This window comes from Hordeum vulgare, chromosome 5H, assembly GCF_904849725.1.
Source record: "Hordeum vulgare subsp. vulgare chromosome 5H, MorexV3_pseudomolecules_assembly, whole genome shotgun sequence".
Classification (NCBI taxonomy): Eukaryota; Viridiplantae; Streptophyta; class Magnoliopsida; order Poales; family Poaceae; genus Hordeum; species Hordeum vulgare.
The window spans coordinates 587441143-587512459 of NC_058522.1; the positions used below are offsets into that span (position 1 = coordinate 587441143).

The window sequence follows — 71317 nt, forward strand, 5'->3', positions numbered from 1 at the left end:
CTCACGGTCGAAGGAAAAGATACTTGACATTAGAAAAGCTTTAGCATACGAACAACACGATCTAGTGCTATGCTTAGGATTGGGTCTTGTCCATCACATCATTCTCCTAATGATGTGATCCTGTTATCAATGACATCCAATGTCCATGATCAGGGAACCATGATCATCTATTGATCAACGAGCTAGCCATCTAGAGGCTTGCTATGGACACATTGTGATCTATTTATCCACACATGTATTACTGTTTCCTGTTAATACAATTATAGCATGAACAATAGACGATTATCATGAACAAGGAAATATGATAATAACCATTTTATTATTGCCTCTAGGGCATATTTCCATTAGTCTCCCACTTGCACTAGAGTCAATAATCTAGTTCACATTACTATGTGATTGCAATGAATTCAACACCCATACAGTTCTGGGGTTCGATCATGTCTTGCTTGTGAGAGAGGTTTATAGTCAACGGGTCTGAACCTTTCAGATTCGTGTGTGCTTTACAAATCTCTACGTCATCCTATAGATGCTAATACGCCCCATCTAGAACCATTCCAAATGATTGCTTCACTATACGAATCCGGTTTACTATTCATAGTCCTCCGGATTAGTGACAAAGCTTGCATCGACGTAACTCCTTTACGACGAACTCTTTAATCACCTCCATAATTGAGAAAAAAAATTGTAGTCCATTATTTACTAAGGATAACTTCGACCGTTGTCCAGTGATCCATTCCTGGATCACTCTTGTACCCCATGACTGACTCATGGCAAGGCACGCTTTAGGTGCGGTACACATCATAACATACTTGTAGAGCCTACAGCTGATGCATAGGGGACGACATTCGTCCTTTCTCTTTCTTCTGCCGTGGTCGAGCTTTGAGTCTACCTTTGGGATGTATGACGTTGCTGGCCTCCGGGAGCCATGGCGGTCATGGACCATAGGGGAAACTCTCCTCCTATCTATGGAGAGGCCAAGGAAGAAGAAGAATGAGGATGGGGCTCTCTCCCTCTCTCTCCCGGTGGCGCCGGAGTGCCGGAGGAGCAACCATCGTGACGGCGATCTACAGCAATAACTTCGCCACTGTCACCAGCAACTCTCTCCCCCTCTATGCAGTGGTGTAAACCCTCTTTTAACATATGTAATATCTAATTAAACATGGTGCTCATCGTTATATATTATTATCCAATGATGTGTGGCTATCCTATGATGTTTGAGTAGATTTATTTTGTCCTACAGGTTAACTATGGTGTGGTGTGATTGATATGAGTTGTATGTTAATATCGTGTTGTCCTAAGGTGCCTTTCATGCCACACGCATGTGAGGGATTCCCGCTGGAGGGTGTTGCAATATGTCCATGATTCGCTTATAGTGGCTGGCTAGAGTGACAGAAGCTTACACCCGAGTAAGGGGTTGTTCCGTATGGGAGTAAAGAGGACTTGTTGCTTAATGCTATGGTTGGGTTTTACCTTAATGATCTTTAGTGGTTGGAGATGCTTGCTAGAGTTCCAATCATAAGTGCATATGATCCAAATACGAAAAGTATGTTAGCATATGCCTCTCCCTCATTGCATACAATAAGTATCTATCGTGTTATATTCAATTACCTAAGGACAATCTTTATCTTGTGTTACGAAAAGCTTTCTACTAAACAACTAGATTTTATTATCTTGCAAAGTATCTATAGTTTTATTCTCGTAAAGTACTTCTAGTTTTATTCCCTCAAAAAAGTTACATACTTGTTCTAGGTAATGTAAGCATTAGCGTGTGTAGAGTTGTATCGATGGTCGATAGAACTTGAGAGAATATTAATTCTACCTTTAGCTCCTCGTTGGGTTCGACACGCTTACTTATCAAAAAAGGCTACAAACGATCCCTACACTTATGGGTTATCACCTCTCCAATGACGTGTGAGTAGTTTGATACGTCTCAAACGTATCTATAATTTTTGATGGTTTCACGCTGTTATCTTGTCAACTTTGGATGTTTTATATACCTTTTATATCTTTTTTTGGGACTAACTTATTAATTCAGTGCCAAGTGCCAGTTCCTGTTTTTTCTGTATTTTTTACTCTTTTCAGATCTGATTTTGGAACGGAGTCCAAACGGAATAAAATCCCCGAAATAAAAAATTTCAGAACAGAAGAAGATTGGGAGGCTTGAGGGCCAAGGCAGGGGGCCCACAGGGAGCCCACAAGGAGCCCACAAGCCCTGTTGCCGCGGCTAGGGGGGCCCGCGGCAACCAGGCTTGTGGCCTCCCTCGCCCTCCCCTCCCCTAGCTCTTTGGCCTATAAATTCCCTAAAATCGCAGAAAAAATCACGACATCCACGAAAACACTTTTCCGCCGCCGCAAGCTTCCATTTCTGCGAGATCTCACCTGGAGAGCCTTCCCGATGCCCTGTCGGAGGGGACTTTGGAGTTGGAGGGCTTCTACATCAACATCATCGCCTCTCCAATGACTCGTGAGTAGTCCACTTCAGACCTACGGGTCCGTAGTTAGTAGCTAGATGGCTTCTTCTCTCTCTTGGATCTTCAATACAAAGTTCTCCATGATCTTCATGGAGATCTATCTGATGTAATCCTCTTTGGCGGTGTGTTTGTCGAGATCCGATGAATTGTGGATTTGTGATCAGATTATCTATGCATTATATTTGAGTCTATGCTGATTTCTTATATGCATGATTTGATATCCTTGTAAGTTTCTCTGAGTCTTGGGTTTTGTTTGGCCAACTAGATCTATGATTCTTGCAATGGGAGAAGTGCTTGGTTTTGGGTTCATACCGTGCGGTGACCTTTCCTAGTGACAGAAGGGGCAGCAAGGCACGCATCGTGTTGTTGCCATCAAGGGTAACAAGATGGGCTTTCATCATAGATTTGAGATTGCCCCTCTACATGATGTCATCTTGCTTAAGGCGTTACTCTGTTCTTTTGGACTTAATACACTAGATGCATGTTGGATAGCGGTCGACGTGTGGAGTAATAGTAGTAGATGCAGAAAGTATCGGTCTACTTGTTTTGGACGTGATGCCTATAGATATAATCATTGCCTTAGATAACGTCACGACTTTGCGCGGTTCTATCAATTGCTCGACAGTAGTTCGTTCACCCACCATCTACTTGCTTTCATGAGAGAAGCCACTAGTGAACACTACGGTCCACCGGGTCTATTCACAACTATCGTCTTCACTTTCACTTGTACTTTGCTTTGTTTACTTTTTGCTTTCAGTTCTCACTTTGCAAACAATCTATAAGGGATTGACAACCCCTTCATAGCGTTGGGTGCAAGGTCTTTGTGTTTGTGCAGGTACTTATGACTTGAACGCTCCTCCTACTAGATTGATACCTTGGTTCTCAAACTGAGGGAAATACTTATCGCCGCTGTGCTACATCACCCTTTCCTCTTCAAGGGAACACCAACGCAAGGCTCCAAGGCCGTGGGGAAATCCTTTGCATATTTGCCAAGGAAGTCCCTATAGGAGTAGCCGTAGCAGCAGGATTCCTGGCGCCGTTGCTAGGGAAGGTCTGTTTTCGCAGTAGCGGATGGATTTTTTGCGCCATTGCCGGGGAGGAGAGATCAAGTCAAGATCTATCCAAGTAGGTGTCACAAACTCATCTCTTGCATTTACCTTTTTTGCCAGTTGCCTCTCGTTTTCCTCTCCCCCACTTCACCAATTTGCCTTTTTCGTTTGCCTTTTTTCGTTTGCCTTTTTCGTTCGCCCTTTTCTCTCGCTTGCTTTCTGTTCGCTTGTGTGCCATGTGCCTTCAATATGCTTGCATCTTCGCTTGCTTAAAATCTAGTGATATGGATCCTCATCCACTTGCTAATCTCTTTAAGAGATCCAATTATGTTGATCCAATTGCTAGTGAGTTGAGTGCACTTGACTATCTTTATGGAGTTTTGCTTGAGATGCATGAATCTGAAAATTGTGAGGAAGAAATTCATGAAGTGATTCACGAGGGCTCCTTGGATGAAAAGCAAGATTGCAATGGTTTCACTATAAATTCTATTAGTGACAATCATGCTAAAAATAGGCAAAACCCTAAGCTTGGGGATGCTAGTTTTGCTATGTCCACTACTTGTTGCAATGATCATGAGTGGGGCGATGATTTTCCTTATGATCTTGAAAATTTGTTTCAACCTCATGATGAATATGATATTTGCAATATTATTGAAGTGAGTTTGGAGAAGTCATGACTTTAGTTGATGATAATCCCACTATTTTTGAAGAGCGTCAACTTTGCATGCATGTGGATCATGAAAAGAATATCCTATGTGATAGTTACATTGTTGAATTCGAATATGATCCCACATGTAATTATTATGAGAGAGGATAATATGGTGGTAGAAACTTTCATATCACTAAATCACCTCTCGTTATGTTGAGATTGCTATTGTCTCTTTCTTCTTCCTTGCATATGGTAACTATTGGTTGTCTTGACAATCTGTTTTCCTATAAAATGCCTATGCATAGGAAGTATGTTAGACTTGGATGTGATTTTCACATACTTTATGATGCTCTCGTTGTGCTTCAATTCTTATCTTTTGTGTGAGCATCATTGAATTATCAATGCCTAGCTAAGGGCGTTAAACAATATAGCTTGTTGGGAGGCAACCCAATGAATTTATCTTTTTCTTTCTGTTTTGTGTTTTCCACACTTTCATAATTTTGCTATGATTGTGTTTTTTGTGTTTCTTTTGCGTTTGTGCCAAGTGAAACCGTTATGATTAGCCTTGGGGATGATCTTTTGATCATGCTGGAAAAGACAGAAACTTTCTGCTCACGAAAAGAATTTTCATTTTTTTTCCTGTGAGAGCTTTTGAGTTGATTCTTTCTGCGGATGATTGCTACGCAAATTCTTCAGACTGTCGTAATTTTTCAGAATTTTTGAAGTACCAGAAGTATACGAAGTATACATATTGCTACAGACTGGTCTACTGTTAACAGATTCTGTTTTTGTTGAGTTGGTTGCTTATTTTGATGAAACTATGGATAGTATCGGGGGTTATTAGCCATGGAAGATTGAAAATACAGTAACCCAACATAAACATAAGTAGAATTTAAGTTTGCTACAGTACCTAAGGAAGTGGTGATTTGCTTTCTTATACTAATGATATCACGAGTTTCTGTTTAAGTTTCGTGTTGTGAAGTTTTCAAGTTTTGGGTGAAGTTCTTATGGACAAAGAGATAAAGAGTGGCATGAGCTCAAGCTTGGGGATGCCCAAGGCACCCCAAGTTGATTCAAGGATGCCGAAAAATCCTAAGCTTGGGGATGCCCCGGGAAGGCATCCCCTCTTTCGTCTCCAATCCATCGGTAACGTTACTTGGGGCTATACTTTTATTCACCACATGTTATGTGTTTTGCTTGGAGCATCTTCTATCGTAGGAGTCTTTTATTTTTTTTGTCACAATCATCCTTGCTGCACACCTAGAGAGAGAGACATGCACTCACCGTGATTTTGTCGAGCTTCACTTATATCCTTTGGTTAGACAATTCAGCTCACATGTGTTTCACTTATATCTTTTGAGCTAGTTGATTTCGCTCTATGTGCTTCACTTATATCTTTTAGAACACGGAAGCGCGTGGCTTAGTAGTTGATCTATGCTATGATAGTAGTCTCAAAAGGGGTAGTTATCCAAGGGGATATGAAAACTTCCACCTTCATGTGCATTGAGTAGTTGGAGAAGTTTGATTCATCTCAATTAGTTTTGAGTTCTGGTTGTGGTAATATTGAAGTTATATTAGTAAGATGTTGTGGATCTAGAAATACTTGTGTTTAAGTTAGTGATTCTCGTAGCATGCACGTATGGTGAACCGCTATGTGATGAAGTTTGAGCATGATTAGTATATTGATTGTCATCCTTTGTGTGGCGGTCGGGATCGCGCGATGGTTTATACCTACCAACCCTTCCCCTAGGAGTATGCGTTGAATGCTTTGTTTCGATTACTACTAAAACTTTTGCAACAAGTATATGAGTTCTTCATGACTAATGTTGAGTCCATGGTTTAGATGCACTTTCACCTTCCACCATCACTATCTTCTTTAGTGTCGTGCAACTTTCGCCGGTGCACAAAACCACCCATATAGCCTCCCTCAAAACAGCCACCATACCTACCTACTATGGCTTTTTCAAAGCTATTCCGAGATATATTGCCATGCAACTACCACCATGACATGTGCCACCACTTCTACATTGCCATTGCATGATCGTAAGATAGCTAGCATGATGTTTCCATTGATGTCTATGCCCTGCTAGATCATTGTCACGTTACACTACCGAAGGCATTCCATATAGAGTCATCATTGCCCTAAGTTTTGGGTTGTAAGTGTGATGATCATCATTGATGGAGCATTGTCCCATGTGAGGAAATAAAAGAGGCCAAAGATGCCCACCAAAAAAAATAAGCCAAAGAGCCCACAACAACAAAAAATGAGAGAAAAAGAGAGAAGGGGCAATGCTACTACCTTTCCACACTTGTGCATATTAAGCACCATGATCTTCATGATTGAGAGTCTCTCGTTTTGTCACCACCATATAGGTAGTGGGAAATTTTCATTATATAACTTGGCTTGTATATTCCAATGATAGGCTTCCTCAAAATTGCCATAGGTCTTCGTGAGCAAGCAAGTTGGATGCACACCCACTAGTTTTCTTTAAGAGCTTTCACATACTCTTAGCTCTAGTGCATCAATTGTATGGCAATCCCTACTCATTCACGTTAATATCTATTGATGAGCATCTCCATAGCTCATTGATATGCCTAGTCAATGTGACCATTTTCTGCTTGTTTGCCTTGCAACCTCCACCACACTCCACACCACTTTTAGTGCTAAAACCATGGCTCACGCTCATGTATTGCGTGAGAGTTGAAAAGGTTTGAGAAAGTAAAGGTGTGAAAACAATTACTTGGCGAATATCGGGGTTGTGCATGATTTAAATTCGTTGTGCAAGGATGTTAGAGCATAGCCAGACTATATGATTTTGTAGGGATAACTTTCTTTTGGCCTTGTTATTTTGAAAGTTCATGATTACCTTGCTAGTTTGCTTGAATTATTATTGTCTCCACGTCAATAGAAAACTATTGTTTTGAATCTAATGGATCTGAACATTCACGTCACATAAGAGGAGTTACAAAGGACATCTATGCTAGGTAGCATGAAAGCATCAAAAATTCATTCTTTATCACTTCCCTACTCGAGGACGAGCAGGAGTTAAGCTTGGGGATACTTGATACGTCTCAAACGTATCTATAATTTTTTATAGTTTCACGTTGTTATCTTCTCAACTTTGGATGTTTTATATACCTTTTATATCTTTTTTTGGGACTAACTTATTAATTCAGTGCCAAGTGTGAGTTCGTGTTTTTTCTAGGTTTTTGACTCTTTTCAGATCTGATTTTGGAACGGAGTCCAAACGGAATAAAATCCCCGAAATATTTTTTTCCAGAACAGAAGAAGATTGGGAGGCTTGAGGGCCAAGGCAGGGGGCCCACAGGGAGCCCACAAGCCCTGTTGCCGCGGCCGGGGGGGCCGCGGCAACCAGGCTTGTGGCCTCCCTGGCGCTCCCTTGCCCTAGCTCTTTGGCCTATAAATTCCCTAAAATCGCAGAAAAAACAGGGCATCCACGAAAACACTTTTCCACCGCCGCAAACTTCCATTTCCGCGAGATCTCATCTGGAGACCCTTCCCGGTGCCCTACCGGAGGGGACTTCGGAGTTGGAGGGCTTCTACATCAACATCATCGCCTCTCCAATGACTCGTGAGTAGTCCACTTCAGACCTACGGGTCCGTAGTTAGTAGCTAGATGGCTTCTTCTCTCTCTTGGATCTTCAATACAAAGTTCTCCATGATCTTCATGGAGATCTATCCGATGTAATCCTCTTTGGCGGTGTGTTTGTCGAGATCCGTTGAATTGTGGATTTGTGATCAGATTATCTATGATATATATTTGAGTCTTTGCTGATTTCTCATATGCATGATTTGATATCTTTGTAAATCTCTCCGAGTCTTGGGTTTTGTTTGGCCAACTAGATCTATGATTCTTGCAATGGGAGAAGTGCTTGGTTTTGGGTTCATACCGTGTGGTGACCTTTTCCAGTGACAGAAGGGGCAGCAAGGCACGCATCGTGTTGTTGCCATCAAGGGTAACAAGATGGGCTTTCATCATAGATTTGAGATTGTCCCTCTACATCATGTCATCTTGCTTAAGGTGTTACTCTGTTCTTTTGGACTTAATACACTAGATGCATGCTGGATAGCGGTCGACGTGTGGAATAATAGTAGTAGATGCAGAAAGTATCGGTCTACTTGTTTTGGACGTGATGCCTATAGATATAATCATTGCCTTAGATAACGTCATGACTTTGTGCGGTTCTATCAATTGCTCGACAGTAATTCGTTCACCCACCGTCTACTTGCTTTCATGAGAGAAGCCACTAGTGAACACTACGGCCCCCGGGTCTATTCACAACTATGGTCTTCACTTTCACTTTTACTTTGCTTTGTTTACTTTTTGCTTTCAGTTCTCACTTTGCAAACAATCTATAAGGGATTGACAACCCCTTCATAGTGTTGGGTGCAAGCTCTTTGTGTTTGTGCAGGTACTTGTGACTTGAACGCCTCCTCCTACTGGATTGATACCTTGGTTCTCAAACTGAGGGAAATACTTACCGCCGCTGTGCTACATCACCCTTTCCTCTTCAAGGGAACACCAACGCAAGGATCCAAGGCCGCGGGGAAATCCTTTGCATATTTGCCAAGGAAGTCCCTATAGGCATAGCCGTAGCAGCAGGATTCCTGGCGCCGTTGCGAGGGAAGGTCTGTTGTCGCAGTAGCATAGTTCCACCAGGACCTACAAGTCCATAGCATGTAGCTAGATGGCTCTCTCTCTCTCTATTTATTTATCTATCTTTATATCTATCTATATCTCCCTCCCCCTCCCTCCCTCCCTCCCTCTCTCCCTCTCTCTCTCCCTCCTTCCCTCTCTCTCTCTCCCTCTCCCTCCCTCCCTCACTACCGGAATCAGGAAGTTTGTCATCAGGCGCTAACAGATGGCAAAAGTTTTGTTGTCAGCCAGCAGACGACAAAGTTTGACGGCATACTATGAATGGGCTAAGAATACTTTGTCTCCAACTTTTTTTAGGCAGATGGCAAAGATTTTGTCGTCAGCCAATAGACGGGGCGTGGATCTGTGGAGGAGATCGTGCCAATTCATCAATCCAGGAGGTTGATCCGCGAGGTGTGTTTTTTCTTTGTCGTCTTTGTTTTTTATTACAGACGACAAAGAGCACACTTTGTCGTGTGTAATAAAAAGGCGGATGGCAAAGAATTTTCCTTTCTTTCTCGTTTGCCTATTTTATTACACACGGCAAAGTATGCTCTTTGTCGTCTGTAATTAAAAAGAAGAGGGTAAAGGCATACTTTGTCGTGTGTAATAAAAAAATAGACGACAAAGTATTTTTTTCCATCAGGCATTCTTTGTCATCAGCAGCTGATGGTAAAAGTGCTCTTTGTCGTCTGCCTCGACGAAATTATGACGGTAAAGATGTCCATTGACGACAAATTAGTTGTTTCCTCTAATGCCTCCCTCCCTCTCCCTATCCCTCTTCATCCCTCGCTATCTATCTATCTATCTATATATCCATCCATCTATCTTGATCTCTCTTTATCTTGATCTTGATTTCTCTTGATCTTCATCTTCATCTTCAATACAATGATATCTTCAGAGACCTTTTCGATGTAATCGTTGTGGTGTGCTTGTTGGGACCCGATGAATTGTGAGTTTATGTTCAGATTATTCACTGAAAGTAGTTGATCCAATCTAAGATTTACTATGTGTGATTTCATATAGTTGTGTATGCTTTCCAATCTATAAGTTTGCTTTGTCCAAGTAGATGACTAGATCTTCGGAGGGAGTGGTGCATAGTAGTAGGTTCAATCTTGCGGTGTCCTCACTCCATAATAGAAGAAGTAGCGAGACACGTATTTTTATTGTTGCTACTAAGAATAGAACGACAAAGTCTGAACATTTTATTTGGTCTTACTTTTTCTACATGTCATCTTGCTTAAAGCATTATTCTTTTTGTTATGAACTTAATACCATAGATGCATTATGGATGACGGTCGATTGATGGAATAATAGTAGTAGGCGTCAGTAAGTTTAACAGTCTACTTATCACGGACGTAATGACTACATATTGATCATGCCATGAATAACGACATAATTATTTATTTTCTATCAATTTTCCAACATAATTTGTGCACCCACCGTTACCATGCTCATGAGAGAGATGCCTTTAGAACAACTCTTCATGGTCTCCCTTCCCTTAGCCTCCTCGTAACTCGCTCTCCATGATCCTGGGTACCTGCACGGATGAAGAACGTGAAACACACAAGAGACATATATGGAACAATTTTATGTCACACATACGAGATGTTAATTCAAATCCCTTCCGTTGATTCCTACAGCAAATACATCAGGTTGCAAGGCTCTTGCCTCAACCCATACCTTACTGAACTACTCACAGATGGAGATCAGATCACACGAAGAACACATCATGAAGATATATTTTCTGGTAATATGTCTTATAATGGATGTCGTGTGTGATACACGACTACAAGTATTACTAGAGAAGGAAGAACTATGGTGGAGATGGAGTGTTGGGGAACGTCGCATGGGAAACAAAAAAATTCCTACGCGCACGAAGACCTATCATGGTGATGTCCATCTACGAGAGGGGATGAGTGATCTGCGTACCCTTGTAGATCGTACAGCAGAAGCGTTAGTGAACGCGGTTGATGTAGTGGAACGTCCTCACGTCCCTCGATCCGCCCCGCGAACAATCCCGCGATCAGTCCCATGATCTAGTACCGAACGGACGGCACCTCCGCGTTCAGCACACGTACAGCTCGACAATGATCTCGGCCTTCTTGATCCAGCAAGAGAGACGAAGAGGTAGAAGAGTTCTCCGGCAGCGTGACGGCGCTCCGGAGGTTGGTGATGATCTTGTCTCGGCAGGGCTCCGCCCGAGCTCCGCAGAAACGCGATCTAGAGGAAAAACCGTGGAGGTATGTGGTCGGGCTGCCGTGGAAAAGTCGTCTCAAATCAGCCCCAATACCTCCGTATATATAGGTGGGAGGGAGGGGACCTTGCCTTGGGGCTCAAGGAGCCCCAAGGGGGTCGGCCGAGTCCAAGGGGGGAAGGCTCCCCCCCCCCCAAACCGAGTTGGATTTGGTTTGGTGGGTGGGAGTCCTTCCCTTCCTTCCCACCTCCCCTTTTTTTTCTTTCTCTTTGATTTTTCTTTGTATGGCGCATAGGGCCCTTTTGGGCTGTCCCACCAGCCCACTAAGGGCTGGTGCACCACCCTTATGGCCTATGGGCTTCCCCGGGGTGGGTTGCCCCCCCCCCCCCCCCGATGAACTCCCGGAACCCATTCGTCATTCCCGGTACATTCCCGGTAACTCCGAAAACCTTCCGGTAATCAAATGACGTCATCCTATATATCAATCTTCGTTTCCGGACTATTCCGGAAACCCTCGTGACGTCCGTGATCTCATCCGGGACTCCGAACAACATTCGGTAACCAACCATATAACTCAAATACGCATAAAACAACGTCGAACCTTAAGTGTGCAGACCCTGCGGGTTCGAGAATTATGTAGACATGACCCGAGAGACTCCTCGGTCAATATCCAATAGCGGGACCTGGATGCCCATATTGGATCCTACATATTCTACGAAGATCTTATCGTTTGAACCTCAGTGCCAAGGATTCATATAATCCCGTATGTCATTCCCTTTGTCCTTCGGTATGTTACTTGCCCGAGATTCGATCGTCGGTATCCGTATACCTATTTCAATCTCGTTTACCGGCAAGTCTCTTTACTCGTTCCGTAATACAAGATCCCGCAACTTACACTAAGTTACATTGCTTGCAAGGCTTGTGTGTGATGTTGTATTACCGAGTGGGCCCCGAGATACCTCTCCGTCACACGGAGTGAAAAATCCCAGTCTTGATCCATACTAACTCAACTAACACCTTCGGAGATACCTGTAGAGCGTCTTTATAGTCACCGAGTTACGTTGCGACGTTTGATACACACAAAGCATTTCTCCAGTGTCAGTGAGTTATATGATCTCATGGTCATAGGAATAAATACTTGACACGCAGAAAACAGTAGCAACAAAATGACACGATCAACATGCTACGTCTATTAGTTTGGGTCTAGTCCATCACGTGATTCTCCTAATGACGTGATCCAGTTATCAAGCAACAACACCTTGTTCATAATCAGAAGACACTGACTATCTTTGATCAACTGGCTAGCCAACTAGAGGCTTGCTAGGGACAGTGTTTTGTCTATGTATCCACACATGTAAATGAGTCTTCATTCAATACAATTATAGCATGGATAATAAACGATTATCTTGATACAGGAATTATAATAATAACTATATTTATTATTGCCTCTAGGGCATAATTCCAACAGTCTCCCACTTGCACTAGAGTCAATAATCTAGCCCTCACATCATCATGTGAATTACATTGTAATAAATCTAACACCCATACAGTTCTGGTGTTGATCATCCTTTGGTCGTGGAAGAGGTTTAGTCAGCGGGTCTGCTACATTCATATCCGTGTGCACTTTGCATATATTTACGTCCTCTCCCTCGACGTAGTCGCGGATGAGGTTGAAGCGTCGTTTGATGTGTCTGGTCTTCTTGTGAAACTGTGGTTCCTTTGCCAAGGCAATGGCACCCGTGTTATCACAGAACAAGGTTATTGGATTCAGTGCGCTTGGCACCACTCCAAGATCCGTCATGAACTGCTTCATCCAGACACCCTCCTTAGCCGCATCCGAGGCAGCCATGTACTCCGCTTCACATGTAGAATCTGCTACGACGCTTTGCTTGGAACTGCACCAGCTTAAGAATAAATACGTATCCGGTTTGCGACTTAGAGTCGTCCGGATCTGTGTCAAAGCTTGCATCGACGTAACCTTTTACGGCGAGCTCTTCGTCACCTCCATACACGAGAAACATCTCCTTAGTCCTTTTCAGGTACTTCAGGATATTCTTGACCGCTGTCCAGTGATCCACTCCTGGATTACTCTGGAACCTACCTGCCATACTTATGGCCAGGCTAACATTCGGTCTAGTGCACAGCATCGCATACATGATAGAACCTATGGCTGAAGCATAGGGGACGGAGCGCATATGCTCTCTATCTTCATCAGTTGTTGGGCACTGAGTCTTACTCAATCTCGTACCTTGTAGAACTGGCAAGAACCCTTTCTTGGACTGTTCCATTTTGAACCTCTTCAAAACTTTATCAAGGTATGTGCTTTGTGAAAGTCCTATCAGGCGTATTGATCTATCCCTATAGATCTTAATGCCTAGAATGTAAGCAGCTTCTCCTAGGTCCTTCATAGAGAAACTTTTATTCAAGTAACCTTTTATGCTCTCCAAAAACTCTACGTTGTTTCCAATCAGTAATATGTCATCCACATATAATATTAGAAACGCCACAGAGCTCCCACTCACTTTCTTGTAAATACAAGATTCTCCAACCACTTGTATAAACCCAAATGCTTTGATCACCTCATCAAAGCGTTTGTTCCAACTCCGAGATGCTTGCACCAGTCCATAAATGGATCGCTGGAGCTTGCACACCTTGTTAGCATTCTTAGGATCGACAAAACCTTCAGGTTGTATCATATACAACTCTTCCTTAAGGAAACCGTTAAGGAACGCCGTTTTGACATCCATTTGCCAGATTTCATAATCGAAAAATGCAGCTATTGCTAACATGATTCTAACAGACTTAAGCATTGCTACGGGTGAGAAAGTCTCATCATAGTCAACTCCTTGAACTTGTGAAAAACCCTTTGCCACAAGTCGAGCTTTATAAACGGTCACATTGCCGTCAGCGTCCGTCTTCCTCTTAAAGATCCATTTGTTCTGAATGGCCTTGCGGCCCTCAGGTAGTACCTCCAAAGTCCACACTTTGTTCTCATACATGGATCCTATCTCGGATTTCATGGCCTCTAGCCATTTATTGGAATCTGGGCCCACCATTGCTTCTTCATAATTTGCAGGTTCATTGTTGTCTAACAACATGATTGATAAGACGGGATTACCGTACCACTCTGGAGCAGCACATGGTCTCGTCGACCTGCGTGGTTCGACAGAAACTTGAACTGGAGTTTCATGATCATCATCATTAACTTCCTCCTCAACCAGCGTCGCAATGACAGAGGTTTCCCCTTGCCCTGCGCCACCATCCAGAGGGATGAGAGGTTCGACAACCTCGTCAAGTTCTATCTTCCTCCCACTCAATTCTCTCGAGAGAAACTCCTTCTCGAGAAAAGCTCCGTTTTTAGCAACAAACACTTTGCCCTCGGATTTGAGATAGAAGGTGTACCCAACTGTCTCTTTTGGGTAACCTATGAAGACGCACTTTTCCGCTTTGGGTTCCAGCTTTTCAGGCTGAAGCTTTTTGACATAAGCATCACATCCCCAAACTTTAAGAAACGACAACTTCGGCCTTTTGCCATACCACAGTTCGTATGGTGTCGTCTCAACGGATTTTGATGGTGCCCTATTTAAAGTGAATGCAGTTGTTTCTAATGCATAACCCAAAATGATAACGGCAAATAAGTAAGAGACATCATAGATCGCACCATCTCTAATAGAGTACGATTACGACGTTCGGACACACCATTACGCTGTGGTGTTCCAGGCGGTGTTAACTGTGAAACAATTCCACATTGTCTTAAGTGAGTACCAAACTCGAAACTCAGATATTCACCCCCACGATCAGACCGTAGGAACTTGATCTTCTTGTTACGATGATTTTCCACTTCACTCTGAAATTGCTTGAACTTTTCAAATGTTTCAGACTTGTGCTTCATCAAGTAGACATAACCATATCTACTTAAATCGTCAGTGAAGGTGAGAAAGTAACGATATCCGCCGCGTGCCTCCACGCTCATCGGACCACACACATCGGTATGTATGATTTCCAACAAGTCACTTGCACGCTCCATTGTTCCTGAGAACGGAGTCTTAGTCATCTTGCCCATGAGGCATGGTTCGCACGTGTCAAGTGAATCAAAGTCAAGTGACTCCAAAAGTCCATCAGCATGGAGTTTCTTCATGCGCTTTACACCAATATGACCTAAGCGGCAGTGCCACAAAAATATGGCGCTATCATTGTTAACTCTAACTCTTTTGGTCTCAGTGTTATGTATATGCGTATCGCTATCAAGATTCAATATGAACAATCCTCTCACATTCGGTGCATGACCATAAAAGATGTTACTCATAGAAATAGAACAACCATTATTCTCTGACTTAAAAGAGTAGCCTTCTCGCAATAAACAAGATCCAGATATAATGTTCATGCTCAACGCAGGCACTAAATAACAATGATTTAAGTTCATCACTAATCCTGACGGTAACTGAAGTGACACTGTGCCGACGGAGATTGCATCAACCTTGGAACCATTTCCTACGCGCATCGTCACTTCATCTTTCGCCAGCCTTTGTCTATTCCGCAGTTCCTGTTTCGAGTTGCAAATATGAGCAACAAAACCGGTATCGAATACCCAGGCACTACTACGAGAGCCGGTTAAGTACACATCAATAACATGTATATCAAATATACCTGATTTTTCTTGGGCCGCCTTCTTATCTGCCAGATACTTGGGGCAATTGCGCTTCCAGTGACCCATACCCTTGCAATAGTAACACTCCGTTTCAGGATTAGGTCCAGCTTTGGGTTTCTTCGTCGGATTGGCAACAGGCTTGCCGCTCTTCTTCGAATTGCCCTTCTTGCCTTTTCCGTTTCTCTTGAAAGTAGTGGTCTTATTCACCATCAACACTTGATGCTCTTTACGGAGTTCAGACTCTGCGACTTTCAGCATCGCAAACAACTCGCCGGGAGACTTGTTCATCCCTTGCATGTTGTAGTTCAACACAAAGCCTTTATAGCTTGGCGACAGTGATTGAAGGATTCTGTCAGTGATAGCTTCTTGCGGGAGTTCAATCCCCATCTCAGCTAGACGGTTTGAGTACCCAGAGATTTTGAGCACATGTTCACTGACAGATGAGTTTTCCTCCATCTTGCAAGCATAGAATTTATCGGAGGTCTCATACCTCTCGATCCGGGCGTTCTTCTGAAAGATAAACTTCAACTCCTGGAACATCTCAAATGCTCCATGACGCTCAAAGCGACGTTGAAGTCCCGGTTCTAAGCCATACAAGACTGCACATTGAACTATTGAGTAGTCCTCCTTACGTGCTAACCAAGCGTTCTTAACATCCTGATCAGCCGTAGCGGGTGGTTCATCTCCTAACGCAGCATTAAGGACATAATCCTTCTTCCCGGCTTGTAAGATTAGCTTAAGATTACGAGCCCAGTCTACAAAGTTGCTTCCATCATCTTTCAACTTAGCTTTCTCTAGGAACGTATTAAAATTCAGGATGACTGTCGCGTGAGCCATGATCTACAACACAAATATATTCAAAGTGGACTTAGACTATATTCAAGATAATTAGAGTTTAACTTAATCAAATTGTTCGCTAAACTCCCACTCAAAAAGTACATGTCTCTAGTCATTTGAGTGGTTCATGATCCACTTACACTAGCTCAAGTCCGATCATCACGTGAGTTGAGTATAGTTTCAGTGGTAAGCATCCCTATGCTAATCATATCATCTATATGATTCATGATCGACCTTTCGGTCTCATGTGTTCCGAGGCCATGTCTGCACATGCTAGGCTCGTCAAGCTTAACCAAAGTGTTCCGCGTGCGCAACTGTTTTGCACCCGTTGTATGTGAACGTTGAGTCTATCACACCCGATCATCACGTGGTGTCTCGAAACGACGAACTGTAGCAACGGTGCACAGTCGGGGAGAACACAATTTCGTCTTGATATTTTAGTGAGAGATCACCTCATAATGCTACCGTCGTTCTAAGCAAAATAAGGTGCATAAAAGGATTAACATCACATGCAATTCATAAGTGACATGATATGGCCATCATCACGTGCTTCTTGATCTCCATCGCCAAAGCACCGGCACGATCTTCTTGTCACCGGCGCCACACCATGATCTCCATCAACGTGTTGCCATCGGGGTTATCGTGCTACTCATCCTATTACTACTAAAGCTACATCCTAGCAAAATAGTAAACGCATCTGCAAGCACACACGTTAGTATAAAGACAACCCTATGGCTCCTGCCGGTTGCCGTACCATCGACGTGCAAGTCGATATTTCTATTACAACATGATCATCTCATACATCCAATATATCACATCACATCATTGGCCATATCACATCACAAGCATACCCTGCAAAAACAAGTTAGACGTCCTCTAATTTTGTTGTTGCATGTTTTACGTGGTGACCATGGGTATCTAGTAGGATCGCATCTTACTTACGCAAACACCACAACGGAGATATATGAGTTGCTATTTAACCTCATCCAAGGACCTCCTCGGTCAAATCCGATTCAACTAAAGTTGGAGAAACCGACACTTGCCAGTCATCTTTGAGCAACGGGGTTACTCGTAACGATGAAACCAGTCTCTCGTAAGCGTACGAGTAATGTCGGTCCAAGCCGCTTCAATCCAACAATACCGCGGAATCAAGAAAAGACTAAGGAGGGCAGCAAAACGCACATCACCGCCCACAAAAACTTTTGTGTTCTACTCGAGAAGATATCTATGCATGAACCTAGCTCATGATGCCACTGTTGGGGAACGTCGCATGGGAAACAAAAAAATTCCTACGCGCACGAAGACCTATCATGGTGATGTCCATCTACGAGAGGGGATGAGTGATCTACGTACCCTTGTAGATCGTACAGCAGAAGCGTTAGTGAACGCGGTTGATGTAGTGGAACGTCCTCACGTCCCTCCCTCCGCCCCGCGAACAATCCCGCGATCAGTCCCACGATCTAGTACCAAACGGACGGCACCTCCGCGTTCAGCACACGTACAGCTCGATGATGATCTCGGCCTTCTTGATCCAGCAAGAGAGATGGAGAGGTAGAAGAGTTCTCCGGCAGCGTGACGGCGCTCCGGAGGTTGGTGATGACCTTGTCTCAGCAGGGCTCCGCCCGAGCTCCGCAGAAACGCGATCTAGAGGAAAAACCGTGGAGGTATGTGGTCGGGCTGCCGTGGAAAAGTCGTCTCAAATCAGCCCCAATACCTTCGTATATATAGGTGGGAGGGAGGGGACCTTGCCTTGGGGCTCAAGGAGCCCCAAGGGGGTCGGCCGAGTCCAAGGGGGGAAGGCTGCCCCCCCCCCCCAAACCGAGTTGGACTTGGTTTGGTGGGTGGGAGTCCTTCCCTTCCTTCCCACCTCCCCTTTTTTTTCTTTCTCTTTGATTTTTCTTTGTATGGCGCATAGGGCCCTTTTGGGCTGTCCCACCAGCCCACTAAGGGCTGGTGCGCCACCCTTCTGGCCTATGGGCTTCCCCGGGGTGGGTTGCCCCCCCCCTCCCCCGGTGAACTCCCGGAACCCATTCGTCATTCCCGGTGCATTCCCGGTAACTCCGAAAACCTTCCGGTAATCAAATGAGGTCATCCTATATATCAATCTTCGTTTCCGGACTATTCCAGAAACCCTCGTGACGTCCGTGATCTCATCCGGGACTCCGAACAACATTCGGTAACCAACCATATAACTCAAATACGCATAAAACAACGTTGAACCTTAAGTGTGCAGACCCTGTAGGTTCGAGAACTATGTAGACATGACCCGAGAGACTCCTCGGTCAATATCCAATAGCGGGACCTGGATGCCCATATTGGATCCTACATATTCTACGAAGATCTTATCGTTTGAACCTCAGTGCCAAGGATTCATATAATCCCGTATGTCATTCCCTTTGTCCTTCGGTATGTTACTTGCCCGAGATTCGATCGTCAGTATCCGTATACCTATTTCAATCTCGTTTACCGGCAAGTCTCTTTACTCGTTCCGTAATACAAGATCCCGCAACTTACACTAAGTTACATTGCTTGCAAGGCTTGTGTGTGATGTTGTATTACCGAGTGGGCCCCGAGATACCTCTCCGTCACACGGAGTGACAAATCCCAGTCTTGATCCATACTAACTCAACTAACACCTTCGGAGATACCTGTAGAGCATCTTTATAGTCACCCAGTTACGTTGCGACGTTTGATACACACAAAGCATTTCTCCGGTGTCAGTGAGTTATATGATCTCATGGTCATAGGAATAAATACTTGACACGCAGAAAACAATAGCAACAAAATGACACGATCAACATGCTACGTCTATTAGTTTGGGTCTAGTCCATCACGTGATTCTCCTAATGACGTGATCCAGTTATCAAGCAACAACACCTTGTTCATAATCAGAAGACACTGACTATCTTTGATCAACTGGCTAGCCAACTAGAGGCTTGCTAGGGACAGTGTTTTGTCTATGTATCCACACATGTAAATGAGACTTCATTCAATACAATTATAGCATGGATAATAAACGATTATCTTGATACAGGAATTATAATAATAACTATATTTATTATTGCCTCTAGGGCATAATTCCAACATGGAGATGGTGGCTATGGAGATGACGTCGGCTAGGGTTGAAGATGTGATGAAGATGATTTTGTCTTGTGGCTCCTCTCGCGGCTCTCATGTTAACCCTTCGTCCTCGAGTGCCTTATAAAGTATGTTTAGGTTGACGAGACGCCTTGGAATGCATGCCATACGACCGCTCGTATTGTATGATGCATCGTATTTCATGTTGTTTCTTCTTGTGGCGCCTCCACTTGATTTCTTCTATCTCCTCCTTTACTCCATTTCATGGTATGACTTGATTTCATCCATATTTAGCTCATTTCCCACAGAAACAAAATAAAGAAAGAATTTTGTAAATTCAGTAATCATTACTGGCAATATTGAAGCAAATATCTCGATTTTATTGAAATGTATCGGTTTAAACTCAAGTTACAGGAGTGTAAAAATATCCCTCATCACAACCCATAGACTTCTAGAAGGTAAGAGCATCTCGAGCCATTCGGCACCCCCAGGGGATAAAAGAGCGTTGCCTGGGGGCGCCCCAGCGAAAAAATCGGCGTGAGGTGGCTCGGGTTCTGAGCCGACCCCCCAAGGTCGCCCAGACGTCGTTTTTTTAAACCAAACTCGGCCAAAATTCGACAAACACGACACAAATTTGGAGGAAATTCGGGCATTTTCATTGATATTTGTACAAACTTAACTAAAAACATAATTTAAAATGAAAATAAAACAAAACTACTACTACTACGCTGCCTTGAACCTTCTACATGCCGAGAAGCCTGTAGAAGTTGGTGTAGTCGCCACCGTCGTCGTCGTTGCCGTCATCGTCCTGCACTCCCCTGTCGTCCTTGCCACACCCGTGCCCTGAGTCACTATGGCAGACGGGGTTGGACGGCCCGGGCGCCTCCTCGTCGTTGTCGTCAAGGATGACGATGCCGCCCTCCTCGTGGTTGCGGCGTCGAGCGGCGATCTCCTCGAGGGCGAGGCATTGGTGCTCCATCTCCTCCCGGACATAGTCGTCCTGCGCCCATTTGAGCGTGATCTCCTCGGCAGCCATGGGCTCATGCTCCTTCTACACGGGAAGGAATGACGGCTCTGTCTTCGGCTTGACGAGGCGGGAGGAGGAAGCCTCGTTGATGACGAGGGCGTCGCTGCACGTGCGCCGCCCGAGCGGCGTCTCCAGCGACTCTGACTTGACTGGGAGGAGCGTCGGCGACCCGGAGGAGCGGGAGCGGGAGCCGGACGAGGAAGACGTTGTCTCCATGCGCATTGGTGTCCATGAACTTCCGCGGGGATGGGAGAAGGAGGGGTCGCCGGGTACTCCAACCGCGGCGAGTTATCGTCCTCGATGTGCTCGAGGACTTCGTCCAGAGTGCAGCCGGGGACGCCCCACCATAGGCGTCGCCCCTTGGAGTTGAAGCGGCCGCGGGGTTCGGCGCCGTTGGTTGCGGCGAGTTGTTCGGCATGGCGACGTTTGAAGTACGTCGTCCATAGCATGTTGCTATCGGGGGCGTACCTCGACTGGTTCCGTGAGCTCTCCGGCAGAGACGATCGATTCGCGCGATCTTCGTGCGCTAGTCAGCTTGAGAGGACGGCGGTGGCACCGGGACTCCGCCGGCGCTTAGCCTCCACGAGCACGACACCCGCATGTCCGGTGGCGCCGGGTAGTCCGCCTCGTAGAGCAGGCGGGCCTCGGACTCGTGCAGGTGGTGGCGGCCGAAGCATTTTGCCGCCGCTCCATCGCCAGAGTAGTGCTCGGCCATGGTGGTGGAGGGGGTGTCGGCGGCAAAAGAGGGAGAGGGGCGTCGACAGCAAGAGAGGGAGAAGGGCTATGGCGAGGTGTGCGGCCACCGGCGAGGGAGGGGCGGCTTATATAGCCACGGGTGGACGGCAAGTGGGCGGCGGCTATGTGTACGTGTGGCGGGAGGGGGCAGGACGCGCGTCGGCGCGCCTTCACTTTGCCGCCTGTGAGGAATCAATGAAAGGCTGACCCATGGGAAAACGAAGCGACGAGGACGACGACCGCGCCTAGTCGCTGACTCAACGGGTCCACAACGAATTCGCGCCAAAAACGTTTCCCCCAGCGCGCCGGGTTCAGCTTGGGTCCGCCAGCGACAAAATCAGCCCTAACCATCGAAAAACAGGCTTATAGGACGTGACTGGGCCGGGTTTTTTTGCGCCGACGATAAAAAAAGGACCTTAGGGGGCTGTTGGGAGCGCGGCTGGAGATGCTCTAAGAAGCTCCACATTCAGCCACCAATCACGAGGTTGTAGAGGTGCCCACCTCCGAGTCGCGTGCCTCTGTACAACCTGCTGGAGTGCTGGGGGAGGCAAAGGCTAACACGTCTATGCCGAAGGCTGTCATGGCTGCATGCGAGGAGTAGGCCCGTGGGTTCGCACCTGAGGTTGAGGTGGCGCCAGAGAAGATACCACTCGAGGTTGTTGTTGTTTTTTTGAAACGGAGGCATTGCCTCATCTATTAAATAAGCATAAGAGAATTGCCCGGTTAATCATGGAAAACTGGGCAAAAACCGGTACAACAAGGGTCTAGCCCACTCCCATAGACTGACACACTCAGTGCAAAGCCCACCCTTATCGACGACACGTCGACCTACGGCCAGACAACGCAGCTCCGACTCTGACAGAGAACTCTGTAGGACAAAACCAGGCATGGCTGGCGCCACAAAAGATCGCCGAACGGGCTATCTGCAGCCAGTCATCGTATACCGCAGGGCCCTGCCGCTGCAGCTTTGACTCCAAAGCAACAAACAAACCGAGGCAAAACTGTGAACACATCGAAGAAGAGCCAACTACCGCAACCATTGTCGCGTTGCCGACATCACTCCCACCATCATCGTTGCCACAGAAGTCTGGACACCACACCCGCCACCAACCGTCGTCAACGGTCCCGCTCACCGACGCCAAGCTCCCAAAACGAAGCCCTCAAGAGGGAATACGACACCAAGGCGTTGTCATCGTCCAATCACAGATCAAGGTTTCCCCCGGAGAGACCGAAATGACCAGATCCGCGCGGGAGGGGTGGGAGAACAAGCAACGATGCCTCCAAGAAGGTCAACGACAGTCACAACCGCCGCCATCGCTAGTCACGGCACGAGGCCAAGACATGGTTTTCACCAAGCTCCACACCACCTAAGCCGCACATCATCCTGCATTGACGTCAGCTAGCCCACCAAACATGACCACCATCAAAGATGCCCATCGACGAAGAAGCACCAAGACCCGTCGCAGCCAACCGCACCTCACTTGAGACCACCGACGGCCGGAGACCTGATCAGCATCACGCACTGCCAGAGCGCACTTCCTCGTCATCATGGACCTTCGATCCGCGCACCCCGAAGGGCATCCACGCGATGCCAGACCACGCAGACACCCACTGGTCGCGCCCCTCGCGGCAGAAGCCGCCGCCCAAGCGTCGTGCAGGCCGCTCCGGCCCCTCCACCATGAGCTCTGCCGCCTGCGAAACTCGCCCCTCATCTTACCGGGGACACTTCCCGCGCCCAGCACACCTCGCCAGCCAGCCGCCTAGCACGCGCCCAGGCCATGCACGACCGCAACCACAGGCCTGCCTGAGCCCAGATCTGGCCCAGACACCGCGGCCACCACTCCACCGATGGACCCCAGCAGCCGCCCGCGGCGGAGACCGCCGCGCGAGGCCCCCTGCGCTCCCGCATCAGATCGGCGCCGCACGCCCTCGGCAGATCTGGGCCGCATCGACACCGCCCCTTCGCGCCCCTAACCGCAGCCCCAGCGCTCCGCGCCGGCCAGCCGCACCACCCCGAGCAAGTGCAGCCGCCCGTGCTCCCGCCGAGACCACAGGCCCGCGCCAGCCACCATTAGACGAGAGGAGGAAAAGGTGGCCCTGCCGCCGCTAAGCCACGCAGGCTTTGCCCGACGACCGCGACCGGTGACGACGAGGGGAGGACGGGGAGGTGGGTGGGCTGCTGGCGACGACGGCTATGTCGCTCCCAAGCCACCCGCAGGGACGACGCGAGAGCCTTACCGCGTAGTTTTATCGATCACACGTAGAAGACGTGGGTACCACTCGAGGTTATGGTGCCACCGGCAACGGGTCTCGTGCCCCCACCGCCACCGCGACGACACCAAAGGGCGGAGGAAAGAGAGAGTAGCCCAATCTTTGCAACAAGGCTAATGAGGCAATCTTCTCCCAACCATATACTATTCTTTTCTTTGAAACAAGACCCATGTTGCACAAGTGCACTGCAACCAGCGTTTAAAAGAAATCCTCTTATGGCCTGAATTTTGAGCCATAATAAATTGACTAATAAAAAATTAGGTCATCTGCAAGTCACGTGGCATAAATTTTGAAATTCTCATTCAAATATTCAAATAAGAAGGTAACAGCACTAGATATAGCATGAGACATATTTCTACATATAGCAGTATGAATCACAACCAGAGGCATTGCAACAGACACAGTACAGCGACAAAATTGTACGACTAAATGAAGTCAAATTCTTGAATTCACCATGAATATCACATTTTGAAACTACAAAACAAAGTCCTGGCTGGCGGGGCGGGGCAGGGCAGCATCTCCTTATTCTGTAAATTCCAAGAGGAAGAAGAAAAACATTCTAATCTAAACCCCAGATGGAGTTGCACTGAAGAAGCCCTTATTCATTCATTCTCTTTCTTCTTTGCGCCGCAACTCGCATATCTACACCTCGCCACCTCCCATCCCATCACTATGTACACAAACAAATCATGCCTCAAATCTAACAAAACTGCCCCTCCCGCAATCTCGGAACAAATCAGACAACCTGTACAAATGCCTTGTTCAAAAGCTAGGTAGCTATCTTGACCAGGGGCCTCCTCCACCAAACTGCCTGAAGCAAGCAGAGGAGGAAGAAGGATGTGCCCATTGCAGATTGCCATCTACCTGGCTGCTTGCCACATTATTCTGGTGGGCATAACCATACATACCTGGGACTGGGGCTGGGGCTGGGGCTGGGGCTATGCCCTGAGCACCATGAGGAGGAACTAGATTCCTCCTTCCTCCAAGGGGCTGATGGTCCGAGCCCAACGGGCGTGAAGATACCTGCTTGTACTGGGACAGGACACTCTGAAGGCTCCCGTCCCCAGCAGGCAGATCCTGGCCTAAAACGACGCCGTTTGATCCCATTCCAGACCAATTATTATGTGGTGGGTGCTCCTCACCAGGGAACCAGCTGCGACTTCGATCCGCAGGCACGTGACCAGCAAAACTTTGCTGCTCCACCATAGGAAAGCTGTTCTGAGTACAGAGCGTTGCACTGGAATACATGTTAATATTGTTCTCAACTTCCTGCGAGTAAAGTCCGGTGTGCCTCTCACCAAGCAACTGCATCTGCTCCTGGGCCAGACCTGATTGAGCTAGGTGTTCGTTTGTCATGGAGTGCAAGCCCATAGACTGTTTCATGCCATTCACGTGTCCCAGAGAATAAGAGGGGACCAATCCAACACCCTTCGCGCCATTTAGGAGCTGCTCACTGTTCAGCTGGTTGGTGCATGGTTGCAACAGAGATGCCGAACTGCTCATTGGTTGTGCAGCAGGAAGACTGATTTGAGCTTGCTGTCTGCGTCTGTCATCTACCTCCAAGTCAACCATACAAGTTGCTGGCCCACCAGAGAGATGATGTTGTTTAAGCTGCAGGGCACCTGATTGTGCATACAGACCATTCCCTGGAGGGTGGTAAAAGGAATCCACAGGGGTTGCTGACTGCCATAATTCTTTCTGGCATTTTGCAGGCCCTTTTAGTTCAGGACCTTTCACATTATTCTGTCGGCTCAAAGTACTATCAGAGGACATCATTGTAATATTATCAGTCTCTCTTTGATTAAGAATCATGCCATTCATCTCTTTTTTATTGTCATGTCCAGTTGAGGTACTCGGGTAGCACATGTTCTTCAAGTCGTCAGTTCGCTCACTAAAACCGCCATGAACATGAATAGGAAAACCTATATAGCCAGTCTTCTTGCAATCTTGAACTAGCATATTCTGGCTGTTGACACCTTGAATAGGTGAGGTTGTGCCGCTGATGGCCTTGGGCTCCTGAGATTGCATATCTGGAATGTGATGCTCTTGAAGAGTTGTATCATTGCAGCTGGTGTCTTCCATATCATCATCTGCCATGCCTGGATTGCTCTGGGAGATTCCGTTCCTGCAGCTTATATCCACAGGGGCTTCATCTTGCGCTTCTGAGCTGTCGCCACTTTTAGCACTTGTGCTGCTGATCTTTTCAACTTCTTCATCTTGTTCGTCTGAGGTACCCTGACTCTGGGTAGGTATATTCGTGTTATTCATGTCCATAGCATCTTGATCTGTCATGTTTGGGCCGTCATGAGAGTCAGTGGATGTACCTGTATCACTTGTATCATTGCCATCTTGATCTGTCGTATTTGGGCTGTCATGAGAATCTGTGGATGTATCAGTAGTATCACTTGTATCATTGGCATCCTCTTCATCTTCAAGACCTGCGCTGCTGTTATTCCCGGATTGCGGCACATCCTGAGGCGAGTGCTCTACCAGTTCTTCCTGTCCATCTGAGGAGACAGCATTTCGATAAGCGCCATCTTGTCCAGCTTCTGCGGTTCTGACACCTAACTGCTCTGCCTTCTCATAAAAATAAAAAGAGTAGGCAGATTGTTAGAAACTAATCATGACTTTTAAATGGATACATAATAAATAAGAATGTTTTGCCTAAACAAGACATGATGTTTAGCCTTCTCATAATAAATAATAAATAAGGCATCATGTTTAGCCTTCTCATAATAAATACGTAATAAATAAGGCATCATGTTTAGCCTACCCCAACTTAAAGCCCACCTCTAGCCTACCCCAACTTGTTTGGGGCTAAAGGCTTTATTGTTGTTGTTTCTTGTTTGCATGTTTACTCGGCGCCTAAACCGACTGTACTGCATAGTTACTAATCCATTGCAGAAATGTGTAGTAAGAAATCTGCTATACTCATGCACAACAGATGTATGGCCGTACCAAATACTATCAACATCATGTCTTTTGAGCATGCATCGACCACCTAGTCCAGGATTTGTTAGAGATGCACGTGCATGCAGTTTGACATCATGTGTGCTCACCCATGTAAGCAAAAAATCAAGTCTATTTTCATATAGAAGTAAATTCCACATCATGTTCTTCATTAAAAGTTGAAGTGCTCAAAATGGTAAGGCATAACAAACCTTTTCAACTGCAGACATATTCCTCTCTGCAATTTCACGGCACAGTGACCTCCTTAATTTCTCAGCAATCAACTTCTCTTCCCGGCGGGCCACGAAAGCAGCAGGGAGTTCTTTACATGACAGAATGACCCTAACATGGGTATAGTTTGACGTAAGAAAAGACCCATCAAAAGTAAAATCAAACAGAATTAAGATATTATTACTGACCAATGATCGTGCAGTTTCTGTTTCTCATCCTCCATCAGTGTCTCGTATGGTTTCACATGAAAGTTATCAATATCACCAATAACGCCAACGAGATGTCTTGTCTGAATGCCATCACCAGATTGTTTCATTCTCTTAACAAGATCATGTTGAGCCCTGCTGACCTGAAAAATAGGCACAGCAAAGTAAATCTGTGATTCCAGATCAGCATAACGTCAGCAGTACATTAAAAACAATTGCTGGTAGATACATCCAACAATATGGCATCTTCGTAACGGGAACATGATATATATTACTATTGGCTGTGGCTGATGGATGCAACAATCAAAATTTAACATAATGTCCTCTAGGAAAAGATTTCACAAAACTGGATTATGTCATATCTAACAGTTACTTGTTTTAGGGCCAGTTCGTTTTGTGACTTTTTTAAGCTTCTAGAATAAGCTGCCCCCTACCCAGATTATTCTAGAAGCCCAAAAAATTATTTATTTAGAAGCCCCAGGCTTCTAAAAAAATAAATTTGGTTGGGCTTCTGGAATAAGGGGTAGGAGGGGCAGCTTATTCTAGAAGCCAGCAAAAGAACTGGTCCTGAGTCCTCAATGAATTCAATGCTACTCCAGCAAATTAAAGCTTGACACTGCATTAGAAACAGAAATGATATATGATTGGTTATATTATGTTAAGAAGAACTGCAATGGCTCGAACTTTATTTGCATTTTTACTCCAGCATAGCGGAAGGAAAAATGTATTCTAAGCACCAAAAAGTTTACCTTAATATACGACATATACTTTGTGACGTCACCGTTTCGTACAACCTTCATGGGTATTGCATTTTTAGGAGCATTAGAAAATATGACATTATCTCCGGATGACTGCCGGTCCCCTCGTCGCTGTTTAGCAAGGTTATCCCTACACGAGATGAGCAATAATAGGTTTCAAGTCAGAATAATCCAAAACACATGAGCTTTTCCTTTTGTAAGAGCCAATGGGAAGCAGTTGAACTATTAGTAGCAACTGCCGAAGTATCACCAGGGTATTCGAACTAGTAACAATATATGAGATATACTCCATCTGTTAATTTGAAAAACGATATTATACTGGGGGTGGAGGGAGTATATTACACAAGATAACAAAAAAGGAAATGGCAATCCAATGATAACTCATAAAGGCTAGGTGGCGAGCCAGAAGCTGAAGGACTAGAAAGGGGCTCGAAAAGTTAGATGCTTAAAAGGAAACTACTTAAAATCTCAGTGAATCATAAAACTATTCAAAGGTTGCCAAGAGCATCAAGTAGCGTGTGTTCCACATGTAGGTCATTTTGGGGATGAAGGGGCCGATAAGATGTAGAAACAAAAGCATTGAATAAATAAAATGTGAGGGAGGGAGAATAACCTGAACAAGGTTTTTGGATTGTCACAAGTTAACCATTTGTCCCTCCACCTGGTGACGGTTTCGGCCATGCTGCATAATTAGGGTGTTGTTATTAGGGGAAGACAGAATTGCAGTGGGCAATTAATTGCAATATGAGCAGAATGGAGTAGATTATTTGCGTTTGGACATACTCGGTATGGTAGTTGTTGAGCTGTGCATGGTATGCCTTCTTATGAGCTGTGATTTGCTGGTCCTTGTTAAGCACAGCGTCTGGATGAAGATCACCAGAGCAAAGAGCAGAGGACCTGGAGTGCAACAGAAATTGTGAAGTAGGTGAGCAGAGAATCGTGACACAGCAGACAGCAAATTTGTCTTAAGAGCAGGTGCAGAAGCAGAGGCATTTATTTGGTGGTAATGCAATTATGTTTTTGCATAAGAAAAAAGGCATTGTGCAAGCAAAATTCCTAGTCCACGTTTGTTGAATGAATAAAATAAATAAAATAAGTTTGGTTTAAAAAATGTAGCAGATGCACAAGGATTGCATCATAGCAGTCATGATGTGAAGTTTGAAAGTAAGAAAGCAAAAAAAAAAAAGTGGTATGGGAGTACTTGCCAGGTTTGGAGAGGGTTCCCGAAGTGGTGATTTTCCCCTGAGAGCAAATCCTGGACCGCTTCCTCGGCGTCGGCGTCCGGAAGAAATCGAGCAAGGAACTTCCTGTCGGCCTCCGTTAGGCAGGCGTCCCAGACCTAATAACGAAAAAAGCAGCCACAATCAAGCATCCATATCCATAATTAATTTATAGTCTAAAAGTAGACTTGACAAGGAGGGGGAGGGGGAGGTACCCACCTGGTAGGAGAGCAGGCCTCCGAGGAGAGGGATGTGGGCGAGGGAGAAAATCCGCCTGGGGACGGGGGCGACGTCGGCGAGGGCTCGGGCTCGGGCGCGTGGTCTCCTGGGCGGGGAGTCGAGGAAGGGGGCGAGGTGGCGCCAGGGGAGTCCGATCTGGTCGTCGGCGGGGAGGGCCCGCTTGGAGCGTTCATCCCATCGGAGGTGGATGTGGGAGCTGAGGGTGAGCAGCGGGGAGCGGGGCGGGTGGTCGGGCCTCGGACGCTTGCTCGATCTGTGCTGCTGCTGGTGGTGGTGGTTGGGCGGGTGCGGGTGCGGGTTCGCGGGACGCTTCCTCGGCTGGCCGGCGGACATCCCCTCTTCCTCCTCTTCCTCGGGGGCGGGGGCGGGGGCGGGGGCGGCGGTCGATAGTCGGCGGCGGCGGCCGGGAGTCAGGGGGAAGGTAGGGGACGGATGGAGAAGCAAGCAGGGTTGGACTCACTCAAGCCCAAACCCAAAGCCAAAGCCAGAGGATGGATGGGATGGGATGGATGGATCAAGGATTAGGCTGCGCCGTCCGATCCAACATCATAACCACGCCGCCGTCCGATGGATTCTAACCCTCTCCTCTCTTTTCTTTTCCTTTCCTTTTCTTAACCTAGAAGATACGACTACTGCTAGTGTCCTGTGTGTATCCCTCTAGGATTTTGTGGTACCTCACATTATTTCAGCAAAAAATTTAAAAAAAAATTGATATTATTTATTATCATAAATAAAATATACAAACAAACAAACAAACAGGTGTATTTGTCATTATTGAACGAGTTCTTGAGGTGCCCTCCCTCGATCTACTTTTGAAAGCATCTCAATACCGTCTCACGAGCTCACTCTCACATTCTACTCTTGACAGTGTTGTCGATCCCATCATGATGCATACCCTAACCCTGACCATCGGGCTAGTTGCCATTGAAAAATCGTTGGACAACATAGACAATGCAATGGCAAAGTTAGGGATGTCCTCATAAATCTTCATCATACATTTCTGAACGGGGTATACTCCTACTTCTCAAACAACAGCACCACAAATTGACACGTTGACGGAGACTTGCTTGTCCGGAGCGTTACAACACAATAATTGGGCTCCGATGCACCACCAAACTTCTAGGACGCCAGAGCATCCATGAAAAACAAATCTCTAGGGTACCAAGCACACAAGGGTAATAAGCTTCTCAAACTTCACTTCCACGTATCACCGTGGAGAACTCAAATCTAGGCATCAAATGCAATGGCAGGGGCACACAGAGTGCCCAAGTCCTTCTCTCCTAAATCCCTCCACAACAACTGACGTTATGGAATAACACGAAGAACTCCAAGATCTAGATCCAAGGGGTTCTCCTCACATAGAGGAGAAAGTGATTGGTGGAAATGTGGATCTAGATCTCCTCGCTCTTTTCCCTCCAGAACTAGCAAGAATCATTGGAGGTATTGAGAGTTAGCAAGCTCGAAGAAGGTCAATAATGGAGGGAGAACATGAGCTCAAAGGATAGGGCTCAATGGGGAAGAAATGACCCTTTTATAGGAAGGGGAAAATCCAACCATTACCCCCTAATCCCGCACATGAGCGGTACTACCGCTCCACGGAGCGGTACTGCCACTGGGGCAGAGGGCAGCACTCAATGAGGGAGGCAGAGGCTGATACTACCACTGTCAGGAGCGGTACTGCCACTGGGGCAGAGGGCAGCACTCAATGAGGGAGGCAGAGGCTGATACTACCACTGTCAGGAGCGGTACTACCGCTCATAAGAGTAGCACCGCCTCCTACATCCGCTCGAGGAAAAGTTGCGGTCCCAGCCCAAAAGAACCAAGAGTTTTCCGACGCGGTAGTAATAGGCGGTACTACCGCCCAATTGGCGGTACTACCGCTCATTTATACCGCAAAGTCTGACACCAAAAGAGTCGAAACCTATGGACAACGGTACTGGCCAGCGGTACAAGCTGGGCCACTACCGCCCTGGAGAAGTACTACCGCTGGCCCCGGCGATACTACCGATGATAATAGGTTGTACCACTCCAGGGAGCGGTACTGCCGCTTGGAACATTCCAAGTAGACCACACGCAACACATGAAAAGCATGAATACCAGAACTGCCATATCTTTCGCATACGAGCTCCGAATTGAGCAAACTCAAGCTTGTTGGTTATCTTGAGAAGAGGCAGTATATAAATACCGATGATATAGATATGTGAAAAAACTCCAACATTGAAAACATCATAGAAGATGCATATGGGCTCTGTTTTCGATGAACTCAAGCTTGTCGTAAAGATGAACATAAGCTCTAAAACTCACAAAAGAGAAACACCCAACAAGAACCAAGAAATATGATGCAATGATGCAAATAGTCTGAGCTCCCAACGAACGATACAATCAAGTTGTTGGAAATATGCCCTAGAGACAATAATAGATTAGTTATTATTATATTTACTTGTTCATGATAATCATTTATTATCCATGCTAGAATTGTATTGATTGGAAACTCAAATACATGTGTGGATACATAGACAACACTCTCTCCCTAGTGAGCCTGTGATGGACGAGCTCGTTGATCAAAGAAGGGCAGGGCTGCGCCGAGGGAGAGGCAAAAGTCTGTCTCCCAATGGCCAAAGGTGCCCATATATATAAGGGGAGGGAGGGGCTGCGCCCCCTTGAGGGTTTCACTCTCCTGGGGGGGGGGGCAGCCCTAGATGGGGGCTGGTGCGGCGGCCAAGGGGGAGAGGAGGGGTGGTGCGCACCCCTTGTGGGCCTTAGGCCCACCTGGCTTAGGGTTTGCCCCCCTTCCCTCTCCCCTACGCATTGGGCTGAGTGGGGAGGTGCACCAGCCCATCTAGGGGGCTGGTTCCCTACCCCACTTGGCCCATCTTACCTCCCGGGGTCGTTGCCCCCCTTCGGTGGACCCCCCGGGCCACCTCCGGTGGTCCCGGTACATTACCGGTGATGCCCCAAACACTTCGGGTGTTCGAAACCATCCGTCATATATATCAATCTTTACCTCCGAACCATTCCGGAGCTCCTCGTGACATCCGGGATCTTATTCGGGACTCAGAATAACTTTCGGTAACCTCGTATAACAATTCCCTATAACCCTAGCGTCATCGAACCTTAAGTGTGTAGACCCTACGGGTTCGGGAGACAGGCAGACATGACCGACACACCTCTCCGGCCAATAACCATCAGCGGGGTCTGGATACCCATGGTGGCTCCCGCTTGCTCCACGATGATCTCATCGGATGAACCACGATGTCAAGGATTCAATCAATCCCGTATACAATTCCCTTTGTCTGTCGGTATAGAACTTGCCCGAGATTCGATTGTCGATATACCTATACCTTGTTCAATCTCGTTACCGGTAAGTATCTTTACTTGTTCAGTAGCACGTCATCGTGTGACTAACTCCTTAGTCACATTGAGCTCGTGATGATGTTCTACCGAGTGGGCCCAGAGATACTTCTCCGTCACACGGAGTGACAAATCCCGATCTCGATTCGTGCCAACCCAACAGACACTTTTGGAAGTACCCATAGTGCACCTTTATAGTCACCCAGTTATATTATGACGTTTGGTACACCCAGTTATTGAGGAGTGTCCGGCTGAAGCCCAGTGAGGACAACTGCAAAGTCCCGTCAAACGAGAGACGGGAGGACGCTGCAGCCTGCATCATCCTGTTCGTTATGACCCAAATTAAAATCAAATTAAGATTAGTGAGTCATAAACGATGTCCGTCCGTTTGCGTACCCGAGCAAAACCAATCCCCCAATCTCTCTCCTTTTTTCTTTTTTTCTTCTCTTGTCGGCCACGCGGTGGCGCTCCTCCGACGAGACCACCGCCATCTCCATCTTGGGTGAATGATTGGTTGATTGGTCATCGCCATCTCCATCTCCATCTCCATCTCCTGTCGGCCAAGGCGAACAGACAGGCGAGCTAGGGTTCCTTCCTTCCTTCCTTGGGACCACGACGACATGGAGATGGATGATTCCTCCTCGCCGGCGGCGGACTTCGTCGACTACCTGGGACCCGACACCTCCGCCACCGTCTTCACCATGATCCACCACCCCGCTGACCTCGCCCGCGCATCTGCCGTATCCAGATCCTGGCGACAATTCGGTTCGTTCCCCTTCCCCCCCTCTCTCACCCTGGATCTCATCTTATCTTATTATATTCATCTATCTATCTATCTATCTATCTATCTATCTATCTATCTACAAATTCTAACTAGATTCTTCGGTACCACTACTGACTGATTACCGATCCATTCCACCCCAAATCACAATCACAATCACAATCACAATACTGCTAATAACTACTCAAGCTGCAGTATATACCAATTCTCAACTAGAGTAATGCTGATAATCTCGTTTCGTTTCTTATCATCCAGTTATCGACAACCACTTCACCAAGCTGCAGTGCCTCAGGGCCTGCCCGGAGGTCTCCACCTTCACCGCCGTCGACGTCACCACATCCAGACGCACCACCCTTCAAGACCAAGACCAACACTCTGCGGCCCAGTCAAACACCACCGCCGAAAACCTCCACAGGGTGTACTCGCACCTCGCCCACGGCCTGCTCTCGCCCTACAACCCCAGGGACTGCATCCTCCACTGCATAGGCGCCTCTAGTACCGACAACTTCCCCGAGGAGACAGTAGAGAACACCCTTGAGCCCGTCGATCAGCTCGACACCTCCAGGCCCTCCTATTGGTCCAGCGGCGGCCAGAGGGACCCCGACGCCGCCGAGTGCCTCATATATCGCCTCCAGGCTGATCTCTGCCTCATTCACGAGATCAAGGTGCAGCCGTTCAAAGGTTGCTTTCTTTTCGTAACAAGACTCAAGTGCACCTTCCTTCATTTCTGTATGCTTGATTTCAAAATAAGAAATAAAACAAATCAAAAGGCCTCATGCACCCTCTGTGTTAAATAGGACTAGTAATAATAACAATAACAATACTTCCCTCCGTGCGCGTTGCAGCGTTTTTCCAGCATGGCGACCCAATATATTCGCCAAAGAGCATCCGGGTCCAGATGGGCTATCCAAGGTCACCGCTACGCCCTGAAGCACTTGTCTCTGATGAAAATGAAGGCCAGTTGATTCATGACACAAACTACGTCTGGACCTACACGTCTCCAGAATTCCCAATGCTGCAGGTCAGTCCGCTCAACATAAGGATATCTTGTCTTGAAGAAATAAATCAAACAGCTGATATAGACCAGCAACCTTCTTACAAGGCTGAGCATGAAGAAATTGCATTTCATCCATCTCTTGTAGCAGTGTCCTCAAAGTGTTTATTACTTGGATTTTGTTTGGTAACATCTAATCTAGTAGCAGTCTCCTTGTGCTGCATTTATGTAAACCTGCTTAGCAAGTAACATTATTATGTGTGACAAATAAATACTCCAGGAAAATGTTTTGCAATCCTTCACGTTACCGCGTCCGGTTCTCTGTATTGGTGGGGTGGTGAAGGTTGAGCTTCTTGGGAGGGTGCAGAAACAGGCAATCGATGGTCTCTACTACATATGGTGAGTTGTCGTTTCCCCCATCGCACAGGTGTAGGTACTGATCATTCTACTTTCTTTCCAGCATATCTCATGTCCAGATAGCGGGGAAGGCACTGTCACGAGACCTCGGGGTCGTTCCTCGCGGGGACGGCCTGGTCCTGAATTACTATCTGGATCCCCGTACATGCGGCGTTCCCCGCATCGAGTCGTCAAGGGTCGATGGGCGCAGCAGGTGGCAGGGCTTGGCGTCAAGGATCTGGCATTCTGGCACGGCGCGAGGGATAGGAGGACTGAACCAGACGCTGCTGAGCAGACTGTTCGGTGGTCCGTTGCGGCTTGTGGTGGTAGCGGACGAATCGGAAGGAGAGGAGGATGAGGATGATCTTCCTTAGAAGGAAGGAAGGAAGGAATAAGCTCAAGGGAGGGGAGGGTCTTATTTGATTTGATTTGATTTGATTTTCTGCACAAAAGAAACATGTGATAGTTACTGCTACATACTCCCACAACTTTGTACTAGAAAAGTTGAGACACCTATTTTGGAACAGAGGGAGTAGTAGTATAAGAAGAGTGGCTGTCTTTTGTTTGTGGTGCTGTGAGAGGAAAAAAAGAAGACTAAATTTTGATTGTGTTGTAATAGAAGACAGCACAATGAAACCAAGCTCACTTGACTTGTAATCAGATTCAGAATCAGATCAATGTAAAGAATGCCACTGTTGTTGCTGTTTTTTCTTTCTTTCTTTCTAGTTACAGAAACAGAAAATGCATCTCTTGGACTTGGATCAATCTAAAAATGAATGAATCAGTTGTCAAAATTTAATGAAAGAAGAATGTGAAAGCACCTACATTTTGTTCTAGTTAGATAATAAATGAATAAATTCATCAGATCAATGCTACATTTTGCTGTTTATTATTTTCAGTCTTGAATTCCCGAGTGAATGAATGAATGTGTCTATCTGGATGGATTTGGAAGAATGAAGCAATGAAATTCAGCATCTATATACTAGCTCAAGAAAGAATGGATTTTTATGTATGTAGCGGACTCTGACTCGGAAAGAAGAAGAAGAATGCCGCTGCGGCTCCACCACCACCGTCTCGCGCCGGCGCCACGCCGGACCCGCGCGGCGGCGTCGTGGGCCGCGGCCGTAGCCGACCACGCGCGCGCAGGCCGCCACGCCGCCGCGCTCACCGTCTTCCGCCGCGTCCTCGCCGCCCACCCGGCCGTCGCTGCCGCCGACGAGCTCGCCTACTCGGCGCTCCTCCGCTGCCGAGACGCCCGGCTGGGCTACCAGATACACGCGCAGGCGTGCCGCCGGGGCCTCGCCGCCTCCAACCCCGTCCTCGCCTGCTCCCTGCTCGCCTTCTACTCCGCCGACCTCCCCGCCGCCGCCAGGCTGTTCGACGAAATGCCGCGGAGGGACGCCGTCGCCTACACCGCCATGATGTCCGCCCTCCTCCGCGCCGGGGACTGGGCCCGGGCCCTGGCGCTCTACCCTCGCATGCTTTCCGCCGGCGCCGGGCCGCCCACCGAGCACACCTTCACCAACCTGCTGGCTCTCTGTGCCTCCAGGCGCCTCTGTTGCCATGGCAGGCTGCTCCACGCGCAGCTCCTTCGCTGGGGGGCCGACCTCAACCTGGTGCTCAAGACCGCGCTCGTCCACATGTACTCCACCTGCGGCTTCATGGCCCGCGCGCACGCCGTGCTCTGCTCCACGCCCGACACGGACGTGGTGCTCTGGACGGCCATGATCGCCGGCCACTCGCGGGCCGGGGACCTCCAGGCCGCTCTGCGGATGTTCATTAGCATGGAACAAGCCGCCGCCGTGCCGCCCAACGCCTACACCTTCGCCGGGATCATCACCGCCTGTGCTTCTTCCTCTGCCCAGCCCCAGGCGTCACAGACCGGACGGCAGCTCCACGCCCGCGTGTTCAAGTTTGCTCTGGAGCACGACATCTCTGTCTGCAACGCGCTCCTCAACTTCTACAGCAAGTCATCCGCCCGTCTGCTCGACTTGGTCCACGTGTTCAGTGCCACAGACAGCCCAAATGTGGTGTCCTGGACTGCCTTCATCTCTGGACTCGCACGCCATGGCAAAGACGAGGATGCGTTTGCGGCGTTCGCGGAGATGCGGGCCAGCGGGGTGCAACCCAACTCGTTCACCGTCTCCACCCTTCTCAAGGGCTGCAGCTCCTCCTCACAGTCTTTCCTGCATGCTACAAAAATCCATGCGTATGTGCTCAAGACCAGCCTTGGGTCTTTGGATGTGGCTGTCGGGAACTCGCTGGTTCATCTTTATTCCAGGTTTGCAAGGATGGATGACGCGTGGGCGGTGGCGACAACAATGGCTTCTGCAAGGGACAGCTTCACATACACGAGCCTAGCCAAGGGGCTGAATCAGATCGGCCTTCCAACCAAGGCCCTTGAGTTGCTAGTCCACATGTTTCGTGAGGAGGTTCGTGTCGACGGTTTCAGTCTCGCCTGCTTCCTCTCTGCTGCTGCGGCCTTGCCATCCATAGAGCCTGGGGAGCACCTGCACTGCTGCTCGCTGAAACTGGGATTGAGCAGCCAGGTCCCAGTTTCTAACAGCCTTATCAACATGTACAGCAAGCATAAGTGTCTGGAGAATGCTAAGAGTGTTTTCCACTCAATCAGGGAGCCAAGTGTCGTGTCGTGGAATGCGCTGATATCTGGGCTGGCATCCAACGTATGTTATTACGAAGCGCTGTCGGTTTTCGAAGACATGACGTTGGCTGGGGCTCAGCCTGATAACATCACTTTCTCTGTTGTGCTTTATGCCTGCGCTCATGGTGGCTTGGTTGACATTGGCATCAACCATTTCAACTCTATGAGGAATTCGTTCGGTGTTTCCCCACAAAGGAGCCACTACACACTCTTTCTAGATATGTTGGGACGAGCGGGTCGTCTGACAGACGCGGCATGCACCATTGAGGCCATGCCCATCCGGCCTGACGTGTCCATGTCAGGAATCTGTTAGCATTTTGCGAGCTCCATAATGATCCGGTTGTCGCAGAAAATATTGCAAGGAAGGCACTGGAGTTATACCCATCTGACACAGTATTCCAGAACACGCTTTCAGACATCAGTGGTGCTCCTTGGAAACATGAGCATGGTGTACATGCCCACAGGATGAAGAGTGATGCGGATTTTCAAGCTAAAGCCTAACAGATGCGTCTGTTTCTCTATACCTACCAGGTTCTTGGAGAAGGCCATTTCTTTCGACATCTGCACATCGAGCATGGGATGGTGTGAAGAGCAATGCAGGATTCTTTCAGCGGCCTTTTTCCTCTCCAAGGATTTATAGAAATTCCACTGCATTGAAACACACGAGACATTCTATGAAATAGTAGATTATGTTCCACCTCATTCTCTCTTAGAGTCATTGCAGGCAGAGTATGGGTATGTGGCATCCACTTAGTCAATTAACGTCTATGATTTGAGTTTTGGTGAGCATTATGTGCTAAATGCTTGGTCTAAACTCTAAATTATGATGGTCTCTTTACCTGGATATTTTACTCCTGGCAAGCTTAGAACAGAATATCTAATGCTACATATGGAAATAAATAGCTTGTGGGGTAGCCTCTTAAAGAAAAAAACTGCACTAACGGGAACAGGCATAGATTGTAGAATACGTAGGCAGAATTTCTAGGGGCAATTTTATGTATGCTGTCAGGAAAATATAAGAATGCGACGGTAGTACTGCTGAGTACTTGTTACAGCAATATCTTGTGGTTATATACGTCCCTACGCTAACAGCAATTTTGTTATAAGAGTGAAATGATGTCCACTTCTGTTTCACAGGGGCAAGAATAGGATAAGCCTCAGGAAACAAATAAACATCATGTGTGAAGATTCTGAGCCATATCGACATTCGCCGAAGCGTGGCTGGTTCTTATAGGCCCTTGACGGATCCTTCACTCGTGATATTGCCGGTAATTGATTGCAATCACATGGTGTATCTTCGAGAATCACCATTCTTCTGAATGTAGAATTTTCTGTGATATTAGTTCCTTACATGAACTGCTTGAATATGCTATACAACACGTCGAGCACCGTATCCAATCTTCGTGCCAGAAATGATAAGAAGCGGAAATAATATGCAAGAAGATAAACGATACAAGGCTCCAGGTATAATTTGTAGAGCTTCACAGCAAATGACCAGAAGCGGATACAATATGCAAGAAGATACACGATAACAGGCTCCAGGAGGATTTTGTAGAACTTGACGAAGGACTGGGCTAGTGCTTCTGGATTCTGTAGAAAATCTGCATGTATACATACTTTCATGCTTAGCTGGATTTTAAGTAGTACTGTACTATGGTTTTATAATTATACGTAGTCCCTCCGTTCCTAAATATAAGTCTTTTAAGATATTTCACTAGAAGTCTACATACGGAGCAAAATGAGTGAATCCATACTTTAAAGTATGTCTATATACATCCGTATGTAGTCCACTAATGAAACCTCTTTAAAGACTTATATTTAGGAACGGAGGGAGTACTACTGAAGAGTTGATTTGAAAAGGCACATGCATACCTTCAGCTTGTTTTGGAAGTAGGTCGAACAAAAAGGTAACAAGGAAAAGTATGTCCTGTAAGAATTGGAATATTTCATGGAAGGCAATTAGCTAGAGGTATAGTTGGATGCAGCAGCAAAAACAAGCTATTAGTATGCCTACCAATGCCAGATTTACTGGTTTCACAGGTGACTCGTTGAAGATAAGCACTTTCCTGCAGTGTCAATTAGAGAATATGCGACATTAGAAAGATAATACCTCTTAGGTGGAAGCACAATATTATGTAGAAATTAGAAAATATGCTATCACGGGTGGGTATCAATTTCAGCTACCTAACGAGAAGCGTTTCTCCTTCTGCTGAACACATGTAGAAACTGCAGCCTTTGGTAAATGGGATGATCTTACCGTTCCACTCTGCAACAAGATGATGTCATTATCACTTACCAGACTGCCCGCCGCTTATCTGTTTGAATTCCATGCTACAGGAACTTACCAAGGTGCCACATTGCTGCAGCAACAGTCGGTTCTACTCCTTGAAAAACCTCATCAATGGCAAATTTGACATTCTTTCTCATAGCTTCCATAAGCCTTGCGAAGTAGGTAATCGTATTCTGCAGGCAACAAAGTAGTTGTTGTGAGTATGGGAACCTTGTTTTCAATCAATATCTTGATGGTCAAATATGCAGAGGACTCAACCATGTGTTATTCGAGCATATGGGAGAATGAGGTGCGGGTAAAAAACCTTGATGTCCAGTGGTTTATAATACGAAGTGTGCTTGACGGTGCAATCAGGGTCAATCAGCTCCGTGAGCCGTGCGATGTCCTTGTCATTGAGGGAAGAGTAGAACTCCTGAATCACATTTGTCATGGGTGAAGATGGTAAGGTATTACCTCCGCGGTCAGCATTGTTGAGTCCCCCCGTTGCATTTGGCCCTGGTATCGCTCGTATGGGCTTTGGCGAATATTGTTGCCTCTTCCCCCACTCGGCGCTTATCTGCTGGCGTTGGGACAGCGGGCGTTGTTTTAGGTTGAAAGAGGGAGACTGGAAAGAGATAAGCGTGAGGGCAGAGTTCATGGTGTTGAGTGTTTGAATGCAGAAAGATGTGAAGGCATAGAGGAATGAGGTGTGATATAGAGTTGGTGGGCATTTTTGGTTGCTTGGGTGTTAGAAAATGAATATTAGCTGTGATATAGGGGGGAGGCTTCCTGGCATGGAATAATTCGCGTGGTGCATTGCTAAAGCATAAAGATTTGATTTGTTACGATATCAAGTAAGGAATATCTCCCTACATAATTTGTGGAGTCAGGCCAATCTGTAAAAAGGTATAACTTTGTTCCTTGGTTTTCTTTATGCTCTGGTTTACATTGAGTTCCTTGGTTGTCTACAGAAAATAAGATAAGTGACTTGCGAAGCAAGGAAGACAGAGGAAGAGGACGACAAAGAAAAGAATGTATATCTTGGGAAAGGCAAAGGGGAAGAGGAAGAGGAAGTAGCAGCTCAGTTTGGTTGTCGTCACTTTCAGAAGACTGCCTCTCATACAACGTCATTGATTTGAGTTCTGGTAAGCGGCGATAATTGGCATTCTTTAGTGGGAAGGGGAGCTATGAAATGCTACACGCAGAAATAAATATCTTCCTGCAGTATGCAGATCGTGGGGTAGTATTCCCTCTTAAAGAAAAACCTACAACTACACAAGTAGGCATCTTATATTATATATAAGATGCTAATGCAGATGTTACACAAGAATTCGTAAGCAGAATATCTTGGGGGCATTTAATTTTGATGCTGCAAATTAGTAACATTAGAAGGTAACAATAGTACTGGTCAGCTCTTCTTACAACAATATCCTGTGGTTATATACATCCCTATGCTAACAGCCATTTCATTCGTCCATTTCCGTTGCACAGGAGCAAAAGTAGGAAGCCTCTGCGAAACAAACCACCATCATTCTGTGCCATTGACAGCCCCCATACTGCAGCTGGTTGTTGTAGATCCTTCACCCGTGATGGTATTGGTTATCTTCAAGAATTGCTATTCTTCTGTATGTGGAATCTTCAGTGATATTACTTCTTTACAGGAACCGCTTGAATATGTTATACAACATGTTGAGCACCATAGTCAATCCTTGTGCCACATATGACCAGAAGCGGGTATAATATGCAAGAATAGGGACATCGGTATAATATGCAAGAAGAGGGACGATGAAAGGCCCGCAGAATTTATAAAACCTCACGAAGAACTGAGCTATTGCTTTTTTATTCTTTAGAAAACCTGCATGTATAATTCCATGTTTAGCTGGATTTTAACCAATAATAGTTTATGCTAAACGGATGATTTGATGAAGAGCATACCTTTGGCTATATATGGGAATGTGTCGAACACGTTGGTGACAAAATTGAGTATTTCCTGTAAGCATTGGAATATTTTGTTAAAAATCCTAAATGGAACTAATATAGTTGGGTGCAGTTGGAAAAACATGAAGCTTGTTAGTATGCCTACCAATGCCAGCTTTCCTGGTTTCAGGGGTGACTCGTCGAAGATATGAACTTTCCTGCAGGGTGGGTGTAAACATTTCTGGGTCAGGTCAAGGGGAGAAAAATATATCTATCCAGAGGCCAAACCCTGGTTTCCAAACAAAAGAATACGGAATACAACCACTAAAGCATGTAGTTCCAACAAGAGCTTGCCTGACATGGGCGGAAACACTGTATTACATAGAAATTAGAGAATATGCTCTCTGGAGTAGTTATATTAATCTCATATACCTAATAAGAAGCGCTGCTTCATTTTCTGAACAAATGAAGAAACTGCAGCCCTTGGCAAATGGGATGATTTCTCCATGCCACTCTGCAACAAGTAGCATGATGACACCATTATCCGTATCCTCTACCAGATTGCCTGGCACTTATAATTCCAATTAATTCCATGGTGTGGTGCAGGATCTTACCAAGGTGCCACATTACTGCAACGGTGGGTTCTACTCCTTGACAAACCTCATCGATGGCAAATTTGGCGTTCTTCCCCATAACTTTGATAAGCCTTGTGAAGTAGGTATGAGTATTCTGCATGCATCATAGTTTTTTTTTTTTTTTTTGGTGTGAATTCCTAGTATGAGAACCTGGCTTTAAATTAATAGCCTGATGGTTAAATATGCAGAGGACTGAGCCATAGAGATATTGGAGCAGATGATAAAGTGAGATGCGGGTAAAACCTTGGCGTCCAGCAGTTTATAATATGCAGTGTCCTCGATGACGCAATCAGGAGAAATCAGCTTCTCGAGCCGTGTGATGTCCTTATCATTGAGGGAGGAGTAGAACTCCTGAATCACATCTGTCAGGGGTGAAGATGGTAAGTTATTACCTCCATGGTAGGCATTGTTGAGTCCCCTGGTTGCATTCGGCCTTAGTATCGCTCGTATGGGCTTTGCTGAACATTGGTGCCGCTTCCTCCACTTGGTGCTGATCAGCTGGTGGCGGGACTGCAGGCCGTGTTTTAGGTTGAAAGAGGGAGGCTGGAAGGAGACAAGCGTGAGGGCCGAATTCATGGCGTTTGGGTGTTTGCATGCAGAAAGCGGTGAAGGCATAGAGGAATGACATGTAGAGCTGGTGAGCATTTTTAGTTGCTTGGTGGTTAGAGAATGAATCTGAGTATATATGTAGGGGAAGAAGCTTCTTCCTGGCATCGAATGGTAAAAGCATAAACATTTATTGGTTACCTTATGAAGTAAGGAATCGCTTTGGATATAATATATAGAGCCAGGCAAGGCAAGGCAAGAATCATGCGATTCTGTAAAAAGGTATTGCTTAATTTGTTCCTTTTGCTATGCTTGCTTTACAATGAGTTTCCCTGACATGTGTTCAGGTATACAGGAGAGAGGAAAAATAGACTTGGGAAAGAGAAAGACACGGAGAAAGTTGCGGAATTGTTGGGTCGTCCCCTTCTGGAAGAAGCCTAATTAAGCTGCCTTCTACTTGCTCGACTTCCCAACTGCTTTCTTCGTGGCAGCAGCAAGAGGAGGAAGAGGGAACATGTCTTGGTCCCTGACTTCCTTCTCCATGGTCCTCGTCTCCTCCAGCGTGCCTCATGGCTCATCTGCCTCATCTTCTTTCTTTGAATACTTTCCGCATGGATGCCAGCTTACTTGGTTGCGCCTCCTCCTCCTGCTCCTGATGCTTCAACACAAATGAGCCAGTACACACTCTTTCTTGGTATATCCAGATGACCCGACAGAGGCGGCACGAACCGTTGAGGCCATGCCCTTTCAGTCTGACTTGTCGATATACATGAATCTTTTGTCCACATCGAGCATGAAACGACAAGAAGAGTAATTCAGGATTCACTGTTGTCCGACGGCATTTTTTCTTCTTCAACGGTTTCACGGAAATTTCGGTGCATATGAGACATTATATGAACAAATTATGTTCCACCCCTACTGAAACCATAATCTTTTAGAGTCAATGCAGAGTATGGTATTGATGGTATCCACTTAGTTAGTTAACCAAGGAATGATACATAGGCACCGCACAATAGTAATATTAAAATGCGTGACAGTTAATAGCATTGCTCAGTACACCCTCTGTAAAGAAATATATGATCGTTTAGATAGTACAACAATATCATGTGGTTATATATATACATATGTACATACATCCCCTATGCTGACAGTCATTTTCTTTTAAGAGTGAAATGACGTAGTTTTTTGTTTTGTTTCACAGGAGCAAGCAAGCCTCGGGAAACAAGCCAACATCTCCGAGAATTGATTGCTATTCCTCCGAATGTGGGATTTCCTGTGGTATTAGCTGGCTCCTTACATCACCAACTCTTTGCATATGCTATACAAAATGAGGAGCACCGTAATCAATCCGTATGCACCATATCTGAAAAGCAACGCGATAAGCTCCATGCAGGATTCATAAAGCTTCACAGAGGCCTCGAGTCCTGCTGCATTCCGTAGAAATCCTGCATGTGTACGTACTTCCATGCTTAGCAAGTGGTACTGGTTTATTTATTTATTTTTTACTGAAAAGTTGAATTTATGAAGCACATACTTTCAGCCGATTCTGGATCTTGGTCGAACGAATAGGCAAAGGAATGAAGTATGTCCTGTAGGGATTGGAATATTTCATGGGAGGCAATTATTAGTCAGACTAAGAAATATTATAGTTGGATGCAGCAGCCTACCAATTCCCGGTTTCCTTGTTTCACAGGCGAGTCGTTGAAGATATGAACTTTCCTGCAGCGTGGGTGAAAACATTTATTTATTTACATCTAAAAGAAAATTATCTAGAGGCTGCCCAAAACCCTCCTTTTCAAATAGAACCATAAGAAATATAATCTCCAAGAGATGCATGGAAATATAGAAACATGGCATTAATATTATATACAGAATGTTTTCTTGAGAATCTCTGCTACCTGATAAGAAGCTCTTCTCCGTTTGCTGAACAAGTGCAGAAACTAAGGCCTTCGGTAAACGGGATGATCTTACCCTTCCACTCTGCAACAAGATGATATGATTACCATGTACCAGAGACTGCCTGCCATTTTAATGCAAAAAACTCCATGCTGCAGGTTCTTACCAAGGTGCCACATTACTACAGCAACAGCGGGTTCTACTCCTTGACAAACCTCATCGATAGCAAATTTGGCATTCTTCCCCATAGACCCCATGAGCCTTGCGAAGTAGGTCATCGTCTTCTGCATGCAGCAAAGTTGTTGTTGTTGTGAGAATGGGAACTTGGTTCTAATTTATTTATTTATTGCCTTGATGGTCGGATATGCAGAGATATTGGAGCAGATGAGATGGGAGAATAACCTTGAAGGTGAGTGGTTTGTAATAGGAAGCATGCTCGACGGTGCAATCAGGGTGAATCAGCTCCATGAGCCGTGCGATGTCCTTGTCATTGAGGGAGGAGTAGAAGTTCTGAATCACATCTGTCAGGGGGGAAGATGGTAAGGCATTACCTCCATCTCCATGGAATGCTTTGTTGAGACCACCGGTTGCATTTGGCCCTGGTATTGATTGTATGTGCTTTGGCAAACATTGTTGCCTCTTCCACCACTTGGCGCTTATCTGCTGTCGTCGGGACGATGGCGGGTGCTGTTTTAGGTTGAAAGAGGGAGACTGGAAGGAGACAAGTGTGAGGGCAGAATTCATGGCGTTTGGGTGTTTGAATGCAGCAGAAAGATGGCCGATGCATAGGGGAATGAGGTGTGATATGGATCAGTTGGTGGGCATTTTTCGGTTGCTTGGCGGTCATACATATGGGATGGGATGGAATGGAATTCGCGTGGTGCATTGCTAAAGCATAAAGATTCGTTACGATATGATATGAAGTAAGGAATATCTTGATACACAACTAATGTAGAGAGACAGGCCTGGCAAGAAGAATCATGCCAGATTCCTCAAAAAAAAAAAAGAAGAATCATGCCAACCAATCAGTAAAAGGGTATTTGCTTTCTTCCTTTGGTTTTTTACATATTGAGTACCTGAGACTGAGAGAGTATAGGCATGCATGCCTTGTCTACTACAGAGAAGAGAAGAGAAGAGAAGTTGTGAGCTGAGCAGAGGAAGAGGAAGAAGGTTGTGTGTCACTTGCGGAAGAAGCCTAATACTGCCTTCTTGGTGGGCGGTTTGTACTTTGTCGACTTGCCGATAGCTTTCTTGGCAGCAGCAGAAAGAGGAGGGGCACCACCAGCAGAAGGAGCAGATTCAGGAAGAGGAGGGAGAGGAAACATGTCCTCATTCCCCGTCTCCTCCAGTGCGCTCGGCGCTGCCCATGGCTCATCCGCGTCTTCTTCCGAGAACACTCTCCGCATCGACTGCAGCTTATTTGGCGCCGTCGGAGGTAATTGTGCAAATGCTGCTGCCTCCTGCTGCTGCTGCTGCTTCTCCGTCTTTCCAGTTGGCGCTGACGGGCTATAGTCGTATGCAGGATCTGCCTCCAACTGTTTGGTTTTGCCTGCGGCTGCTGCTGCGTCTACTTGTTTCGTGATGCTCTCCACCTCAAACGAATCCCCCTCGTCGTCGTCATCCGATAACGCCAACTGTTGCTGTTGCTGCTGCTGCATCTTCATTTGCTGCTCTTGCTCAGCCACCTGCTGCTCTTGCTCAGCCGCCTGCTGCTGCTGCTTCAATCGCTGCTCCTGCTCAGCAGCCTGCTGCTGCTTCAATCGCTGCTCCTGCTCCATCTTCATTTGCTGCTGATCTTGCTCAGCAACCTGCTGCTGTTGTTGTTCTTTGCCACCAGGAGGCAGTGTCATGTCATCGTCGGAGGAGTCGCTGATGAGCTCCACGTCCACCGCCACCACCTCACGAGACCTGCTGCTGTACTCCTCCGTCTTGACCTCCTCCAACATTGCTGCTGCTGCCTCTGCCACAGCTTCTTGTTCAGCTGCTGCCTCTTCTTCTTTGTTGGCGGAGGCATATGCATAGGCGTAGGCGGTCGCACCGGCAGAGGAGGAAGACGTGGATGAGGAGCTGCTCTTGCGGCTGGCCTCCGGAACGCTCACCGGCTGCCCCTGCATCTTCTCGGTCACAAAGTAGGGCCTGAAGCGGGACGGCCGGAAGTCGCTGACGTACGGCGCGCCCACGGTGAAGCTCTCGTGCCGTCGAAACAGCATGGCGTTCTTCTGCGCCGGGATGGACGACGGCTGCGGTGGCGCTTGGAGATGGAGATCGTCGTCCATATCATCGAAGAAGGGGTTACGCGAGGGGCGTAGGCCGAGCATGGAAGGCGCGGAGTCGGGGAAGTTGTCGTCCTCGTCGTAGGGCCCGTCGAGGTCAAAGGGGTTGCTCTTCCTGGTGGCGATGCTGAGCTTGGATGGGTCGTCGACGTCCATGACGTGGTGGTGGTGGTGGTGGAGAGGTCGCTGGTGGCCGCGGGCGCGGCGCCTGGACATGAGCTTCTCGACGGTGGCGTTCATCTCGAGCTCGAGGGAGCCGATGTTCTCGATGCTCTTGTCGTCGTCGGCGGTCCATGCGACGGCACGCACCACCTCCTTTTTCTCGGACCGCTGGCGCTTGTCTTGTTCGTGGTCAGAGTCGGTTGATTCCGATTCGGTGTTGGCAGCGGTGTCGGGGAAGGAGGCGTGTGAGGTGGCGGTGGACATGGCGGGCCGGTTGTAGTTGTCATCGTCGGCGGAGGAGGACGAAGAGGAGTCGCTGGTGGGCGGCGATTCTTCGGAGGGCGGACCGGCGGCGGTTGGTTGGTATTGAGGCGGGCGGTGGCTGATCTTCTTGTAGACGTGTGGGTCATGGTCCTGTGGCACGCCGTTGAGGAGGACGAGGCCGAGGAGGAGGGCGGTGAGGATGAGGACGGGGGCGGAGGCGAGGATGAAGGCGAAGACGGGGTAGACGAGGGCGTAGACGAAGGCGAGGAAGAGGAGGAAGCAGAGGAGGAGAGGGTGGCGGTGGAACAAGCCCGGCAACCCCTCAATCTCTTCCTCCTCGTCCATGTCACGGGCACCACCGCACCGGCGATTGATTCCTCGCCTCACCCGATCAGCTCAGTCGATGGCATATATAGATGACACAAGAGGATCGATCGATCTGCATGGATGAAGACAATAACATAACGTCGGAATAGTAATCAGAATAAATAAATATAATGTTGCCAATTAACAAGCGGAATGAATGCAATGCAATTAATTAACGAGGAACGAGTGAATGATCGATCGATCGATCGATCCATTACAGGACAGGGAATGCATCCATGCATGTGATTAAGAAGAAGAAGAAGAAGGAAGAAGGATGAATGGATTAACCTGCACAGGATTTTGGAAGAGATTGCTGTTTGTTGACGAAGGCAGGCAGGGCAGGGAAGCAGGAATGGGAGATGCATGCATTTCTGGTCCATCCATCCATGCTAGTACTATTCTTGTCTCGTGTGTCTCTCTCAATCTGAGGAGAGAGAGAGAGAGAGATACTACAACTTTTTTAGAAAACATCTATGACATATTCGCAACCGTTACATGTACAATGCTTTGGGTTCAACATCCAACAAACTATAAACACATGCTTGAAATTTCATATTTTTTGGAACCTTGAGATTTTGAATCCTTGCTAAATATGATGTCAACCATAAAATTGCTTCACCTTATCATCCTTAGTCTACTGGTCAAGTAGAATTGAGTAACAGAGAAATAAAGCTAATTTTGCAAAAGACCACTAAGGAAGAATTGGTCTAAACTTGATGAAGAACTGTGGATATGTATTAACTGCTTATAAAAAAAATCCTATGGACATGTTTCCATATAAAATGGTCTATGAAAAAGCATGTCATATACTCCTTGAGTTGGAATATAAAGTCTATTGTGCAATTAAAGAACTTAGTTATGATTTTAAACTTGCCAACAAAAAGAGGTTATTTGATACTAGTTTTCTCGATGAGTGGAGTACACAAGACTATAGCAATGCAAAGTTATTCAAAGAGAAGGTTAAAAGATGGCATGACAAGAGAATCCAAAAGCGAGAATTTAACGTCGGTGACAAGGTTCTATTATACAATTCTCGTTTTAGTTTTTTTACAGGAAAACTTCTCGCCAAATGGAAAAGTCCTTATGTTGTTGAAGAAGTATATCGCCCCGGAGCTATCAAATGTTGTTGAATTGAAAATTTAGCTGCTAATACCTTAAAATATTCTTTGGCTCCCCTTGTGTCGAATCTATAAATTTGGGTTGAATACTCTATCCTCGAAAACTATAGCGATCCCATTTACTTGTGGGTTATCAAGAACGTTTTCTGGCACCGTTGCCGGGGAGCATAACTATATTTGTTGAGTCACTTGGGATATCCATTTATTGCTCACCATGAAGAATCTGAAAGATACAAGAACCAAGATTGTTCCCTCTAAGACGAGGGGAGGTAAGGAACTGTCATCTAGCTCTGCACTTGATTCACCTTCTGTTTTGAATAGACTTGCAACACCACCACCACATGCTATTAATCCTGATATGTCGCAAGTTATTGATGATGCTACCTCTGCTATGAATGATGATACTGATGATGCTAGTACCTTTCTTGATGATAATGTGCCACTAGGTGAATTTCTTGATGAACAACTTGCTAGAGCTAAAGAAATTGAGCACGCTGAAACTGATGATATTATCAAAATTGAGGAAGTCTTTGAAACTGAAAATATTGAAACACCTTTTAGACATGACTATCGAAATGCCTAAAATACATAAAGGTTATATTATGGATGAAGAAGTAGCTAGAGACTTTTTTGCTTGTGAGGATAGATAAGATCTTAAGAAAATACTATGCAAGTTGAAAGAAAAATCCTTGAATGCTAGAATGAAATATGATCCTAAGTTTGCTACTTCACCTATCTTTGTTACCGATAAGGATTATGAATTCTCTGTTGACCCAGACTTAATTACTTTGGTTGAATCTGATCCTTTTCATGGCTATGAAAATAAAATTGTTGTGGCACATCTCACTAAGTTAAATGATATAGCCACCCTATTTGCTCATGATGAGAAAATTTGCTACTACTATATTCTCAAATATTTTCATTCTCGTTAAAAGGGTGATGCTAAGATTTGGTACAATACTCTTGCTCCTTGTTGTGTGCATAGTCCCCAGGATATTATTTATTACGTCTCTGAAAAATATTTTCGTGCTCATAGGAAACAAGCTGCCTTACAGGAAATATTTAACTTTGTGTAAATTAAAGAAGAGAGTCTTCCATAAGCTTGGGGGAGGCTCACACTATGAATATGTGTAACATCACGTTCGAGATTCATTAAGAATAAACCATTGACCAGCGGGGCATGACCATAAAACATATCTCTCATATAAATAGAACAACCATTATTCTCATATTTAAATGAGTAGCCATCTCGCATCAAACGAGATCCCGATACAATGTTCATGCTCAAAGCTGGTACTAAATAACAATTATTAAGGTTTTAAACTAATCCCGAAGGTAGATGCAGAGGCAGCGTGCCGACGACGATCACATCGACCTTGGAACCATTCCCGACGCGCATCGTCACCTCGTCCTTCGCCAGCCTCGGCTTATTTCGCAGCTCCTGTTTTGAGTTACAAATGTGAGCAACTGCGCCGGTATCAAATACCCAGCAGCTACTACGAGTGCTGGTAAGGTACACATCAATAACATGTATATCATATATACCTTTGACGTTGTCGGCCTTCTTATCCGCTAAGACTTGGGGCAGTTCCGCTTCGAGTGATTGTTTCCCTTGCAATAACAACACTTAGTCTCAGGCTTGGGTCCATTCTTTGGCTTCTTCCCGGCAACTGTTTTACCGGGCGCGACAACTGCTTTGCCATCCTTATTGAAGTTCTTCTTACCCTTGCCTGTTTTGAAACTAGTGGTCTTATTCACCATCAACACTTGATGTTCTTTCTTGATTTCCACCTCCGCTGATTTCAGCATTGAATACAACTCGGGAATGGTCTTCTCCATCCCTTGCATGTTGTAGTTCATCACGAAGCTCTTATAGCTAGGTGGAAGCGACTCGAGGATTTTGTCAATAACCGAGTCATCCGGAAGGTTAACTCCCAACTAAGACAGGCGGTTGTGCAACCCAGACATTCTGAGTATGTGCTCACTGACAGACCCATTATCCTCCATCTTACATCTGAAGAACTTGTCGGAGACTTTATATCTCTCGACCCGGGCATGAGCTTGGAAAACCAGTTTCAGCTCTTGGAACATCTCATAAGCTCCATGTTGCTCAAAACGCTTTTGAAGCTCCGATTCTAAACTGTAAAGCATGCCGCACTGAACCAGGGAGTAATCATCACTATGCGACTGTCAATCATTCAAAACGTCTTGAGCCGCCGGGAATACGGGTGCTTCACGTAGCGGTGCATCAAGGACATACATTTTCTTAGAAGCTACGAGGATGGGCCTCAAGTTACGAACCCAGTCCGCATAGTTGCTTCCATCGTCTTTCAGCTTGGTTTTCTCTAGGAACGCGTGGAAGTTCAGTGCGACATGTGCGTGGTCCATTGGATCTACAATATAAGATTGTAAAGACAATTTTAGAATATTTTCATGATAATTAAGTTCATCTAATCAAAATATTTAATGAACTCACACTCAGATAGACATCCCTCCAGTCATCCAAGTGATACATGATCCATATCGACTAGGCCGTGTCCGATCATCACGTGAGACAGACTAGTCATCAATGGTGAACATCTCCGTGTTGATCGTATCTCCATACGACTCATGTTCGACTTTTCGGTCTCTCGTGTTCCGAGGCCATGTTTGTACATGCTAGGCTCGTCAAGTCAACCTACATATTTTGCGTGTGTAAATCTGGCTTACACCCATTGTATGCGAACGTTAGAATCTATCACACCCGATCATCACATCGTGCTTCGAAACAACGATCCTTCGCAACGGTGCACACTTAGGGGGAACACTTTTCTTGAAATTTTAGTGAGGGACCATCTTATTTACTACCATCGTTCTAAGCAAATAAGATATAGAAACATGATAAACATCACATGCAAATTATATAGTCACATGATATGGCCATTATCATCTTGCGCCTTTGATCTCCATCTTCGGGGCACGACATGATCATCATTGTTACCGGCATGACACCATGATCTCCATCATTGTGTCTTCATGAAGTCGTCTCGCCAACTATTACTTCTAGTACTATGGCTAACGGTTAGCAATAAAGTAAAGTAATCACATGGCGTTGCATCTCATATAATGAATTAAGACAACTCCTATGGCTCCTGCCGGTTGTCGTACTCATCGACATGTGATGACCCACAAGTATAGGGGATCAATCATAGTCCTTTCGATAAGTAAGAGTGTCGAACCCAACAAGGGGCAGAAGGATCTGACAAGTGGTTTTCAGCAAGGTAAAATCTGCACGCACTGAAATTGTCGGTAACAAGTGATTGTGTGGTGAGACGATTCGTAGCAAGCAACAAGTAACAAAAGTAGCAACGGTGCAGCAAAGTGGCCCAATCCATTTTGTAGCAAGGGACAAGCCTGGACAAAGTCTTATAGGAGGAAAAACGCCCCCGAGGACACACGGGAATTTCTGTCATGCTAGTTTTCATCATGTTCATATGATTCATGTTCGTTACTTTGATAGTTTGATATGTGGGTGGACCGGCGCTTGGGTACTGCCCTTACTTGGAAAAGCATCCCACTTATAATTAACCCCTCTCGCAAGCATCCGCAACTACGAAATAAGAATTAAGACAAAGTCTAACCATAGCATTAAACTAGCGGATCCAAATCAGCCCCTTACGAAGCAACGCATAAACTAGGGTTTAAGCTTCTGTCACTCTAGCAACCCATCATCTACTTACTACTTCCCAATGCCTTCCTCTAGGCCCAAATAATGGTGAAGTGTTATGTAGTCGACGTTCACATAACACCACTAGAGGAAAAACAACATACAATACATCAAATTACCGAACGAATACCAAATTCACATGACTACTATTAGCATGACTTATCCCATGTCCTCAGGAACAAAAATAACTACTCACAAAGCATAATCATATTCATGACCAGAGAGGTAATGAGTAGCATCAAGGATCTGAACATAAACTCTTCCACCAAGTAATCCAACTAGCATCAACTACAAAGAGTAATTAACACTACTAGCAACCTTACAAGTACCAATCGGAGTCGCGAGACGGAGATTGGTTACAAGAGATGAACTAGGGTTTGGAGATGAGATGGTGCTGATGAAGATGTTGATGGTGACGAGTCCCCTCCGATGAGAGGAGTGTTGGTGATGACGATGGCGACGATTTCCCCTTGATGTCTACTACACAACCTTCTCCTTGTAGACGTTGTTGGGCCTCCAAGCGCAGAGGTTTGTAGGACAGTAGCAATTTTCCCTCAAGTGGGTGACCTAAGGTTTATCAATCCGCGGGAGGCGTAGGATGAAGATGGTCTCTCTCAAGCTACCCTGCAACCAAATAACAAAGAGTCTCTTGTGTCCCCAACACACCCAATACAATGGTAAGTTGTATAGGTGCACTAGTTCGACGAAGAGATGGTGATACACGTGCAATATGGATGGTAGATATAGGTTTTTGTAATCTGAAATTACAAAACAGCAAGGTAACTAGTAACAAAAGTGAGCACGAATGATATTGCAATGCGTGGAAACAAGGCCTAGGGTTCATACTTTCACTAGTGGAAGTTCTCTCAACAATAATAACATAATTGGATCATATAACTAGCCCTCAACATGCAACAAAGATTCACTCCAAAGTCGCTAATAGCGGAGAACAAACGAAGAGATTATTGTCGGGTACGAAACCACCACAAAGTTATTCTTTCTGATCGATCTATTCAAGAATCCGTAGTAAAATAACACGAAGCTATTCTTTCCGTTCGATCCATCATAGAGTTCGTACTAGAATAACACCTTAAGATGCATATCAACCAAGACCCTAATGTTACCTAGATACTCCATTGTCACCTCAAGTATCCGTGGGCATGATTATACGATATGCATCACACAATCTCAGAATCATCTATTCAACCAACACATAGAACTTCAAAGAGTGCCCCAAAGTTTCTACGAGAGAGTCAAAACGTGTGCCAACCCCTGTGCATAGGCTCCCAATGTCACGAACCCGCAAGTTGATCACCAAAACATACATCAAGTACTCACATGAATCCACGTGTGCCAACCCATATGCATAGGTTCCCAATGTCACGAACCCGCAAGTTGATCACAGCAAATAGACACGTGCAAGACATACATCAAGTGTTCTCAAAGACTCAATCCGATAAGATAACTCCAAAGGGGAAACTCAATTCATTACAAGAAGGGAGAGGGGGAAGAACATCATAAGATCCAACTATAGTAGCAAAGCCCACGGTACATCGAGATCAAGACATCTCAAGAACACGAGAGAGAGAGAGATCAAACACATAGCTACTAGTACATACCCTCAGCCCCGAGGGAGAACTACTCCCTCCTCGTCATGGAGATCGTCGGGATGATGAAGATGGCCACCGGAGATGGATTCCCCCTCTGGCAGGGTGCCGGAACGGGCTCCAGATTGGTTTTTGGTGGCTACAGAGGCTTGCGGCGGCGGAACTCCCGATCTAGGTTTCTTTCTGGAGGTTTTTAGATTTATAGGACCAGATGGCGGTGGAGTTGCGTCAAGTGGGCCCTGAGGGCCCCACAAGCTTGGTTGGTGCGGCCGGGGGGGGGGGGGGGGGGGCGCTGACAGGGCTTGTGGCTTCCTCGGGACCCCTCTCCGGTATCTTTTTCTTCCGGTATTTTTGATATTTTCCATAAAAAATCATCGCGAAAGAATTATTCCGTTTGGACTCCGCCTGAAAAAGGGTCAAAAACACGGAAAGAACAAGAACTGGCACTTGACACTGAATTAATAGGTTAGTCCCAAAAAAGATATAAAAGGCATATAAAACATCCAAAGTTTGACAAGATAACAACATGAAACCATCAAAAATTATAGATACGTTGGAGACGTATCAAGCATCCCCAAGCTTAACTCCTGCTCGTCCTCGAGTAGGGAAGTGATAAAGAATGAATTTTTGATGCTTTCATGCTACCTAGCATAGATGTCCTTTGTAACTCCTCTTATGTGACATGAATGTTCAGATCTGTTATATTCAAAACAATAGTTTGCTATTGACGTGGAGACAATAATACTTCAAGCAAACTAGCAAGGTAATCATGAACTTTCAAAATAACAAGGCCAAAAGAAAGTTATCCCTACAAAATCATATAGTCTGGCTATGCTCTATCATCCTTGCACAACAAATTTAAATCATGCACAACCCCGGTATTGGCCAAGTAATTGTTTTCACACCTTTACTTTCTCAAACCTTTTCGACTCTCACGCAATACATGAGCGTGAGCCATGGTTTTAGCACTATAAGTGGTGTGGAGTGTGGTGGAGGTTGCAAGGTAAACAAGGAGAAGATGGTCACATTGACTAGGCATATCAATGAGCTATGGAGATGCTCATCAATAGATATCAACGTGAATGAGTAGGGATTGCCATACAAATGATGCACTAGAGCGAAGAGTATGTGAAAGCTCTTAAAGAAAACTAGTGGGTGTGCATCCAACTTGCTTGCTCACGAAGACCTAAGGCAATTTTGAGGAAGCCTATCATTGGAATATACAAGCCAAGTTATATACTGAAAATTTCCCACTAGCTGTATGGTGGTGACAAAACGAGAGACTCTCAATCATGAAGATCATGGTGCTTAATAAGCACAAGTGTGGAAGGGTGGTAGCATTGTCCCTTCTCTCTTTTTCTCTCTTTTTTTTGTCGGCTCTTTGGCCTCTTTTTTTGGGTGGGCATCTTTGGCCTCTTTTATTTCCTCACATGGGACAATGCTCTATCAATGATGATCATCACACTTACAACTCAAAACTTAGAACAATGATGACTCTATATGAAATGCGTTCGGTAGTGTACCGTGACAATGATCTAGCATGGCATAGACATCTATGGGAACATCACGCTAGCTATCTTATGATCATGCAATGGCAATGTAGAAGTGGTGGCACATGTCATGGTGGTAGTCGTATGGCAATATATCTAGGAATAGCTTTGAAAAAGCTATAGTAGGTAGGTATGGTGGCTGTTTTGAGGGAGGCTATATGGTAGGTTTATGCACCGGCGAAAGTTGCACGGTACTAAAGAAGATAGTGATGGTGGAAGGTGAAAGTGCATCTAAACCATGGACTCAACATTAGTCAAGAAGAACTCATATACTTGTTGCAAAAGTTTTATTAGTAATCGAAACAAAGCATTCAACGCATACTCCTAGGGGAAGGGTTGGTAGGTATAAACCATCGCGCGATCCCGACCGCTACACAAAGGATGACAATCAATAAACTAATCATGCTCAAACTTCATCACATAGCGATTGACCATACGTGCATGCTACGGGAATCACTAACTTCAACAACACCATACTAACATAACTTAAATATTACCACAACCACATCTCAAAACTAATTGAGAGGAATCAAGCTTCTCTTTCTACTCAATGCACATGAAGATGGAAGTTTTCGTAACCCTTTGGATAACTACCACTTTTGGGACTACTTTCATAGCATAAGCCAACTACCAAGCCACGCACCGCTGTGCTCTAAAAGATATAAGTGAAGCACAAGAGCAAAAGTATCTAGCTCAAAAGATATAAGTGAGACACATGTGAGCTGAATTGCCTAACTCAAAGGATATAAGTGAAGCTCGACAAAATCACGGTGAGTGCATGTCTCTCTCTCTAGGTGTGCAGCAAGGATGATTGTGACACAACAAAAAAATAAAAGACTCCTACGATACAAGACGCTCCAAGCAAAACACATATCATGTGGTGAATAAAAATATAGCTCCAAGTAACATTACCGATGGATTGAAGACGAAAGAGGGGATGCCTTCCCGGGGCATCCCCAAGCTTAGGCTTTTTCAGCATCCTTGAATCAACTTGGGGTGCCTTGGGCATCCCCAAGCTTGAGCTCTTGCCACTCTTTATCTCTTTGTCCATAAGAACTTCACCCAAAACTTGAAAACTTCACAACACGAAACTTAAACAGAAACTCGTGATATCATTAGTATAAGAAAGCAAATCACCACTTCCTTAGGTACTGTAGCAAACTTAAATTATACTTATGTTGGTGTTGGGTTGCTGTATTTTCACTTTTACATGGCTAGTACCCTCCGATACTATCCATAGTTTCATCAAAATAAGCAACCAACTCAACAAAAACAGAATCTGTTAACAGCAGACCAGTCTGTAGCAATCTGTATACTTCGCATACTTCTGGTACTTCAAAATTCTGAAAAATTACTACAGTCTTAAGAAATTGCATAGAAATTAGAAGAAAAAAAATCAACTCAAAACCTCTTACAGAATAAAAATGAAAATTCTTTTCGTGAGCAGAAAGTTTTTGTCTTTTTCCAGCATGATCAAACAATCATCACCAAGTCTAATCATAACGGTTTTGCTTGGCACAAACACAAAAGACACAATCATAACAGAATTATGATGGTGTGGAGAAAACAAAACAGGAAGCAAAAAGCAAAGAAAAATTTATTCATTGGGTTGCCTCCCAACAAGCGCTATCGTTTAACGCCCTTAGCTAGGCATTGATTTCAATGATGCTCACATAAAAAGGTAAGGATTGAAACACAACGAGAGCATCATGGAGCAAATGGCTAGCACATTTAAGTCTAACCCACTTCCTATGCATAGGGATTTTGTGATCAAACAATTTACTGGAGCAAGAATCAACTAGCATAGGAAGGCAAAACAAGCATAGCTTCAAAAATTTCAACATATGGAGAGGAAGCTTGATACTATCGCAATATGTAGAAGCATATGATCCTCTCTCATAGTAATTTTTAGTAGCATCACGAATGAATTCAACAATATAACCAACACCTAAAGCATTCTTTTCATGATCTACAAGCATAGGAATTTTATGTTGGAAAACGTTGCATGGGAAACAAAAATTTTCCTACGCGCACGAAGACCTATCATGGTGATGTCCATCTACGAGAGGGGATGAGTGATCTACGTACCCTTGTAGACCGTACAACAGAAGCGTTAGTGAACGCGGTTGATGTAGTGGAACGTCCTCACGTCCCTCGATCCGCCCCGCGAACAATCCCGCGATCAGTCCCACGATCTAGTACCGAACGGACGGCACCTCCGCGTTCAACACATGTACAGCTCGACGATGATCTTGGCCTTCTTGATCCAGCAAGAGAGACGGAGAGGTAGAAGAGTTCTCCGGCAGCGTGACGGCGCTCCGGAGGTTGGTGATGACCTTGTCTCAGCAAGGCTCCGCCCGAGCTCCGCAGAAACGCGATCTAGAGGAAAAACCGTGGAGGTATGTGGTCGGGCTGCCGTGGAAAAGTCGTCTCAAATCAGCCCTAAAACCTCCGTATATATAGGTGGGAGAGGGGGGACCTTGCCTTGGGGCTCAAGGAGCCCCAAGGGGGTCGGCCGAGCCAAAGGGGGGAAGGACTCCCCCCCAAACCGAGTCCTACTTGGTTTGGTGGGTGGAGTCCTTCTTTCCTTTCCCACCTCCTCCTTTTTTTTCTTTTCTCTTTGATTTTTCTTCCAATGCGCATAGGGCCCTTTTGGGCTGTCCCACCAGCCCACTAAGGGCTGGTGCGCCACCCTTAAGGCCTATGGGCTTCCCCGGGGTGGGTTGCCCCCCCGGTGAACTCCCGGAACCCATTCGTCATTCCCGGTACATTTTCGGTAACTCCGAAAACCTTCCGGTAATCAAACGAGGTCATCCTATATATCAATCTTCGTTTCCGGACCATTCCGGAAACCCTCGTGACATCCGTGATCTCATCCGGGACTCCGAACAACATTCGGTAACCAACCATATAACTCAAATACGCATAAAACAACGTCGAACCTTAAGTGTGCAGACCCTGCGGGTTCGAGAACTATGTAGACATGAACCGAGAGACTCCTCGGTCAATATCCAATAGCGGGACCTGGATGCCCATATTGGATCCTACATATTCTACGAAGATCTTATCGTTTGAACCTCAGTGCCAAGGATTCATATAATCCCGTATGTCATTCCCTTTGTCCTTCGGTATGTTACTTGCCCGAGATTCGATCGTCAGTATCCGTATACCTATTTCAATCTCGTTTACCGGCAAGTCTCTTTACTCGTTCCATAATACAAGATCCCGCAACTTACACTAAGTTACATTGCTTGCAAGGCTTGTGTGTGATGTTGTATTACCGAGTGGGCCCCGAGATACCTCTCCGTCACACGGAGTGACAAATCCCAATCTTGATCCATACTAACTCAACGAACACCTTCGAAGATACCTGTAGAGTATCTTTATAGTCACCCAGTTACGTTGCGACGTTTGATACACACAAAGTATTCCTCCGGTGTTAGTGAGTTATATGATCTCATGGTCATAGGAACAAATACTTGACACGCAGAAAACAGTAGCAACAAAATGACACGATCAACATGCTACGGCTATTAGTTTGGTTCTAGTCCATCACGTGATTCTCCTAATGACGTGATCCAGTTATCAAGCAACAACACCTTGTTCATAATCAGAAGACACTGACTATCTTTGATCAACTGGCTAGCCAACTAGAGGCTTGCTAGGGACAGTGTTTTGTCTATGTATCCACAGATGTAAATGAGTCTTCATTCAATACAATTATAGCATGGATAATAAACGATTATCTTGATACAGGAATTATAATAATAACTATATTTATTATTGCCTCTAGGGCATAATGCCAACAGTCTCCCACTTGCACTAGAGTCAATAGTCTAGCCCTCGCATCATCATGCGAATTACATTGTAATAAATCTAACACCCATACAGTTCTGGTGTTGATCATGCTTTGGCCGTGGAAGAGGTTTAGTCAGCGGGTCTCCTACATTCAGATCCGTGTGCACTTTGCATATATTTACGTCCTCTCCTTCGACGTAGTCGCGGATGAGGTTGAAGCGTCGTTTGATGTGTCTGGATTTCTTGTGAAACCGTGGTTCCTTTGCTAAGGCAATGGCACCCGTGTTGTCACAGAACAAGGTTATTGGATCCAGTGCGCTTGGCACCACTCCAAGATCCGTCATGAACTGCTTCATCCAGACACCCTCCTTAGCCGGCTCCGAGGCAGCCATGTACCCCGCTTCACATGTAGAATCTGCTACAACGCTTTGCTTGGAACTGCACCAGCTTACCGCACCCCCATTAAGAATAAATACGTATCCGGTTTGCGACTTAGAGTCGTACGGATCTGTGTCAAAGCTTGCATCGACGTAACCTTTTACGGCGAGCTCTTCGTCACCTCCATACACGAGAAACATCTCCTTAGTCCTTTTCAGGTACTTGAGGATATTCTTGACCGCTGTCTAGTGATCCACTCCTGGATTACTCTGGAACCTACCTGCCATACTTATGGCCAGGCTAACGTCCGGTCTAGTGCACAACATTGCATACATGATAGAACCTATGGCTGAAGCATAGGGGACGGAGCACATATGCTCTCTATCTTCATCAGTTGCTGGGCACTGAGTCTTACTTAGTCTCGTACCTTGTAAAACTGGCAAGAACCCCTTCTTGGACTGTTCCATTTTGAACCTCTTCAAAACTTTATCAAGGTATGTGCTTTGTGAAAGTCCTATCAGGCGTTTTGATCTATCCCTATAGATCTTAATGCCTAGAATGTAAGCAGCTTCTCCTAGGTCCTTCATAGAGAAATTTTTATTCAAGTAATCCTTTATGCTCTCCAAAAACTCTACGTTGTTTCCAATCAGCAATATGTCATCCACATATAATATTAGAAACGCCACAGATCTCCCACTCACTTTCTTGTAAATACAAGATTCTCCTACCACTTGTATAAATCCAAATGCTTTGATCACCTCATCAAAGCGTTTGTTCCAACTCCGAGATGCTTGCACCAGTCCATAAATGGATCGCTGGAGCTTGCACACCTTGTTAGCATTCTTAGGATCGACAAAACCTTTGGGTTGCATCATATACAATTCTTCCTTAAGGAAACCGTTAAGGAACGCCGTTTTGACATCCATCTGCCAGATTTCATAATCGAAAAATGCAGCTATTGCTAACATGATTCTGACGGACTTAAGCATCGCTACGGGTGAGAATGTCTCATCGTAGTCAACTCCTTGAACTTGTGAAAAACCCTTTGCCACAAGTCGAGCTTTATAAATGGTCACATTGCCGTCAGCGTCCGTCTTCCTCTTAAAGATCCATTTGTTCTGAATAGCCTTGCGGCCCTCAGGCAGTACCTCCAAAGTCCACACTTTGTTCTCATACATGGATCCTATCTCGGACTTCATGGCTTCTAGCCATTTGTTGGAATCTGGGCCCACCATTGCTTCTTCATAATTTGCAGGTTCATTGTTGTCCAACAACATGATTGACAAGACGGGATTACCGTACCACTCTGGAGCAGCACGTGGTCTCGTCGACCTGCGTGGTTCGACAGAAACTTGAACCGGAGTTTCATGATCATCATCATTAACTTCCTCCTCAACCGGCGTCGCAACGACAGAGGTTTTCCCTTGCCCCGCGCCACCATCCAGAGGGATGAGAGGTTCGACAACCTCGTCAAGTTCTATCTTCTTCCCACTCAATTCTCTCGAGAGAAACTCCTTCTCGAGAAAAGCTCCGTTTTTAGCAACAAATACTTTGCCCTCGGATTTGAGATAGAAGGTGTACCCAACTGTCTCTTTTGGGTAACCTATGAAGACGCACTTTTCCGCTTTGGGTTCCAGCTTTTCAGGCTGAAGCTTTTTGACATAAGCATCACATCCCCAAACTTTAAGAAACGACAACTTTGGCCTTTTGCCATACCACAGTTCGTATGGTGTCGTCTCAACGGATTTTGATGGTGCCCTATTTAAAGTGAATGCAGTTGTTTCTAATGCATAACCCCAAAACGATAACGGCAAATCGGTAAGAGACATCATAGATCGCACCATCTCTAATAAAGTACGATTACGACGTTTGGACACACCATTACGCTGTGGTGTTCCAGGCGGTGTCAACTGTGAAACAATTCCACATTGTCTTAAGTGAGCACCAAACTCGAAACTCAGATATTCACCCCCACGATCAGACCGTAGGAACTTGATCTTCTTGTTACGATGATTTTCAACTTCACTCTGAAATTGCTTGAACTTTTCAAATGTTTCAGACTTGTGCTTCATCAAGTAGACATAACCATATCTACTTAAATCGTCAGTGAAGGTGAGAAAATAACGATATCCGCCGCGTGCCTCCACGCTCATCGGACCACACACATCGGTATGTATGATTCCCAACAAGTCACTTGCACGCTCCATTGTTCCGGAGAACGGAGTTTTAGTCATCTTGCCCATGAGGCATGGTTCGCACGTGTCAAGTGAATCAAAGTCAAGTGACTCCAAAAGTCCATCAACATGGAGTTTCTTCATGCGCTTTACACCAATATGACCTAAGCGGCAGTGCCACAAAAATATGGCGCTATCATTGTTAACTCTAACTCTTTTGGTCTCAATGTTATGCATATGCGTATCGCTATCAAGATTCAATATGAACAATCCTCTCACATTCGGTGCATGACCATAAAATATGTTACTCATAGAAATAGAACAACCATTATTCTCTGACTTAAAAGAGTAACCGTCTCGCAATAAACAAGATCCAGATATAATGTTCATGCTCAACGCAGGCACTAAATAACAATGATTTAAGATCATCACTAATCCTGACGGTAACTGAAGTGACACTGTGCCGACGGCGATTGCATCAACCTTGGAACCATTTCCTACGCGCATCGTCACTTCATCTTTCGCCAGCCTTCGTCTATTCCGCAGTTCCTGTTTCGAGTTGCGAATATGAGCAACAGAACCGGTATCGAATACCTAGGCACTACTACGAGAGCAGGTTAAGTACACATCAATAACATGTATATCAAATATACCTGATTTTTCTTTGGCCGCCTTCTTATCTGCCAGATACTTGGGGCAATTGCGCTTCCAGTGACCCATACCCTTGCAATAGTAACACTCCGTTTCAGGCTTAGGTCCAGCTTTGGGTTTCTTCGTCGGATTGGCAACACGCTTGCCGCTCTTCTTCGAATTGCCCTTCTTGCCTTCGCCGTTTCTCTTGAAACTAGTGGTCTTATTCACCATCAACACTTGATGCTCTTTACGGAGTTCAGACTCTGCGACTTTCAGCATCGCAAACAACTCGCCGGGAGACTTGTTCATCCCTTGCATGTTGTAGTTCAACACAAAGCCTTTATAGCTTGGCGGCAGTGATTGAAGGATTCTGTCAGCAATAGCTTCTTGCGGGAGTTCAATCCCCAGCTCAGCTAGACGGTTTGAGTACCCAGACATTTTGAGCACATGTTCACTAACAGATGAGTTTTCTTCCATCTTGCAAGCATATAATTTATCAGAGGTCTCATACCTCTTCTGAAAGATAAACTTCAACTCCTGGAACATCTCAAATGCTCCATGATGCTCAAAGCGACGTTGAAGTCCCGGTTCTAAGTCATACAAGACTGCACATTGAACTATTGAGTAGTCCTCCTTACGTGCTAACCAAGCGTTCTTAACATCCTGATCAGCCGTAGCGGGTGGTTCATCTCCTAACGCAGCATTAAGGACATAATCCTTCTTCCCGGCTTGTAAGATTAGCTTAAGATTACGAGCCCAGTGTACAAAGTTGCTTCCATCATCTTTCAACTTAGCTTTCTCTAGGAACGTATTAAAATTCAGGATGACTGTCGCGTGAGCCATGATCTACAACACAAATATATTCAAAGTGGACTTAGACTATGTTCAAGATAATTAGAGTTTAACTTAATCAAATTGTTCGCTAAACTCCCACTCAAAAAGTACATCTCTCTAGTCATTTGAGTGGTTCATGATCCACTTACACTAGCTCAAGTACGATCATCACGTGAGTTGAGTATAGTTTCAGTGGTAAGCATCTCTATGCTAATCATATCATCTATATGATTCATGATCGACCTTTCGGTCTCATGTGTTCCGAGGCCATGTCTGCACATGCTAGGCTCGTCAAGCTTAACCCGAGTGTTCCGCGTGCGCAACTGTTTTGCACCCGTTGTATGTGAACGTTGAGTCTATCACACCCGATCATCACGTGGTGTCTCGAAACGACGAACTGTAGCAACGGTGCACAGTAGGGGAGAACACAATTTCGTCTTGAAATTTTAGTGAGAGATCACCTCATAATGCTACCGTCGTTCTAAGCAAAATAAGGTGCATAAAAGGATTAACATCACATGCAATTCATAAGTGACATGATATGGCCATCATCACGTGCTTCTTGATCTCCATCGCCAAAGCACCGGCATGATCTTCTTGTCACCGGCGCCACACCATGATCTCCATCAACGTGTTGCCATCGGGGTTGTCGTGCTACTCATGCTATTACTACTAAAGCTACATCCTAGCAAAATAGTAAACGCATCTGCAAGCACAAACGTTAGTATAAAGACAACCCTATGGCTCCTGCCGGTTGCCGTACCATCGACGTGCAAGTCGATATTTCTATTACAACATGATCATCTCATACATCCAATATATCACATCACATCATTGGCCATATCACATCACAAGCATACCCTGCAAAAACAAGTTAGACGTCCTCTAATTTTGTTGTTGCATGTTTTACGTGGTGACCAAGGGTATCTAGTAGGATCGCATCTTACTTACGCAAACACCACAACGGAGATATATGAGTTGCTATTTAACCTCATCCAAGGACCTCCTCGGTCAAATCCGATTCAACTAAAGTTGGAGAAACCGACACTTGCCAGTCATCTTTGAGCAACGGGGTTACTCGTAGCGATGAAACCAGTCTCTCGTAAGCGTACGAGTAATGTCGGTCCAAGCCGCTTCAATCCAACAATACCGCGGAATCAAGAAAATACTAAGGAGGGCAGCAAAACGCACATCACCGCCCACAAAAACTTTTGTGTTCTACTCGAGAAGACATCTACGCATGAACCTAGCTCATGATGCCACTGTTGGGGAACTTCGCATGGGAAACAAAAATTTTCCTACGCGCACGAAGACCTATCATGGTGATGTCCATCTACGAGAGGGGATGAGTGATCTACGTACCCTTGTAGATCGTACAACAGAAGCGTTAGTGAACGCGGTTGATGTAGTGGAACGTCCTCACGTCCCTCGATCCGCCCCGCGAACAATCCCGCGATCAGTCCCACGATCTAGTACCGAACGGACGGCACCTCCGCGTTCAGCACACGTACAGCTCGACGATGATCTCGGCCTTCTTGATCCAGCAAGAGAGACGGAGAGGTAGAAGAGTTCTCCGGCAGCATGATAGCGCTCCGGAGGTTGGTGATGACCTTGTCTCAGCAGGGCTCCGCCCGAGCTCCGCAGAAACGCGATCTAGAGGAAAAACCGTGGAGGTATGTGGTCGGGCTGCCGTGGAAAAGTCGTCTCAAATCAGCCCTAAAACCTCCGTATATATAGGTGGGAGGGAGGGGACCTTGCCTTGGGGCTCAAGGAGCCCCAAGGGGGTCGGCCGAGCCAAGGGGGGAAGACTCCCCCCCCAAACCGAGTTGGACTTGGTTTGGTGGGAGGGAGTCCTTCCCTTCCTTCCCACCTCCTCTTTTTTTTCTTTCTTTTCTCTTGATTTTCTCTTCTTGGCGCATAGGGCCCTTTTGGGCTGTCCCACCAGCCCACTAAGGGCTGGTGTGCCACCCTCAAGGCCTATGGGCTTCCCCGGGGTGGGTTGCCCCCCCGGTGAACTCCCGGAACCCATTCGTCATTCCCGGTACATTCCCGGTAACTCCGAAAACCTTCCGGTAATCAAATGAGGTCATCCTATATATCAATCTTTGTTTTCGGACCATTCCGGAAACCCTCGTGACGTCCGTGATCTCATCCGGGACTCTGAACAACATTCGGTAACCAACCATATAACTCTAATACGGATAAAACAACGTCGAACCTTAAGTGTGCAGACCTTGCGGGTTCGAGAACTATGCAGACATGACCCGAGAGACTCCTCGGTCAATATCCAATAGCGGGACCTGGATGCCCATATTGGATCCTACATATTCTACGAAGATCTTATCGTTTGAACCTCAGTGCCAAGGATTCATATAATCCCGTATGTCATTCCCTTTGTCCTTCGGTATGTTACTTGCCCGAGATTCGATCGTCAGTATCCGCATACCTATTTCAATCTCGTTTACCGGCAAGTCTCTTTACTCGTTCCGTAATACAAGATCCCACAACTTACACTAAGTTACATCGCTTGCAAGGCTTGTGTGTGATGTTGTATTACCGAGTGGGCCCTGAGATACCTCTCCGTTACACGGAGTGACAAATCCGAGTCTTGATCCATACTAACTCAACTAACACCTTCGGAGATACCTGTAGAGCATCTTTATAGTCACCCAGTTACGTTGCGACGTTTGATACACACAAAGTACTCTTCCGGTGTCAGTGAGTTATATGATCTCATGGTCATAGGAATAAATACTTGACACGCAGAAAACAGTAGCAACAAAATGACACGATCAACATGCTACGTCTATTAGTTTGGGTCTAGTCCATCACGTGATTCTCCTAATGACGTGATCCAGTTATCAAGCAACAACACCTTGTTCATAATCAGAAGACACTGAATATCTTTGATCAACTGGCTAGCCAACTAGAGGCTTGCTAGGGACGGTGTTTTGTCTATGTATCCACACATGTAAATGAGTCTTCATTCAATACAATTATAGCATGGATAATAAACGATTATCTTGATACAAGAATTATAATAATAACTATATTTATTATTGCCTCTAGGGCATAATTCCAACAATGATGCCACTGTTGGGGAACTTCGCATGGGAAACAAAAATTTTCCTACGCGCACGAAGACCTATCATGGTGATGTCCATCTACGAGAGGGGATGAGTGATCTACGTACCCTTGTAGATCGTATAGCAGAAGCGTTAGTGAACGCGGTTGATGTAGTGGAACGTCCTCACGTCCCTCGATCCGCCCCGCGAACAATCCCGCGATCAGTCCCACGATCTAGTACCGAACGGACGGCACCTCCGCGTTCAGCACACGTACAGCTCGACGATGATCTCGGCCTTCTTGATCCAGCAAGAGAGACGGAGAGGTAGAAGAGTTCTCCGGCAGCATGATAGCGCTCCGGAGGTTGGTGATGACCTTGTCTCAGCAGGGCTCCGCCCGAGCTCCGCAGAAACGCGATCTAGAGGAAAAACCGTGGAGGTATGTGGTCGGGCTGCCGTGGAAAAGTCGTCTCAAATCAGCCCTAAAACCTCCGTATATATAGGTGGGAGGGAGGGGACCTTGCCTTGGGGCTCAAGGAGCCCCAAGGGGGTCGGCCGAGCCAAGGGGGGAAGACTCCCCCCCCCAAACCGAGTTGGACTTGGTTTGGTGGGAGGGAGTCCTTCCCTTCCTTCCCACCTCCTCTTTTTTTTCTTTCTTTTCTCTTGATTTTCTCTTCTTGGCGCATAGGGCCCTTTTGGGCTGTCCCACCAGCCCACTAAGGGCTGGTGTGCCACCCTCAAGGCCTATGGGCTTCCCCGGGGTGGGTTGCCCCCCCGGTGAACTCCCGGAACCCATTCGTCATTCCCGGTACATTCCCGGTAACTCCGAAAACCTTCCGGTAATCAAATGAGGTCATCCTATATATCAATCTTTGTTTTCGGACCATTCCGGAAACCCTCGTGACGTCCGTGATCTCATCCGGGACTCTGAACAACATTCGGTAACCAACCATATAACTCTAATACGGATAAAACAACGTCGAACCTTAAGTGTGCAGACCTTGCGGGTTCGAGAACTATGCAGACATGACCCGAGAGACTCCTCGGTCAATATCCAATAGCGGGACCTGGATGCCCATATTGGATCCTACATATTCTACGAAGATCTTATCGTTTGAACCTCAGTGCCAAGGATTCATATAATCCCGTATGTCATTCCCTTTGTCCTTCGGTATGTTACTTGCCCGAGATTCGATCGTCAGTATCCGCATACCTATTTCAATCTCGTTTACCGGCAAGTCTCTTTACTCGTTCCGTAATACAAGATCCCACAACTTACACTAAGTTACATCGCTTGCAAGGCTTGTGTGTGATGTTGTATTACCGAGTGGGCCCTGAGATACCTCTCCGTTACACGGAGTGACAAATCCGAGTCTTGATCCATACTAACTCAACTAACACCTTCGGAGATACCTGTAGAGCATCTTTATAGTCACCCAGTTACGTTGCGACGTTTGATACACACAAAGTACTCTTCCGGTGTCAGTGAGTTATATGATCTCATGGTCATAGGAATAAATACTTGACACGCAGAAAACAGTAGCAACAAAATGACACGATCAACATGCTACGTCTATTAGTTTGGGTCTAGTCCATCACGTGATTCTCCTAATGACGTGATCCAGTTATCAAGCAACAACACCTTGTTCATAATCAGAAGACACTGAATATCTTTGATCAACTGGCTAGCCAACTAGAGGCTTGCTAGGGACGGTGTTTTGTCTATGTATCCACACATGTAAATGAGTCTTCATTCAATACAATTATAGCATGGATAATAAACGATTATCTTGATACAAGAATTATAATAATAACTATATTTATTATTGCCTCTAGGGCATAATTCCAACAATGATGCCACTGTTGGGGAACTTCGCATGGGAAACAAAAATTTTCCTACGCGCACGAAGACCTATCATGGTGATGTCCATCTACGAGAGGGGATGAGTGATCTACGTACCCTTGTAGATCGTATAGCAGAAGCGTTAGTGAACGCGGTTGATGTAGTGGAACGTCCTCACGTCCCTCGATCCGCCCCGCGAACAATCCCGCGATCAGTCCCACGATCTAGTACCGAACGGACGGCACCTCCGCGTTCAGCACACGTACAGCTCGACGATGATCTCGGCCTTCTTGATCCAGCAAGAGAGACGGAGAGGTAGAAGAGTTCTCCGGCAGCATGATAGCGCTCCGGAGGTTGGTGATGACCTTGTCTCAGCAGGGCTCCGCCCGAGCTCCGCAGAAACGCGATCTAGAGGAAAAACCGTGGAGGTATGTGGTCGGGCTGCCGTGGAAAAGTCGTCTCAAATCAGCCCTAAAACCTCCGTATATATAGGTGGGAGGGAGGGGACCTTGCCTTGGGGCTCAAGGAGCCCCAAGGGGGTCGGCCGAGCCAAGGGGGGAAGACTCCCCCCCCCAAACCGAGTTGGACTTGGTTTGGTGGGAGGGAGTCCTTCCCTTCCTTCCCACCTCCTCTTTTTTTTCTTTCTTTTCTCTTGATTTTCTCTTCTTGGCGCATAGGGCCCTTTTGGGCTGTCCCACCAGCCCACTAAGGGCTGGTGTGCCACCCTCAAGGCCTATGGGCTTCCCCGGGGTGGGTTGCCCCCCCGGTGAACTCCCGGAACCCATTCGTCATTCCCGGTACATTCCCGGTAACTCCGAAAACCTTCCGGTAATCAAATGAGGTCATCCTATATATCAATCTTTGTTTTCGGACCATTCCGGAAACCCTCGTGACGTCCGTGATCTCATCCGGGACTCTGAACAACATTCGGTAACCAACCATATAACTCTAATACGGATAAAACAACGTCGAACCTTAAGTGTGCAGACCTTGCGGGTTCGAGAACTATGCAGACATGACCCGAGAGACTCCTCGGTCAATATCCAATAGCGGGACCTGGATGCCCATATTGGATCCTACATATTCTACGAAGATCTTATCGTTTGAACCTCAGTGCCAAGGATTCATATAATCCCGTATGTCATTCCCTTTGTCCTTCGGTATGTTACTTGCCCGAGATTCGATCGTCAGTATCCGCATACCTATTTCAATCTCGTTTACCGGCAAGTCTCTTTACTCGTTCCGTAATACAAGATCCCACAACTTACACTAAGTTACATCGCTTGCAAGGCTTGTGTGTGATGTTGTATTACCGAGTGGGCCCTGAGATACCTCTCCGTTACACGGAGTGACAAATCCGAGTCTTGATCCATACTAACTCAACTAACACCTTCGGAGATACCTGTAGAGCATCTTTATAGTCACCCAGTTACGTTGCGACGTTTGATACACACAAAGTACTCTTCCGGTGTCAGTGAGTTATATGATCTCATGGTCATAGGAATAAATACTTGACACGCAGAAAACAGTAGCAACAAAATGACACGATCAACATGCTACGTCTATTAGTTTGGGTCTAGTCCATCACGTGATTCTCCTAATGACGTGATCCAGTTATCAAGCAACAACACCTTGTTCATAATCTGAAGACACTGAATATCTTTGATCAACTGGCTAGCCAACTAGAGGCTTGCTAGGGACGGTGTTTTGTCTATGTATCCACACATGTAAATGAGTCTTCATTCAATACAATTATAGCATGGATAATAAACGATTATCTTGATACAAGAATTATAATAATAACTATATTTATTATTGCCTCTAGGGCATAATTCCAACAATGATGCCACTGTTGGAAAACGTTGCATGGGAAACAAAAATTTTCCTACGCGCACGAAGACCTATCATGGTGATGTCCATCTACGAGAGGGGATGAGTGATCTACGTACCCTTTTAGAACGTATAGCAGAAGCCTTAGTGAACGCGGTTGATGTAGTGGAACGTCCTCACGTCCCTCGATCCGCCCCGCGAACAATCCCGCGATCAGTCCCACGATCTAGTACCGAACGGACGGCACCTCCGCGTTCAGCACACGTACAGCTCGACGATGATCTCGGCCTTCTTGATCCAGCAAGAGAGACGGAGAGGTAGAAGAGTTCTTTGGCAGCGTGACGGCGCTCCGGAGGTTGGTGATGACCTTGTCTCAGCAGGGCTCCGCCCGAGCTCCGCAGAAACGCGATCTAGAGGGAAAACCGTGGAGGTATGTGGTCGGGCTGCCGTGGAAAAGTCGTCTCAAATCAGCCCTAAAACCTCCATATATATAGGTGGGAGAGGGGGGACCTTGCCTTGGGGCTCAAGGAGCCTCAAGGGGGTCGGCTGAGCCAAAGGGGGGAAGGACTCCCCCCCAAACCGAGTCCTACTTGGTTTGGTGGGTGGAGTCCTTCTTTCCTTTCCCACCTCCTCCTTTTTTTTCTTTTCTCTTTGATTTTTCTTCCAATGCGCATAGAGCCCTTTTGGGCTGTCCCACCAGCCCACTAAGGGCTGGTGCGCCACTCTTAAGGCCTATGGGCTTCCCCGGGGTGGGTTGCCCCCCCGGTGAACTCCCGGAACCCATTCGTCATTCCCGGTACATTCCCGGTAACTCCGAAAACCTTCCGGTAATCAAATGAGGTCATCCTATATATCAATCTTCGTTTCCGTACCATTACGGAAACCCTCGTGACATCCGTGATCTCATCCGGGACTCCGAACAACATTCGGTAACCAACCATATAACTCAAATACGCATAAAACAACGTCGAACCTTAAGTGTGCAGACCCTGCGGGTTCGAGAAGTATGTAGACATGACCCGAGAGACTCCTCGGTCAATATCCA

General features: G+C 46.0%; 5 protein-coding genes and 1 long non-coding RNA gene across 7 annotated transcripts; 3 read left to right on the forward strand and 3 right to left on the reverse strand.

Moving 5' to 3' along the window:
• Positions 1-23898: 23898 nt before the first annotated feature.
• On the reverse strand, positions 23899-29570 carry LOC123395283. The gene is made up of 8 exons (XM_045090263.1): positions 29204-29570; positions 28970-29103; positions 28548-28661; positions 28378-28446; positions 27756-27894; positions 26989-27149; positions 26782-26911; positions 23899-26197 (listed from the first exon to the last, which is right to left on the reverse strand). Exons 1-8 carry the CDS (start codon positions 29555-29557, stop codon positions 24398-24400), a joined length of 2901 nt encoding a protein of 966 aa, XP_044946198.1. The 5' UTR covers positions 29558-29570; the 3' UTR covers positions 23899-24397.
• A 3501-nt stretch (positions 29571-33071) lies between these two features.
• LOC123395284 (F-box protein At4g00755-like) lies at positions 33072-35453 on the forward strand. Its single transcript, XM_045090264.1, has 5 exons — positions 33072-33340; positions 33612-34037; positions 34202-34377; positions 34631-34749; positions 34811-35453. The coding sequence occupies exons 1-5, from the start codon at positions 33196-33198 to the stop codon at positions 35118-35120; spliced, it is 1176 nt and encodes a 391-aa protein (XP_044946199.1). The 5' UTR covers positions 33072-33195; the 3' UTR covers positions 35121-35453.
• A 339-nt stretch (positions 35454-35792) lies between these two features.
• Positions 35793-38254, forward strand: LOC123397470 (pentatricopeptide repeat-containing protein At5g52850, chloroplastic-like). The gene has a single exon (XM_045091996.1). It carries the CDS (start codon positions 35793-35795, stop codon positions 37719-37721), a length of 1929 nt encoding a protein of 642 aa, XP_044947931.1. The 3' UTR covers positions 37722-38254.
• Positions 38255-38545: 291 nt separating this feature from the next.
• On the reverse strand, positions 38546-40340 carry LOC123395286. The gene is made up of 6 exons (XM_045090266.1): positions 40003-40340; positions 39754-39871; positions 39593-39674; positions 39423-39474; positions 39281-39335; positions 38546-39009 (listed from the first exon to the last, which is right to left on the reverse strand). Exons 1-6 carry the CDS (start codon positions 40333-40335, stop codon positions 38756-38758), a joined length of 894 nt encoding a protein of 297 aa, XP_044946201.1. The 5' UTR covers positions 40336-40340; the 3' UTR covers positions 38546-38755.
• Positions 40341-40496: 156 nt separating this feature from the next.
• Positions 40497-45134, forward strand: LOC123395288. 2 transcript variants are annotated; one of them, XR_006609693.1, is made up of 6 exons: positions 40497-40583; positions 40649-41269; positions 42201-42312; positions 42418-42609; positions 42728-44940; positions 45042-45134. It is a non-coding gene; the product is annotated as an uncharacterized LOC123395288 (long non-coding RNA). The 2 variants fall into 2 exon arrangements; XR_006609694.1 differs by lacking the exon at positions 40497-40583 and having other exon boundaries at positions 40736-40822; positions 40903-41269.
• Positions 45135-45841: 707 nt separating this feature from the next.
• On the reverse strand, positions 45842-48278 carry LOC123395285 (putative uncharacterized protein DDB_G0268364). Its single transcript, XM_045090265.1, has 2 exons — positions 48025-48278; positions 45842-47809 (listed from the first exon to the last, which is right to left on the reverse strand). The coding sequence occupies exon 2, from the start codon at positions 47713-47715 to the stop codon at positions 45850-45852; it is 1866 nt and encodes a 621-aa protein (XP_044946200.1). The 5' UTR covers positions 47716-47809; positions 48025-48278; the 3' UTR covers positions 45842-45849.
• Between the last annotated feature and the right edge of the window lie 23039 nt (positions 48279-71317).

Coding starts and splice junctions, on each gene's coding strand:
- LOC123395283 (XM_045090263.1), bottom strand. CDS start 29,557: ATGTCCGCCGGCCAGCCGAGGAAGCGTCCCGCGAACCCGCACCCGCAC. Junction 27,895..28,377: donor AATCCAAAAACCTTGTTCAG/GTTATTCTCCCT, acceptor CATCTCGTGTAG/GGATAACCTTGCTAAACAGC. Junction 26,912..26,988: donor CAGAAACTGCACGATCATTG/GTCAGTAATAAT, acceptor TACCCATGTTAG/GGTCATTCTGTCATGTAAAG.
- LOC123395284 (XM_045090264.1), top strand. CDS start 33,196: ATGGAGATGGATGATTCCTCCTCGCCGGCGGCGGACTTCGTCGACTAC. Junction 33,341..33,611: donor CAGATCCTGGCGACAATTCG/GTTCGTTCCCCT, acceptor CTTATCATCCAG/TTATCGACAACCACTTCACC. Junction 34,378..34,630: donor CAGAATTCCCAATGCTGCAG/GTCAGTCCGCTC, acceptor TAAATACTCCAG/GAAAATGTTTTGCAATCCTT.
- LOC123397470 (XM_045091996.1), top strand. CDS start 35,793: ATGCCGCTGCGGCTCCACCACCACCGTCTCGCGCCGGCGCCACGCCGG.
- LOC123395286 (XM_045090266.1), bottom strand. CDS start 40,335: ATGAACTCTGCCCTCACGCTTATCTCTTTCCAGTCTCCCTCTTTCAAC. Junction 39,675..39,753: donor TGCAGCAATGTGGCACCTTG/GTAAGTTCCTGT, acceptor ATCTTGTTGCAG/AGTGGAACGGTAAGATCATC. Junction 39,336..39,422: donor AACCAGTAAATCTGGCATTG/GTAGGCATACTA, acceptor CAATTCTTACAG/GACATACTTTTCCTTGTTAC.
- LOC123395285 (XM_045090265.1), bottom strand. CDS start 47,715: ATGGACGAGGAGGAAGAGATTGAGGGGTTGCCGGGCTTGTTCCACCGC.